The sequence below is a fragment of the Mobula birostris genome, chromosome 8 (genome assembly GCF_030028105.1).
Source record: "Mobula birostris isolate sMobBir1 chromosome 8, sMobBir1.hap1, whole genome shotgun sequence".
Lineage (NCBI taxonomy): Eukaryota > Metazoa > Chordata > Chondrichthyes > Myliobatiformes > Myliobatidae > Mobula > Mobula birostris.
The window spans coordinates 5,355,856-5,427,944 of record NC_092377.1 but is presented as its reverse complement, the minus strand read 5'-3'; the positions used below and the strand labels follow the sequence as shown (position 1 = coordinate 5,427,944).

General features: G+C 45.0%; 1 protein-coding gene across 4 annotated transcripts; it reads right to left on the bottom strand.

Moving 5' to 3' along the window:
- Positions 1-30,196: 30,196 nt before the first annotated feature.
- Positions 30,197-57,192, bottom strand: LOC140201123 (T-cell-specific guanine nucleotide triphosphate-binding protein 2-like). Of its 4 annotated transcripts, none has more exons than XM_072264744.1 (3): positions 57,101-57,144; positions 33,405-33,551; positions 30,197-32,341 (listed from the first exon to the last, which is right to left on the bottom strand). In XM_072264744.1, exon 3 carries the CDS (start codon positions 32,333-32,335, stop codon positions 31,118-31,120), a length of 1,218 nt encoding a protein of 405 aa, XP_072120845.1. In that variant the 5' UTR covers positions 32,336-32,341; positions 33,405-33,551; positions 57,101-57,144; the 3' UTR covers positions 30,197-31,117. The 4 variants fall into 4 exon arrangements, with proteins under 4 accessions (XP_072120845.1, XP_072120844.1, XP_072120842.1 ...); XM_072264743.1 differs by lacking the exon at positions 57,101-57,144 and adding an exon at positions 56,339-56,643; XM_072264741.1 differs by lacking the exon at positions 33,405-33,551 and having other exon boundaries at positions 57,101-57,192.
- Between the last annotated feature and the right edge of the window lie 14,897 nt (positions 57,193-72,089).

Below are 72,089 nucleotides of genomic sequence, written 5' to 3'. Positions count from 1 at the left end.
ACCGAGGAGGAGGAGGTATGGCACACTCCTGTTGCCTGCATTCGACCCCAACCCACGGAGCCGCTACCCCCATATAACGTTACTGCTGTCCAACCCCAGGCACCTCCGAATACACCGTCCCCAAGTCCAAAAGCCTCCCGAACCAAGGGATAACTTCGGCGACGGGGGAGTAATAGGCGCCAGGCTAGGAGGCGACGAAACCTTTTGGTGGGAGATGGCCCCCTGATAGGCCCCGAGACCGATACTGATTATGACTCTGGTTTTGAAAATGATGATTCCGAAGACCCGAGACCAAAAGGAGAGGGATCCCGGGGCAATTCCCCAACAGGGCCGTTCCCAACGCTAGGGTAGGACCGCCGAACCAGACGGCTACTATGCCGGTTTATATTCCTTGGAAGCCCCAATAAATGTGTATGATCATGAATCAGGCCCCGAACAGGAAAAATGATCCGGAGGGGTTTATCGATTATATGGTTGGTACAACCCAAATGTTTCAGGCGACTCCCCAGGATCTTCTTAGCTTGCGCTGCGTGGCTGCTACGACCAGTGAACAAGAGAAACGGAAAGAAGCTATAGGGGATAATGCCAATTGGGAGTCCCTTTCCACCGCAACCTCACCCGCAGAACAGATGGACAAAATGACAAAGGCTCTAAAGACGGCTTTGCAGTGCCCTGCAGACATCACTAAGGTCCTTGAGTGCCGCCCAAAGGCGGGAGAAGACGGTTGCGATTTTTGGGAACGCTTCTACTCCCTTTATGCAACCTACGCTGGAGATGCCGCCTATAATGCCGGCAATAAATCGCCCCAGTGTAATTCTTTTTAAAAATCTTTTTATTAATTATTATTGAAAATCAACAACAGAGAAAAATACATCAAAGTAATCAAGACAACATATCCATATGTAGAATAAGAGTTAAACTATCAACCAAGCTGAACAGTATATCAATGATAATAAAGAAAACAAAACGTTAAAGCTTTTTTATGGAAAAAAGAAAGAAAAAAAGAACCCTTACTAACTAAAACAGAAAAAAAAAACCTAATAACAAAAAAAAGGGGAAAACCCCATTTGGAACACAAACCCGGAGCTATACGCCATACAAGCTTCCATAAAAAAAGACAACAACCCGCCAAGCAAATCCATATACCCAAGCATCAGAAAAGGACCATCTTTATTAACTCAAATCAAATGATAATAACGGGCAAAAGAACCCTACCTTTTCTCGAAGTCAAATCTAGGATCAAAAGTTTAACTTCTATTTTTTTTCCAAACTAAGACATAACATCACCTGAGAGAACCATTGTATCAAAGTGGGAGCAGAGGCATCTTTCCATTTCAATAAAACAGCCCTTCTAGCCAATAATGTGACAAATGCAATTACGTACTGGTCTGATATAGAAATACCGTGAATATGTTGAGGAATTATACCAAACAGAACTGTCAATTTATTAGGTTGTAAATTGATTTTTAAAGCTTTGGAAATTGTAGAAAAAATAGTTTTCCAAAATTGTTTCAATACAGAACACGACAAAAACATATGTGTCAATGTAGCTATCTCAGTTTTGCATCTATCATACTGACTATTTACATTAGGAAATATTTTAAACAATCTCTCCTTTGTCAAGTAATAACGATGTACAGTTTTAAATTGAATTAGAGAATGACTGGCACAAATCGAAGAAGAGTTAACCAGCTTCAAAATTCGCAACCAATCCTCTGTTATCAAGGTCATGTTAAGCTCTCTTTCTCAATCTTGCTTTATCTTAAGTGAAGGATAGTTATCCTGTTGTAATAGTAAATTATAAATTTTCCCAATAATATCTTTCATTAAAGGGTTCATTTTTAAAATATGCCTAACAGGTCAGAGTCTTGTATATATGGAAAATTACTTAAATATTCTTGTAAGAAATGTCTGACCTGAAGATATTGCAAAAAATGTGAATATTAGAGAGAGTATTTAGTTACTAATTTCTCAAAGGACACCAGTCGGCCTTCTTGAAACAAGTCCATAAAGGAAAAAAAATCCTTTATTCCTCCTGAGGGAAAAGGTAGGATCACTAAGTGAAGGTTTAAATAAATAGTTTCGATAAATTAAACTAAAAAGGTTAAATTTTTTAAGATTAAAATCTTACGAAACTGGTACCAGACTCGTAATGATTGATTAATCATGGGATTTATATTTAGAATAGAAATTATGGCTAATTGTACAGGTAAAGGAGCTCCTAATAACGAAGTTAAATGAAATTGTTCCATCATTTTCAATTCCAGATCAACCTAAGCTGGTCGTTCCTTTTTATCAGTCCAATATAACCAAGAACACGCATAACGTATATTAACCGCCCAATAATACATTCTTAAATTAGGCAAAGTAAGACCTCCATCCTTTTTTAATCTTTGTAAATGACATTTTCCAATTATTGGTCTTTTATTATTCCAAAAAAAAAAGATGAAATGATAGAGTCAACCTGATTAGAAAACTTCTTAGTTAGAAAAATAGGAATATTTTGAAATACATATAAAAATTTTGATAAAGTCATCATTTTAACTGCATGAATTCGACCTGCTAACGAAAGTGTAAATGGCTTCCATCTAGAAAAAAATTGCTTCATAAAATCCACTAAGGGAACTAAATTAGCTCTATAAAGGTCTCCATAATTTTAGTGATGATAATACCTAAATATTTTTAAAAATCCGTAATTTTTAGAGGAATGTATAGAAGCAGAATCATTTAAAGGAAATAATTCACTTTTATGCAGGTTTAATTTATATCCTGAAAACAATCCAAATTCATTTAATAATTTCAATAAACTAGAAATAGATTCTTCGGGATTCGAAACATAAACCAAAGGATCATCCGCATAAAGGGGGATCTTATGAATAGTCCCATTTATAGAAATTCCTTGAATATTTTTTAGCTTCACAAAGTGCAATAGCCAAAGGTTCCAACATCAAATTAAATAACAGAGGGCTTAACGGACATCCTTGTCTCGTACCCCGCAAAAGTTGGAAAAAGGGGGTTCTACAGTTATTAGTACTAACAGTGGAAATAGGGCTTTCATATATCAATCTAATCCCTTTATTAAAATTAGTACCAAAGCTAAATTTCTCTAAAACTCAAAATAGATATTTCCATTCAACTCTACCAAATGTTTTTTCAGCATCTACAGAAACAACACCTTGGGGAGTCTTAGAGAGGCATGAGTATATAATATTTAACAATCTCTGAGTGTTAGAAAAAGAATAATGGCCTTTTATAAAGCCTGTTTGATCCTGAGAAATAATTTTATCTAGTATATTCTCCATCCAATTAGCCATTATTTTTGAAAGAATTTTAGCATCCACGTTTAATATGAAGCACAATCAGTAGGGTCTTTATCTTTCTTAAGAATTAAAGAAATAGAAGCTTCATAAAATGTGGAAGGTAAATCTCCTAGCAAAGAAGAATCTTTAAGCATTTCCAACATAAAAGGAGTAAGCAAATCTTCAACTTTTTTATAAAATCCTGCAGTAAAACCATCCACTCCAGGAGCTTTACCAGACTGCATTGAAAGAATAGTTTTCTAAATTTCTTTTTCAGTAAAAGGAGCATAAAGAATTTGCTGATCTTCAACAGATATTCTAGGAAAATCAATTTTTGTAAAAAGGCATACATGTTAGAACGGTCAGCTGGAAACTGAGATTTATAGAGTTCACTGTAGTAGTCTTGAAAAATGTTATTAATATCTTCATAATTACAAGCTAAACTACCATCTCCCTTATGTATTTTTAAAATTTGTCCTTTAGCTCTAACTGCTTTAAGTTGAGATGCTAATAACTTATTACTTTTATCTCCAAACATATAAGATTGACTTTTTAATTTAAGCAAAAATATTTCAATTGGATAAGTTCATAGTAAATTATATTGTGATTGAAGTCCAACCCTTTGTTTAAATAAATCAACATTAGGAGAAACTGCATAAGTGTTATCCAGGTCTTTAATTTGTTTTGAAATTCTATCTAACTCTATTTTTGTCTGTTTCTTGAGTTTAGCCAAATATGATATTATCTGACCTCGCAAGTATGCTTTAAATGCGACCCATATAATAAATTTCGAGACATCTCCCGTATTATTAAGAAGAAGGAAATCTTTTATGTGAATCTCTATAAATTTAACAAAGTCCGAACTTTGTAATAGATTTTCTGGAAAGCGCCAAGGCAAGTTTACATTACTAATATCATTTAACTCAAAAGTTAAGCTTAAAGGCGCATGATCCGAGACAGCAATAGCATCTTATTCACATTTCTGGACTTTAGACAAAAATTGGAAATCAGCTATAAAATAATCAATTCTCGAATATTTATTATGAACATCTGAATAAAAGGAATAATTTCTGTCATTAGGATGCAAATTTCTCCAGATTTCTATCAAACCATAATCAATTAAACAGGAATTAATAAGTGTTGCCGAACTACTCGGAAGCTGCTGATTGGTTGAACTCCTGTCAATCAAAGGGTTTAAACAACAGTTGAAGTCAGCTCCCATCAGCAGCGTATAGTTATTTAAGTCTGGTAATAAACCAAATACATTTTAAAAAAAAGAAGGATCATCTACATTAGGTCCGTGTAGATTAACCAGGACAATTTTTCTATTACAAATTGTTACTTTAATAATTAAAAATCTACCGTTATTATCTGAGACAATGTCTTCTTGAATAAATAAAATATTAGATTTAATAAAAATAGATACTCCCTTAGTTTTATTTTGACAAGTAGCATGGTATTGAAGACCCTTCCATTTTTTAAAAAATCTATTTTGATCGCCTGTTCTAATATGCGTTTCTTGAACAAAAATTATATAGGGCTGGAATCGATTAATAACTTTCAAAGTCTTCCTTCGCTTAATAGGGTGATTCCAGCCGCATACATTCCAACTAATAACATAGAAACATAGAAACATAGAAAATAGGTGCAGGAGTAGGCCATTCGGCCCTTCGAGCCTGCACCAGCATTTATTATGATCATGGCTGATCATCCAACTCAGAACCCCGCCCCAGCCTTCCCTCCATACCCCCTGACCCCCGTAGCCACAAGGGCCATATCTAACTCCCTCTTAAATATAGCCAATGAACTGGCCTCAACTGTTTCCTGTGGCAGAGAATTCCACAGATTCACCACTCTCTGTGTGAAGAAGTTTTTTCTCATCTCGGTCCTAAAAGGCTTCCCCTCTATCCTCAAACTGTGGCCCCTCGTTCTGGACTTCCCCAACATCGGGAGCAATCTTCCTGCATCTAGCCTGTCCAATCCCTTTAGGATCTTGTACGTTTCAATCAGATCCCCCCTCAATCTTCTAAATTCCAACGAGTACAAGCCCAGTTCATCCAGTCTTCCTTCATATGAAAGTCCTGCCATTCCAGGAATCAATCTGGTGAACCTTCTTTGTACTCCCTCTATGGCAAGGATGTCTTTCCTCAGATTAGGGGACCAAAACTGCACACAATACTCCAGGTGTGGTCTCACCAAGGTCTTGTACAACTGCAGTAGTACCTCCCTGCTCCTGTACTCGAATCCTCTCGCTATAAATGCCAGCATACCATTCGCCTTTTTCACCGCCTGCTGTACCTGCATGCCCACTTTCAATGACTGGTGTATAATGACACCCAGGTCTCGTTGCACCTCCCCTTTTCCTAATCGGCCACCATTCAGATAATAATCTGTTTTCCTATTTTTGCCACCAAAGTGGATAACTTCACATTTATCCACATTAAATTGCATCTGCCATGAATTGGCCCACTCACCCAACCTATCCAAGTCACCCTGCATCCTCTTAGCATCCTCCTCACAGCTAACACTGCCACCCAGCTTCGTGTCATCCGCAAACTTGGAGATGCTGCATTTAATTCCCTCATCCAAGTCATTAATATATATTGTAAACAACTGGGGTCCCAGCACTGAGCCTTGCAGTACCCCACTAGTCACCGCCTGCCCTTCTGAAAAGGTCCCGTTTATTCCCAGTCTTTGCTTCCTGTCTGCTAACCAATTCTCCACCCATACCAATACCTTACCCCCAATACTGTGTGCTTTAAGTTCGCACACTAATCTCCTGTGTGGGAACTTGTCAAAAGCCTTCTGAAAATCCAAATATACCACATCCACTGGTTCTCCCCTATCCGCTCTACTAGTTACATCCTCAAAAAATTCTATGAGATTCGTCAGACATGATTTTCCTTTCACAAATCCATGCTGACTTTGTCCGATCATTTCACCGCTTTCCAAATGTGCTGTTATCACATCCTTGATAACTGACTCCAGCAGTTTCCCCACCACCGACGTTAGGCTAACCGGTCTATAATTCCCCGGTTTCTCTCTCCCTCCTTTTTTAAAAAGTGGAGTTACATTAGCCACCCTCCAATCCTCAGGAACTAGTCCAGAATCTAACGAGTTTTGAAAAATTATCACTAATGCATCCACTATTTCTTGGGCTACTTCCTTAAGCACTCTAGGATGCAGACCATCTGGCCCTGGGGATTTATCTGCCTTCAATCCCTTCAATTTACCTAACACCACTTCCCTACTAACATGTATTTCGCTCAGTTCCTCCATCTCACTGGACCCTCTGTTCCCTACTATTTCCGGAAGATTATTTATGTCTTCCTTAGTGAAGACAGAACCAAAGTAATTATTCAATTGGTCTGCCATGTCCTTGCTCCCCATAATCAATTCACCTGGTTCTGTCTGCAGGGGACCTACATTTGTCTTTACGGGTCTTTTCCTTTTTACATATCTATAAAAGCTTTTACAGTCCGTTTTTATGTTCCCTGCCAGTTTTCTCTCATAATCTTTTTTCCCCTTCCTAATTAAGCCCTTTGTCCTCCTCTGCTGAACTCTGAATTTCTCCCAGTCCTCAGGTGAGCCACTTTCTCTGGCTAATTTGTATGCTTCTTCTTTGGAATTGATACTATCCCTAAAGATCTCTTGTCAGCCACGGGTGCACTACTTTCCTTGATTTATTCTTTTGCCAAACTGGGATGAACAATTGTTGTAGTTCATCCCAGTTAAATGCTTGCCATTGCATATCCACCGTCAATCCTTTAAGTGTCATTTGCCAGTCTATCTTAGCTAATTCACGTCTCATACCTTCAAAGTTACCCCTCTTTAAGTTCAGAACCATTGTTTCTGAATTAACTATGTCACTCTCCATCTTAATGAAGAATTCCACCATATTCTGGTCACTCTTTCGAAGAAGGAGTCTGAGTGGGAGTGCCGAGAAAGACATTTTTGAAATTTTCGTTATTTTTTCTCTCCAACGGCGTTCTGAGAGGCGGGACTGCGCAGGCGTGTGACATCGGGCTCTGCAGTGCGGCAGATTTAAAAGGAACGGAGCCTCATACAGCGGGCAGCGTAGTTTGCGGCCTGCGGAGTGAGCCGGGAGCAGAGTGAAGACTTAAGGGCTTCGGCTCAACGGGCTTAGGCGGAAACAGGCGAGGCGAGGAAGGTTTGGCATTCATTTTCTGTTGTTATTTGAGGAGAGGGGCAGTATGAGTGTGAGGGAAGTTTGCTGTTCTCGGTGTCGGATGTGGGAGGCCCTGGAGTCTCCAAGCCTCCCGGACGTCTACATCTGCGCCAAGTGCATCGAGATGCAGCTCCTGAGGGACTGCGTTACGGAACTGGAGCTGCAGCTCGATGACCTTCGTCTGGTCAGGGAGAGTGAGGAGGTGATAGAGAGGAGTTGCAGGCAGGTGGTCACGCCGGGGCCACGGGAGGCAGACAAGTGGGTCACGGTTAGGAGGGGGAAGGGGAAAAGTCAGGTAATAGGGAGTACCCCGGTGGCTGTGCCCCTTAACAACAGGTACTCCTGTTTGAGTACTGTTGGGGGGCGGGGACAGCTTACCCGGGGGAAGCGACAGTAGCCGTGTCTCCGGCACAGAGTCTGGCCCTGTAGCTCAGAAGGGTAGGGCAAGGAAGAGGAGGGCAGTTGTGATTGGGGACTCGATAGTTAGGGGATCAGATAGGCGATTCTGTGGACGCAGTCCAGAGACCCGGATGGTAGTTTGCCTCGCTGGTGCCAGGGTCCGGGATATTTCTGATCGTGTCCAAGATATCCTGAAGTGGGAGGGTGAGGAGCTAGAGGTCGTGGTACATATAGGTACCAATGACATAGATAGGAAAAGGGATGAGGTCCTGAAAGGAGAATATAGGGAGCTAGGAAGGGAGTTGAGAAAAAGGACTGCAAAGGTAGTAATCTCGGGATTACTGCCTGTGCCACGCGACAGTGAGAGTAGGAATGCGATGAGGTGGAGGATAAATGTGTGGCTGAGAGATTGGAGCAGGGGGCAGGGATTCAAGTTTTTGGATCATTGGGACCTCTTTTGGCGCAGGCGTGACCTGTACAAAAAGGACGGGTTACACTTGAATCCTAGGGGGACCAATATCCCGGCAGGGAGATTAGCGGGGGCTACTGAGGTGACTTTAAACTAGAATGGTTGGGGGGTGGGAATCAAATTAAAGAGGCTGGGCGTGAGGAGGTTAGTTCACAACAGGGGGATGGGAACCAGTGCAGAGAGACAGAGGGGTGTAAAGTGAGGGTAGAAGCAAAAAGTACTAAGGAGAAAAGTAAAAGTGGCAGGCCGACAAATCCAGGGCAAGCATTAAAAAGGGCCACTTTTCAGCATAATTGTATAAAGGCTAAGAGAGTTGTAAAAGAGCGCCTGAAGGCTTTGTGTGTCAATGCAAGGAGCATTCGTAATAAGGTGGATGAATTGAAAGTGCAGATTGTTATTAATGATTATGATATAGTTGGGATCACAGAGGCATGGCTCCAGGGTGACCAAGGATGGGAGCTCAACGTTCAGGGATATTCAATATTCAGGAGGGATAGACATGAAGGAAGGGGAGGTGGGGTGGCGTTGCTGGTGAAAGAAGAGGTTAACGCAATAGAAAGGAAGGACATAAGCCGGGAAGATGTGGAATCGATATGGGTAGAGCTGCGTAACACTAAGGGGCAGAAGACGCTGGTGGGAGTTGTGTACAGGCCACCTAACAGTAGTAGTGAGGTCGGAGATGGTATTAAACAGGAAATTAGAAATGTGTGCAATAAAGGAACAGCAATTATAATGGGTGACTTCAATCTACATGCAGATTGGGTGAACCAAATTGGTAAAGGTGCTGAGGAAGAGGATTTCTTGGAATGTATGCGGGATGGTTTTTTGAACCAACATGTCGAGGAACCAACTAGAGAGCAGGCTATTCTGGACTGGGTTTTGAGCAATGAGGAAGGGTTAATTAGCATTGAAGTAGCGTTAAGTACTATTGAATATTATTCTTAAACACGACGATACACGCATACCATCGCGTCTAATCAAAGATGGCGGTGATGAATATAACCAAATAGAAAACACGCATGCTCCGGAACATCATAATGGGAAAAAGTGCAGGAAGTGTGTGTGAAAAAAATAAAGTCCTACAATAAACCCCAAAATACAAAAATATCCCCAAACCTCCCACCATCCCCAAAGAAGGAAATCCGGCAGAAGAGAGAAAAAGCCGGAACGCATCCCCAAGTAGAAAAGCATAAGAACGGAATTCTGAGTGCCGCTCAATTTAAATAATTTAAACAATTTAAAAAATTGTTTATTCTTAATCATTGAAAATAAACTAGGGAATGCGAAAACAGTTTCCAAAGACGCCAAAGCAATACTATGAACCCAAACAGTTTAATCTCTAAAGAGAGAAAAGCAGCGCCATTATTCTTTAGCTTACTACCTCATTTAACAAAAAGAACTAAAGCTAATTATCTATTACTAAACACTTCATAATATAAGAAAAAGGTCTGTAGAAACTGTAAGCAAACTATCACTTAATTAATAAAGAAAAGAAAATTAGAAACAGATAACCAAACCAGTTCACAATCTATCCGCTGTATTAATTCACTCCGTATGCTAAACAGTCTTCAAAAAAAGTTATTCTTTCGTCAAACCAAGAAGATCACCTCTTCTTTAAGTAATCCATCGATCAAAGGATATCTTCAGCTTACCGAAATCTTCAAAACCTGTTTTATTTCAGAAAATTATTCAGAAACTCTAATATCCTTCATACATCAGCCGATTCCACAATAGAATTGACAAAATTCGATGCCGCTTGGGGATCCAAGAAGACACGAGGGGTAGAATCTTTAGGAAATAACTTTAATCTCGTTGGATATCTCAGGGATGGAAAGAGTCTTTTTTCGTGAGCGATCTTCATGGCCGATATGAATTTGATCCATTGTTCCACAACTTCCCGTGGATAATCTTCATAAAAACAGATCTCGGAACCGTTGAATTTTAAAACTTTCTGTTTTTTTTGCACATTTTATGACTTGGTCTTTAACTTTAAAGCGAAGAAAGTTGATTAAAATTGGTCGACCTTGATCTGACGAAGTGAAAATTCTGTGAGCTCTTTCAATATCGGGAGGCTGAGATAGAATATCCGGAAACAGAGATTGAAACAAATTGGAAAAATAATCCAATGAATTCCCATTCTTGGAGCCTTCTTTAAGACCCACAATACGAATGTTATTCCTACGCAATCTTGCGTCTAAATCGACAATTTTGCGTTGAGCCTGTTCCAATCGGGTTAAAATATCCACAATCTGACGTTTCGATTCTTTAAACTCAGTATTCAAGGAAACAATATCTTCCTCAATAGTCTGTAACCTCTGTCGGAACGACTTCAACTCAGAAGTGTTATTGTCCATTTTGTTATCGAGACCCATCAACGCACGTTCCAAACGCTCAGCCCAGATAGGCATATCTTCCGATTTTTCTTTCGCAGTTTATCCCTTTCCATTGCTGGGTTCAAAAAGCTGTTTTCCACTTCTCAAAGGATACGACATAATGACCACTATTTCCCACCAAGATCCAAAAAATGAAAGTTGAATAATTCAAAGTTTAGACTGGGGAAAAGGCGGAATTAAAGGCAGCCACAAAATTTTTGTATTACTCCATCGAGCTACAGGCGGAAGTCCCAGTTTAATTCGATGATATTGCAGTGCCTCCCCGAGGATGTGTTCAAGGCTATTAGAACTGATATGGACTGGCCCAATAGGAATAAGCAGGATGTGAAAAGGGCAGTTGAGCATTTTTGGAGTCAAGCAGGGATTCCAAGCCAACCAGAGTAAAGCATGAAAGCGGTGGTCCCTGCGCTTTTAAACAACATTCCACCGGACTCCCAAGTTTTTACTACAGTCGATCAGCAGCATACGTTTTTTTTTGCAATACTCCTTGCTCCTGAGTCACAGTACCTTTTTGCATTTACCTTTCAAGACCAGCAGTACACTTGGACTAGGTTACCCCAAGGGTTCGTGCACTCCCCCACCATTTTCTTGCAGATATTACATAGGCAGCTTAGAGATTTACAATTTCCCGGGGGCTCTACGGTAATACAGTACGTAGATGACCTCCCACGGGCCAGCCCGTCAGAAACCTCAAACGTGCAGGACACCAATACGCTTCTGAATGCTCTGCATTCGTGGGGATACGTGATCCCGCCCCGAAACGTAAAGAGAGCCCAACGGCAAGTGAGATTTCTGGGAGCCCTTTTGAGTGCAACCGAAAGGCAGCTCACCCCAGAAAGGGTAACCCCAAACTTTGCGACCCCCTGCCAACAATGCTGAAAGCCATGCGTGCTTTCCTTGGGCTGGTAAACCTTTGCAGACAGTGGATTCCCAATGTTGCTCTGTATACAAAACATTTGAGCCCTCCGGCTTCCCGTTTGCTTACGGGGCCCCTGGAGCTAACTGAGCAACAGAGAGAAGCTTTTGAGGATTTGAAGAAATCCCTCTCGAGAGCACCTGCTCTCGACCGCCCACTCTATGACCGTCCGTTCTAGCATTTTGTGAATGTTTTAGATGGCTGCGCCACTGCAGTGCTCACTCAGACTCATGGGGATAGACGCAGGCCTGTTGCCTACTATTCCACGAAGTTGACCCCGTAGCGAAGGGATTACCCCCCTGTTCGCAGGTGCTCCCGGCCATTTACTCTCTGGTTACGGCTGCTTCCAACATCACCCTCCAACAGCCAGTTACAGTGTGTTCGTCTCGCACCATTGTTGCGCTGCTGACCACCCACCAAACATCTGACTCAGGCCAGACTAAGCCGTTATGAAGTAGCATTACTTAATAACCCACTCCTCACCTTTTCATACGGTGATACCATCAACGCTGCTACACTTTTAGAGACGGCACCTGTTGAGTTGACTGAGCCCCCTCATGACTGTCTGCTACGGAATCATTTCCCCACCTCCTCCAGGATCCCCATCCAGAATGGCATGCGTGTAGGAACCTCCTTCAGGCCATACTCCTCCCCGAAAAATTAGCCATTATTAAATGTTCGGCTCATCTAAAAGACGAATCTGCAGTGACAAAAGGAAATAACGGCCGATTTGGCTGCCAAGCAGGCTGAGCAGGAGGCGACCGTTATAGTCTTAACTACAGAAAGATTGGCCTCCACCCTGACTAAAACACTACGAGCGCCGGGCACTCCAGACAGGGCTACAGTTCAAAAACTCCAGGGGGACGCCCCTGATTCAGAAGAACAACTTTGGAAGACACGGATGTACGCATTCGGTGTCCGCAGGCCTCTGGCATATCCCATTTGGCCAAGTTTGTATTCTTAATGCATTACTGCCTATGTTGCTCGATTGCTTGCATGCGGACACCCACCTTGGCAAGGGGGGAATGAGTAATATTTTGCTCCGCACATGGTGGCACCCCAGGCTGGAGGAAGCTGCTGCAGCAAAAATACAAGCCTGTTTGATTTGCCAAAAGACAAATGCGGGAAAGGGAGTAAAGTGTGCCCCAGGGAAACCCCCTTGCCAAGTGGTCCTTTTGAATGTATTCAGCTTGATCTTATCGAACTACCGCGTGTGTACTGTTTAGTATTGTTTAGTGATTGTGGATGTGTTCAGTGAATGGATTGAAGCCTTTCCGATCACCAATAATAAAGCTTGTACAGTGGTAAGGTTGGAGCTTACAGAGATTATACCGAGATTCGGAGAGCCCAGACAGATAAATTCAGACAATGGCCCTCACATTGTAGGAAATATAAATAAAGAACTATGTGAGGTGCTGCACATCGAACAGCAGTTTCATTGTGCTTACCACCCGAGGGCTGCAGGAATAGTGGAACGGGCCAACGGCACCCTGATAAACAAGCTGTCTAAGTTAATGTCCGAAACCGGACTGAGTTGGCTGAAGGTCCTTCTGCTGGCTTTATACCATATGAGAATTACCCCGCACTCCACTGCAGGGGTATCTGCAGCTGAAGTTGTTTATGGGCGTCCGGGAAGGACCCCGTGGGACGCTGACATGCAGCCTCCCACCCAAACTGATCTAAATGTTATGGGGGACGAATTGCAGAAGCACTTTCGCCAACTAACATCCTCTCTAAAGTTTCTTCACTCCCAGGTACAGAATGCCCCTAAGGAACCTGGAGGTCAGGGAACGGAGTGGCCGGAGTTGCAAATTGGAGACTCAGTACTGATCAGGGATTGGGAGCGCTCCAAGCTTGGACCCCGGTGGAAATGGTCATTCCAGATGCTACTGCAAACCCCAAAGGCCGTTAAGGTTCGAGGGCACAGCCGCTGGATCCACCTAAGTGATTGCAAACGATGGGCTCCGCAGGTGGACTAAGGACTGTCATTGGACTTTTCACTATCATAACTACCTCCACGGTATTAAGCCTGGAGGACAATTTATTTTATAAGACTCATATGCGTCTGCATTGTAACCGTACTGAATGTTATCCTTTGGTAAAATCCGTAGAAGCATTGTTTGTTGCTAACCCACCAGGACTAAATTGGGCGGAACATGACAAAATAGTGGAGGATAGATCAGGGGCAGGATGTAAGGGGATAAGGGGAAAGTTTAAAAGGGGAGCTATGGGAAAGTGCTTCGAGAGAGTAGGTGTTGAGACTACTGGCGAGGGCATTGGGGATTATCCCTTCTGTTTTGCAGGGGAGGGAGAGGGATGCGTCTTTGCCAGGGTTCCCCGGGAGATACCTTGCCTGAAGAAACATTGTCCGGACCGCCGATGTAAAATAGACCAGGGAATATTCTCTTTGCAAATGTATCCACCAACAATGCGTGCCCCTCTTTAAGGGAATTCAATATGTATGTGGATATTGCAACGGGACTCATGTGTCGGCAGGTTCAGGGACTCGTGGTATGATAAAATAGGGAGTTACAAAAAATACCTGTTACACGGCCAAGACAGGATATGTGTTATTGTTCAACGGTACCTGTACTACAGCTACCACCACCCTGCCTGACCTCCATGCAGTAGGAAAGATTGGACTACTTTCTGTTCCCTGCCCTCAGGTTGCCCACGTTCGACGGCGACTGACAGTTCGAGCCGTGAGTAAGGAATTCTGTGCTGACTGGAGGAGTCCCGTTACTCTGGGCTCTTCTCTGGGCTGTGGGTTTCTGAGCGCTCTCTCTCTAGGGGGTTCGGCAGGAGCCATAGCTGCAAAGAACCGCAACTTCCTCATATGTGGCCTGGCGGCATTGGGAAACAGTACGATGGAAGATCTGGAGGCTGTTAACAGAGAATTGGTGGAGTTGTGACTCTACGCACAGCAGAACCAGGTATGCTGTGAATTATCAGTTGGCCCAACAGGGAGAGTTATGCGCCATAGTCGGAGACAAATGTATCACCCATGTTACTGACGAATCATACAACGTGACCCATGCCATTCAGTCTATTAAGACAAAATTGGATGATTTCAGGCAAGGTTCGGGGAAGGGGGATGGCTGGTTAGGGTGGTTGCAGGGAGGATCATGGGGGTCTTATTTCCTGCATGGGCTGATTATCCTCATTGTTATATTTGTTGCTTGCTGTGTGGTAATAAATGCTGGTTGCCGACTTTTCACGGAAAGACTGACGGCGCTCTGCACGACCCCCATTTGATTGCTCATCATGGTATGATGAAAGGGGAGAATGATGATGTGAAGGGGTAGGTAAATAGGGGTATAGACTAAGAACAAGGATTAATTAATGATCAATCACCTTGTGGGAGCCTTAGCTTACTGTTTTGGACAGTCAAAGATAAGCTTTACCGAGCAACCGGTAACGTACTAGTCATTGTTCTCTAAAGATAGGCAAAGTCTCAAATAAGGAACTATCTGATCTTGCCGAAGCAGCTCAAGGTATAGCTAAATATGGGAAGTATAGTGTATGGGCTAGAATGTTCTGGAGAAAAGGGGAAGGGTCCGAATGAGGAACTAATGGGCTAGCTTTGGCTTAAAATAATTATATCTAGCTGACCAATGATTATTTTACATCTAATTGTATCTTAGCATGTGATTGAAATGATTCTAATATTATCTAAACTTGTAATCATAAGATTTCCTGTTACATGATTGATCAATGTTGGAAATTGTGGAGAATTGAGTAATTCGGGGGCAGTTTCTGGACTGGCTCTTTTGGGAGACCAGTCTGTAACTTACCCCACATCATGCTATGAGTAAAGAATAAACGTTAGAAAAAAAAATTACGTGTGTTAGTGTTTTTGTGGTACTTTGTCTTTGCATTAGTCGGTCCACTACGACAGCATCAGAGAATTTTTTATGCTTGCAGTTCCTTGGCTCTGCTCACAGTGATTCAACTCCTTTTGACCCTTTGTCACCTCTTTATTATTATATGATTTCATTTTTTACACCATTCCCTCCTGCCTTCTTATCTGTCCCTTCGATACAATGTGTATCCTTCGAAGTTAAGCTCTCAGTTGTAATTTTTTTTACGTCACGATTCAGTGATACACACAACATCATATATGCCATCCGTAATTGTGCTACAAGTTCATTTAACTTATTCTGTATTCTGCGCCAATTCAATATAACACATTCAGTCCTCTATTCACCCTTCAAGAAAAAATCTGCAGATGCTGGGAAATCCAAGCAACCCCCATAAAGTGCTGGAGGTATTTCCTCCGGCATTTTAAGTGTGTTGCTCCATTCACGCTTTTCAATTTTGTCTGCCTTTGGTATTGCAACTCATCATGTCGACCGCAATTTTGCCCCATCATCAGCCTCATTTTGCTAGGAGAGGCATTACACATTGCCTCTGTTTGTGAACCAACTACCTCATCCTCAGCAATATCACTCTAGTTCCCACAGCAATAAACTCCAGCAAACCTGCCCATAAGGATATTGGTCCCACTTGTGTTCAGGTTTAACTCGTTCCTTTTGTACAGGTCGTACCTTCTCCAGAAGAACCATAAATCTGAACCCCTGGCACCTGTACCAGTGCCTCAGCCACACGTTCACTGCCAAATCATGCTTTAATTATTCTCGTGGCACGTGGTACAGGCAGCAATCTAGGGTTTGCTACTCTGGTGGGCCTGTTCCTCAGCTTTCTACATAGCTCCGTAAAATCTCTCTTCAGAGTCTCCACAACTTTTCTACCAACGTCATTGGTACCAATATGTATCAAGTCTTCTGGCTGCTCACCCTCCCCCTTGAGAATGCCAAGAACCTGATCCGAGACATCCCCGACTGACCCTGGCACCTAGGAGGCAATAATCCATCTTGATGTCTCTATCACACCCATACCATCTTGCCTCTGTTCCTCGAACTATGGAATTTCCTACTACCACTGTAGTCCTCTTCACCTCTCTGCTGTTCTAAGCCAGAGGCACCAGACTCAGAGCCAGAGACCCGGTTACTATGGCTTCAGCCCCCCCCCCCCCCCCCGGTAGGTTGTCTCTTCAACTTATTATTGAGGAAAATAGCCACAGGTGTATCTCTGCATTGGCTGCCTATTTCTCTTCCATCTCCTGACAGTCATCCGTTTACCTGTGTCCTGCAGCTTCGGGGTGACTACCTCCCAGCGGCTCTTGTCCATCACCTTCTTATTCTTCCATACGAGCCAATGGTTATCGAGTTGTAGCTCCAATTCCCTAATATATTCTCTGAGAAGCTCAGTGCACCTGGTGTAGATGTGTTGATCTGGGAGACTGGACGTCTCACACACAGTAGAAAACAGTGCCCCTGGAGCCATTCTCACTGCACTACCGATCCCTAAATGATGATGAATGAAGAATTAAGAAGAAAGATGGAAACTTATCAGATACTTACCTCGCCAAAGCCACTTCAAACTTTGACCGACTCACAGCAATGGCTGCTCCAAGAATGACCGCACTGCTTGCACTTGGGTTATTTTTATTCACCCTTTCTAATTCAATTCAATTCATATTTAATTGTATTTTAACCATATATGATACCCATCAATACAGCCAAACGGGACAGTATTACTGTGGGGTCACGGTGCAAAGACACATACCCAACAGTCACACCGTAAGATCACAATCATGTAATAAGAGCCCTGAGACCGAGGCCCACCCCCTCCCCACGATGCCGTAACTTGACACATACAAGTCGATAAATCCAACGTTGTTGTAAAAATATAACAACGCAAAATATATCTGTCTGTGTGTATATATATATATATATATATATATATCCCCTCGGGATCCTCCGAGGGGGAAGGGAGAATGATGGACCCAATCGGACGGATACAGTTAATTACAGGGAACGACTACGACCAAGAGCTAGGATAAGAGGCTCTGAGTGTCCAATGTGTTGGTGTGGGAGAGCGTTTTCCAGCATTAAAGGGTTACGAGTCCACCAAGCTAAGTTGAAGTGCTATTACATCCCAGTGGATGAAGATGAGATTACTTCACCAAGCACAGATGATGTGGTCTTTTCAACAACTGATTCACAAGTCTCAGCGATCCGCTCTGGAGAGAGTCATCATACTCCAGGTCAGACGAAAGATAACCCAGGTCAGGTTTCAGACCACAGTAACCAGGTAGATCCTTCGAATGATGGCGGTGGTGAGGAGGTAGAGAAGAAGAGGGAGGTCAAGTGGCCAGCAAAAGGCAGATGGGATGGCTTGGCGTGTGTTTGATGAGGATATCGGTATGATGTTGGAGAACACTCTCAGGGGAACATCAAAAAGAAAGTTGGAAGTGAAGGGCGATATGATTTACGATGTTGAAAGTATAGATTTGGTTTGGTTGAGTTGAAGAAAGCAAAGCCTACACAGCAACCAAGCAGGCGCCAGGAGGAGATTAGTAGGTTGAGGAGAGAGCTTAGATTGTTGAGACAGAGGTGGAGGGTAGCAAGTGAGGGTGACAAACCAGGGCTTGCTGATCTCCGAGAGAATTTTCAAATAAAGTTAGCATCACTCGGTCGTGCAGAGTCACAAAGTGAAAAGAGAAAGAAGAGACAGAAGGCAAGAACGTCATTCTTTGAGAACTCTCACAACTTCACAAAGAAATTGTTTGAACAAAGTAAAAGCGGGCAGCTTAGCATCTCTCAACAAGAACTTGAGGATCACCTGGCAAGCGCTTACTCTAACAAATAGCGGGAGGCTCCTTTGCTCGACATTTCAGTGCTTGTGAAGCTTACCGAGCCAGGAGTGAAATTCAATCTGTCAGAACCCAAATTGGTAGAAGTCGAACGGTTAATCAGAAAGGCAAAGCCAGGACCTAATGGAGTGCCGTATAAGGTGATCAAGAAGTGTGAAGAACTGAGGGAATACTTGTAGAGATTGTTAAAGGCGGTGTGGAGACAAGGTTTTGTTCTTTTGTCATAGAGTGAGGCTGAAGGTGTATACATCTGGAAGGAAGAGAATTCTACTACATTGAATCAGTTCCGACCATACTCCATATTTCACTCCTGAAGGTAGAGGGGAAGATTATGTTTGGCATTCTGGCAGAAAGAATATCTTCATTTGTGATAGAGAATAGATTGGTAAATACATCTGTGCAGAAGGCAGGAACACCAGGCTTCCCCGGATGCCTTGAACATTCTAGTATGATATGGCATACCATCCTGGAGTTGGAAAGGTTGAGCAGAAATCTGGCTGTAGTTTGGCTTGATCTTGCAAATGCATATGGTTCTGTTCCCCATGTCCCGATTGAGTTTGTGATGAAATTCCTATGGATTCCTGCTAAGGGAAGGAACTTTGTTATGCAGTACTACAACAATTTCTGGATGAGGTTTTCCATTCAACAGTTTACAACTAGGTGGCAGAGCTTGGATGCGGGAATCCCAATGGGATGTACGATTTCACCCATCCTTTTTGGGGTAGCCATGGAGGTCATTGTGAGGGCTGCAGAATCAGTGGGACCAGGTGTCACACTTGATGGCAGAGGGGAGTTACCACCAGTACGAGCGTTCACGGACGATCTCACCCTATTGAGTCCTAGCACGGAGGCAGTCGAAAATGTACCATCTAGACTCGAGGAGCTAATGGATTGGGGAAGAATGGAGTTCAAGACTAAGAAGTCAACGAGCCTTGTTCTTAGGGGAGGAAATCTGGTTGACTTTCATTTCACCCTTTGTGGAGAGGAGATTCCATCCATTCTGAACCAACCAGTTAAGAGCCTGATGAGATGGCACACAGAGGAGCTGAGAGACTCCAAGAGGGTTCAAGAGACAGGAGAACAGATCAGCAGAGGTCTGATGTCTGTCGACAAGTGTGGCTTCCCTGGCAAGTTGAAGTTGTGGTGCTTGCAGTACGGACTGATGCCACGGATAATGTGGCCACTAACTGTCTATGAAGTGGCAATGTCCCATGCTGAAGCAATGTAACGGAAGATCAACACGTATCTGAAGAAGTGGCTTGGAGTACCGAGCAACCTCACCAATGTTGCAATCCACTGTAGCCAGACAAAGCTCACCATCCCAGTGCAATCTCTTGTTGAAGAGGCCAAGGTAGCCAAGGTAAGATCATTCTTGATGCTTCGAGACTCAAAAGACCCTGTCATCAAGAACACCCAGCCGGATGTGAGATCAGGCAGTAAGTGGTCAGCCTGTGTAGCAGTTGATGAGGCAAAGTCTAGATTGAAGCACAAGGAGACGGTTGGGGCTATCCAGCTAGGCCACCAGGGACTTGGATGGACAAAGACAAGTGGTGGTCATATTCTACAGGTAAGGAGCGCCGTGAGCTTGTAACACAAGAAATACGAGAGGTAGCAGAGGAGAAGAGGTTAGCTAAAACAGCTAAAGCTATTACTTTGGAAAACTAAAGGTATTAATTCTTTTTTGGATTTATTTAAAGAAGATAGATTGATGTCTTTTGAACAATTAATTACTGAATTGATTGATAAATATTCTCTTTCATCCTCACACTTTCTGCAATACCTTCAAGTTAGACATTGTTTACAAAAAATATTGAAGTAATTTTCCTTATATATTGGAGGCTGCCCTGTTAGATTCTATTATGAGTATGAATCCTTCGATCAAGGGTTCTATTGGAAGAATCTATAATTTATTATTACAATGAGATAAGTGTCCTTTATCTAAGATTAAACAAGATTGGGAAAAGGAACTCAATTTGACTTTTATGACGGAGGATTGGATGCGGATTTTGAAGTTGGTTAACTCTTCTTCAATTTGTGCTGGCCATTCATTGATTCATAAAATTATACATCGTTATCATTTGACGAAGGAGAGACTTTCTAAAATATTTTCTAATGTTGATATTTATTGTGATAGATGTAAAACTGAGATAGCGACACTGACACATATGTTTTGGTCTTGTTCTATATTGGAACAGTTCTGGAAGTCAGTTTTTTCAGCAATTTCTAAAGCACTTAAAATTAATCTGCAACCTAATAAATTAACCGTGCTTTTTGGAATAATTCCTCAAAATATTCATGGTATTTCTGTGTCTGACCAACATTGCATTTGTTACATTGATAGCCAAGAGGGCAATTTTGTTGAAGTGGAAGGATACATCAGCTCCCACTTTGTCACAATGGTTCTCTCAAGCGATGCTATTTCTTAGTTTGGAGAAAATTAGAAGTCGAACCTTTGAACCTTTATTTGATTTTGAGAAAAGATGGGGCTCATTTGCTCATTATTATTATTTGAGCTAATTGATTTTTTTCCCACGATCTGACTGTAAATTTTTTGGTATATTTTCTTTTCTTCCAGGCGGTTTGATGTTTATCTTTAGAAGCTTTTTGTATGGCACATGACTCTGGGGTTGTACACCTAATGGGATTTTTTTTCTCACTTTTTCTGCTTAGTAGGTTTTTTTTGTTATCACAATTTTTTTTCAATCTTTAAGATCATGTCTGGGACTGGATCCTCGACTTCCTGGTGGACAGACGGTGACTAGTAATGAGGAGCAGCATCATCTTGGTCACAATTCTCACCACTGGTGCCCAACAAGGTAGCATCCTCACCCTCCTACTCTACTCCCAGTACATTTACAACTTGAGTGTCCGTATTCTGCTCTACCTCCACCGACACGTTTGCAGATCATTCTAATGTATTGAGTGTCCGTTAAATAATGATGAGTTGGCGTACAGGAGGGAGATAGAGAGCTTAGTGACATGTTGTCATGACAACAACATTTCTCTCAATGTCAGTGAAACAAATTTTACCAGTCGAAGAACCCAAGCAATCACATTTATGCAGCTGAGGACCCAAAGATCCCTCTGTATATCAGTGTTGTCATTCTTCAGGCCTTGCCACACAGGACTTGTGCTAATGTTTTCTGACAGTATGGGCTGGATCACAACAATATGCTTTGTGTAGGGCTGTGTACGGGGTTTCTTCTTTGTATGTTAAATTTAAAATGGCTTCTTTGTTACGCTAATCTTTTAAACTGCTGCGTATGTGGATTAAAATGGCTCCTTTGTTATGTTAAATGCCGAGAAAGTCTCTAGCTAGACATTTGCTTGGGTTAATACAGATAGCAGAGGTACTATTAGCCAATGGGTGTCTCTGTTATTATTTCTTGGGGTGATAACGCTGTCTCATATGACTGAGAACGAAGGGCTTTTGGCGGGGAGTCGGAGGAGAGACGGGGAGGACGACGGACATGCGGGAAGGCACCGGTCGATCACTCCGGGTGGTCCCGAGCCGTGAGTCGACAGGGTCGAGGTGGTCGCGAAGAACTTCATGAGCTCTAACTTGTGCACGAAGAACTTGAACTTCGATAAGTCTGGCGCCTTTTTCCATTCCATCTTTTTCTGTATCGAATTTATATTAACGTCAGCGACTTAGTAATATCTATAAAGTGTACTTGGTAAAACGTACTGTGTTTGCTGGCTGATGATCGATGTTTGAAACTGATTTCGGTGGCAGTGGTACAGCAACCGACACAACCGGAGGCGTCAAGGGGGGCACTGGGCGGGATTTCCCCTAGATATATACGAGCCAATATAGCTGAGCGTTACATTGTGGGTGCTACCGTCCGGGATTTGGATTTTCGGTAAAGCTGTAATAGTCGCCACGTTAAGTAGTGCGAAGATGGATCGAGATAAGATTGTAAGGTGGTGTGAATTGGAGGACGTACCGATGAATCATGCGTGCGGGCTAAGTGGGGTGGATTTCCGCATTTCGGGAGATGTACTAGAGCGAGGATTGTGTTTAATTAAAGGTATCGGGCAGGTAGAACCGGTAGCTAGAAGGTGCGGTAAGGAAGTGGAAATCAGCTGGGTTGTTGGTTCGGACGAGTGCTGACGTCATGACGTTGGAACTGCCAGCGACAGTCAGCGTCCAGGGGGAGGCAGGGCCGTGGGTCTCCACACCCTCCCGGAGGAAGAAAGTGAGGAGACACCGGAGGAGGAGCTAGATGAGACCCCAGGGGAGGTGCCAGCAGTCAGTGGTGGAAGGTTAGAGTGGGAAGGCTTGGCCAGGCTTTGGGCCGAAAAAGGGGCTCGGGCCACGGGGACGGTCTTCGATGATTCAAGAGGAGGTAGCTGGTTTGAGAACAGAGAAATCCAGGGGTTCCCGGGGGGGAGGGACCTCCCGCTTGAGGGGATGGTCAGGGAGAGTACCCCCTTTAGGGGACTGCCCGCACCGTGGTCTGGGAGTCGGGGGCGTCCCGGGAGGAGAGGGGCAGCGGGTAGCGTGTGCTATAACTGTGGGAAAGAGGGGCATTTCCGGCGGGAATGTGAGTGGCTGGGGGTGTGCTACAGCTGTGGGGAAGCGGGTCACTTTCGGAGGGATTGTGAGAGACAAGATACCCCGCGGAGGGAGAGCCCCCGGGCCACTAAGAAGGGAGAGGTGTCGGGAAACTTAGGAGAGGCTCAGTGAGGGAACGGACTGGAGTCTCAGGAGGAACACGATCCCAGAAATCAGCCATGGAACCCCCGAAAATACAAGCCCTTATTCCGGATGGACTGGTGGGACCCCGTTCCAGCGTGTCCCTACGGATAGAGGGAATCTTTGCAAGAGCCATCCTTGACACAGGATCCCAGGTTACCTTACTGTACCGGTCGTTCTACAACGGATATCTGAAGCATTTGCCAGTAAGGCCGTTTAATGCAATGGAGATTTGGGGCATGAGTGATGATGATGATGGGTACTTGTCAGTGAGATTGGAATTCTCGGAGGGCGAAGTGGGAGTGTTGGAAGCCCTTGAGACGTTGGTGTTGGTTTGTCCGGACCCGGTGGAAACCGGTGGCGCTGCCCTGCTGGTGGGGACTAACTCCCCTCTGGTGCGAAGGCTCTTGGGAGCCTGTAAGAAGAAGGCGGGGGAGAACTTTCTGGAGACCCTCTCGGTACACCCAGTGTTCCGAGCGGTGTACGAAGGAGTGGGTGACCCCCAGGGGCTGGATCCTGAGTGCAAACCATGGACGTTGTGGTGTACTCAGGCGAAGCCTAAGGTGATACGGCCAGGGGAGGTGGCACTAGTGATGGGGACCCCCAGATTCCCCAGAGTACGGCGGGCGAGGCCCTGCTCGTAGACACCCCAGAAGACCTTGAAGGAGAGTCCCGCTTCCCGGCTGGGCCACTGGTGAGACCTGAATTGCAGAGGCCCTCAGCTGTACAGGCACGGCGGATGGGGGTGATGGTAAGGAACATAACGGAGAGGGAGATCACCTTTAAGCGCGGGATGCCCCTCGCGCACTTGTTCCCGGTGACGGTGATGTCCAGCGCCCCCGTGAGGCCCACTGGAGGGAAACTATTGGAGAACAGAGGGCGGCTGACCGAGGAGGCCTTTAATTTTGAAGACTCCCCTGTACCGCAGGAGTATAAGAGCAGGTTGGTGGAGAAGATGCTGAAGCTAGGGGATGTCTTTTCTCAGGGCGAGTTTGATGTAGGATGTTCCAAGAGCACTCGGCACACCATTCGGGTAACAAATGACACCCCGTTTAGGGAGAGGTCGCGGCGGTTGGCCCCAGCAGATGTGGAAGATGTGCGGCAGCACTTGCGGCAGTTGAAAGACGCAGGGATTATCGAGGAGTCCCGGAGCCCCTATGCGTCCCACATAGTGGTGGCTAGGAAGAAAAATGGGAAGGTACGCATGTGCGTGGACTATAGGACCCTGAACCGCCGCACTGTTCCCGACCAATATACGGTCCCGAGGGTGGAAGATGCATTGGCCTGTCTGAGTGGTGCACAGTGGTTCAGTGTATTGGATTTGCGGAGTGGGTATTACCAGATTCCGATGAGTGAGGCCGATAAAGAGAAGACGGCCTTTATCTGCCCCCTGGGATTTTTCCAGTTCGAACGAACGCCCCAAGGCATATCGGGGGCCCCAGCCACCTTCCACGGAGAGGACGGTGGGGGACGTGAACTGGAGGTATTGGTGTACCTGGACGACCTGATAGTGTTTGGATCTACGTTAGAGGAACATGAGGAGCGCTGCTGAAGGTGCTGAGTCGGCTGAATGAGGAAGGATTGAAGCTTTCCCCGGATAAATGTCAGTTCTGTAAGACGTCGGTCAGGTATGTCGGATACATAATCTAGCAAAATGGAATGGCTAAGATAGCCGCAGTGACTACCTGGCCGAGACCCCAGAAGGTGAGCGCCTTAAGCTCGTTTTGGGGTTCTGTGGGTATTACCGGCGATTCGTGAACAGATATGCAAAAATGAGTCATCCGTTGAACCAGCTGTTGTGTGGTTATCCACCTGTGGGGAAGAAAAGGAAGGGAGACCGATGGCTGGAGGTAGGAGGATACTTGAACACGGGGGAGCCTTTTGGACCGAGGTGAGATGCTCAATGTGAAGAGGCGTTCCAATCTCTAATAAGGGCGCTGACACAGGCCCCGGAGTTGGCTTTTGCTGATCCCCGGAAGCTGTATGTGCTACACACTGATGCCAATCGCGAGGGTCTGGGGGCTGTTCTGTACCAGGAACAGGGCAACGGATTGAGGTCGGTGGCGTTTGTCAGCCGAAGCTTGTCGCCATCTGATAGAAACTATCCCACTCACAAGCTGGAGTTCTTGGCGTTGAAAATGGGCGGTAGTGGACAAGTTGAGCGACAATCTATACGGGGCCAAGTTTGAGGTGAGAACTGACAACAACCCTTTCACTTATATCCTGACCTCGGCAAAGCTGGACGCTACTGGGCATCGGTGGTTAGCGGCCTTGTCTGTCTATGAGTTCAGCCTGAAGTACCGGCCGGGGAGTCGGAACTACGATGCAGATGCTCTATCTCGTCGGGCGCATGACGAGTCGGGCACGACTGAGGAGTGGGAGAGTGTCCCTGCCCCGGCAGTGAAGGCCATGTGTCAATTTGCGAGTGACGTGGAAGCAGGAGCCCCGATGGGGCCGGATCGGGCAGTGGATCAATTGGGGGCTGATGATGATGCGCTACCTACTGTTTACTGTAATTTGACTGCTCTGAGGAACAGGCAGTTGCCGGAGTTAAGCCCCCAGGATGTGGGGGCGGCTCAGTGGGATGACCCGAGCAAGGGCACTATCTGATACGCGGTTAGACAGGGGGATATGGCTCAGGTTCAGAAGGCGAAGCACGCTTCTGTGCCCCTACTACTGAAAGAGTGGCCTCGGTTGAAGCTGAAGAACCAAGTCTTGTACCGGGTCACGTCGCCCCCGGACCACCCCCGGCGCTGGCAGCTGGTCATGCCTGAGAAACATCGGAACACCATGCTCCAAGCACTACATGATGATTCCGGGCACATGGGGGTAGAAAAGACCTATGGATTACTCAAGGACTGGTTTTACTGGCCCCGGATGAGGGGGGAGGTTGAAGAATACTATAAGACCTGCAGTCTTTGCATCAGGAGGAAGACTTTGCCTGCGCAGGCGACTCCTCTGTCCCACTTGCAGAGTGCGGGACCCATCGACCTGGTATGTATGGATTTCCTGCCTATTGAGCCAGACACCAGCAATACCGCGAATGTCTTAGTCATCACGGATCACTACACTAGATACGCGCAGGCTTTTCCTACTAAGGATCAGAAAGCGACTGCAGTGGCGAAGGTGTTACGGGAGAAGTACAGTACTTTGTTCATTATGGCCTCCCCCGTATAAGGTAATCAGGGACGAGACTTTGAGAGCAGGCTTATCCATGAATTACTGGGTATGCTTGGGCTAAGAAATCCAGGACCACCCCCTATCACCCGCAGGGTGATCCTCAGCCCGAGAGGTTTAACCGGATCCTGCTGGATATGCTCGGCACTTTGGAGAACGGACAGAAGAGTAAGTGGAGTCAGCACATCGGCCATTTGGTTCACTGTTAAAATTGTACTCGCAATGACGCTCGGGGTACTCGCCCTATTATCTGATGTTCGGTCGGGAAGCGAGGTTGTCCATTGACCTGTGTTTTGGGACTGAAGCGGGTGAAATACCTTCGAAGCTATATCTGAAGTATGTGTCCGATATGAGGAGAGAGTTGAAAAGGGCGTACGAGTTGCCTGAGGCGGCGGTAGCCAAGCAGAATCAGCGGAATAAGGAGAGGTATGATCAGAAAGTAAAGTTCGTCCAGCTATTGCCGGGAGACCGAGTCCTTACCCGGAATTTAGGACTACCGGGTAAGCACAAGTTGGCAGACCGTTGGGCAGCCACCCCCTATGTGGTGGAGAGTCAGATGCCGAATCTCCCTGTTTACCGGGTGAGACCCGAGGACGGGAAGGGGCCTGTCAAGGTAAGCCATCGGAACCACCTGTTGCCTCTGGGTCGCGAGGTAAAGGTAGACCAAGAGCCCGAATGGGAGTTTACGCCTAGTACGAGGACTCTGCGAGGACGCGGGGCGAGGGAAGAGCCCACTGCGAAGGAGACGGGGCCGGTCCCCAACCCGGAAAGGGATACTTCATCGGAAGATGATGATTCGGACGTGTGGTACCTGTTTCCGTTCGCTGATTCCCCGGTGCCAGGAGAAGAGGCTCCTGACCCTTCCATCACTGAGTTAGGGGAGAGGAGGGAGGGTGTTGCACAGCCGCCTGTAATACAGCCGGAATTGGGGGAAGAGAGGGTGGAACCAGAACCCGAGGCGGAGGGCACACAGGTGCCGAGGGGTCCCCATGATGGTGAGGGGGAGGGTCCGACAGGTAGGCCTGGGGTGTCACCTGCGGTTTCTGAACCGGAAGCGTCAGCAGAGGAAGTACAGAGGTCTCAGAGAAGTAGGCACCCCCCCCCCCGGGGATGACCTATACAGCGCCGGGAGAACAGGGTGTGATCTCTACTGCCCTGGGAAGTTATGTCACTGCTTTATGCACCTGGGTTGGGTTTTGTGTTTTACAAGGAGTAATGGTGAACTCTGTTAATGTCATGAGGGCATGACTTTCATTTGGTGGGGGGAGAGTGTACGGGGTTTCTTCTTTGTATGTTAAATTTTAAATGGCTTCTATGTTATGTTAAATGCTGAGAAATTCTCTAGCTAGGCATTTGCTTGGGTTAATACAGATCGCAGGGTGCTATTAGCCAATGGATGTCCATGTTATTATTTCTTGGGGTGATAACGCTGTCTCATATGACTGGGAACGGGGGTTTTTGACGGGGAGTCGGAGGAGAGACGGGGAGGACGGCGGACGTGCGGGAAGACTCAGGTCCATCACTCTGGGTGGTCGCGAGCCGCGCGTCAACGGGGTCCGGGTGGTCCCGAAGAACTTCCTGAGCTCCAACTTATACACAAAGAACTTTGATAAATCTGGCGCCTTTTTCCATTCCTTCTTTTTCTGTATCGAATTCATATTAATTTCATAGAATTACTAATATCTATAAAGTGTACTTGGTAAAACGTACTGTGTGTGCTGGCTGATGATTGATGTTTGGAACTGATCTGGGGGGCAGTGGTACAGCAACCGACCCAACTGGAGGCGTCCAGGCGGGCGGTGGGAGGGATTTCCCCGAGATATATGCGAGCCAATATCGCAGAGCTTTACAGCTGTAGTTACTAAGTTTTGTATGTTTTGTTTCTTTGAGCTGTGTACTGTACGTGTGTATGGTTTACGACAATAAACTTAAACCCGAACGGGATGCATACGTTAGAATGCTGTTCTTGGACTGCAGTTCAGTATTCAACACCATAATTCCCTCCAGACTTGACAGGAATCTCAAACACCTCGGCCTACACCCCACCTTCGGCCGCTGGATCCTAGACTTCCTATCGGATCGCCAACAGATGGTAAGGATGGGCTCCCTCTCCTCTGCCCCTCTGACCGTCAACACAGGTGCCCCCCAGGGTTGAATTCTGAGTCCCCTTCTCTACTCCCTTTACAGCCACAGGTGTTTGGGGTTGAGTGGAATCTAGGATCAGCCATGATGGAATGGCGGAGCAGACTCAATGGGCTGAATGGCCTAACTCTGCTCCTATGTCTTATGGTCTTAAGGGACTTATTTGAGCTGGTGTTCTGTAATTACTGGTGTTCCGCAGGGATCGGCGCTGGGGCCTCTTTTGTTTATGATATATACAAATGACCAGGATGATAATATGGATGGGTGGGTAAGTCAATTTGCGGATGATACCGAGATTGGTGGCGGTCTGGATTGTGTAGAAGACTGGCAAAGAGTGCAGTATGATATAGATCAGTTGCAGATGTGGGTGGAGGAATGGCAGATGGAGTTCAAATGGCATGGGTAAGATATTAGTGCTGTCAATGAGTTTAACAATCAGTCATGATGTTTCTGAATGATGGTCCAGAAGCAAGAGACAGAGTGTCTTTCTCTAGGTTCTGCAGCCTGTGTCCGGATGTTGAATATGTCTTGTTATCGCTGGTAGGGAATGCCTCGTTTGCCCAGGAGATGTGAATGGGAATGAGTGTCCGTGGTTAGTTCAACATCCGACCTTCTGAAGAAAGGAAGGTCATTGATGAATCAGTGATGAAGTTTGCACTGTGGGCACTGACCCGAGGAACACTGGAGTGTTGTCCCGAGAATATTGTTACTGCAATTGGTCAACCCCAGTTGTGTTGGGAATTCAGAGCTTTTATCTCATTGGTTAAGGACTGCGCCCTTGCTGTTTCATTCATGTAAGCTTAACAGATAATCTCTGTGGCAACGGTTTGAGGTTGGTGCTTCACCAGCCCAGGTTGGTCAAATACCTGGACTGTAATTGAGTGTGATGGACACACTGGGCTGTGAGGATCTGGCTCAACTCTAATGATGAATAACTGACACTCTGACCCTGAGTTTATATGTTGTGCAGGGTAATATTTCTGCTGCTGATTGTCCACCGTGTCTTGTGGATGTTCTTGTTTCTGTCTGGATTTCCCTGATACTGGACAGATTTACAGCTACTGGATTGGAGATGATGAGGTTTGTCAATCCTTCAGCAGAATGATTGGATCCTTTCAGTAAATGAGATTCCCCCAACGTGAGTGTCCGTTGTGTGTATTGTGATATCCAGCAGAGTGAGGGACCTCATTATTGATTAAAGGCTCTGTACAATAGCAGTAACGTTCAGAACATTCAGCCCTCACTGAGTCAATGAGTACCAAGTGAGGAGTACAGTAAGGGTAAATGCAAGCCACCTTTTTTGCCTGAAGTTGAGTGGGACTCTTCCTCGAGGTAATACGGTTAAGTGTGGAAGGTGAAATATTTAATAAGTACCTGAGGAGAGACATGGTGGTAATGTGGAAAGACCTGCCAGTGGAAGTAATGGATTTAGATTTGCTTTCAACGTTGAAGAGAGATTTGGATATGTACATGGATGGGAGAGCATGGTTGGCTACGTTCTAGGTACTGGTCGATGGGGCCAGACGGAATAAAGACTTCAGCAAGGACTAGACGGGCCGAAGAGCCTGTTTTTATGCTCTGCTACTCTTTGTATCTATGACTGTATGACCATGTATTGTATTTTGGGCCAGTAATCCTACCACCAGCTGTGCAGTAAGACCCCTGTGTTGTTACCCTGCCCTCTCTCCCCGATACACTGAGTCACCTGGTTGCACTGGAGACCGGGATTCATGAAGGTGAATGAAATTCATCGCTGTTCACAAAGAATGAGCACTGACCGAGAGGCAGTTGCTTGCTTCTGTCAGATCTTTTACTCACAATTCAAAAGTACAGCAGAATATTACAGAAGAAGAAAACAAACATTAAGCTGGACTATGATGAAGGGAGTGTGCACACTACTTGTCAGATTTAGCTACTGCATCGATACTTAGACTCAATAACACAGGAGACTGAGTTTAAATTCCAGCAGGGCTGAGGAAATTAAATTCATTGAGCTGAACGATTCGACATTGAAGCTGGGAACACTGACATGAATCCATACCTTACTGGACATGGCACTGAATAGGGGGAAGGATGTAATCATTGCCATCCTGCTGTTGCTGGAACTGGTCATTGGTAGGTGGACCACGAGACCCTTCAGTTCTGATGAAGCGTAACTGCCCGAAACATCGACTGTTTATTCTTTTCCATAGATGTTGCCTGACATATTGAGTTCCTTCAGCATTTTGTGTGTGTTGCTTTGGATTTTCAGCATATGCAGAATTTCTCATGTTTGTGACATTAAACATCTACACGAGGATGACTGAATCTAAATTAAATTGTGAGGCATTCTGATGCAAAATGCTGCAGATGCTGGAAATCTGAAATAAACCTGGAAGAGGTGGGTTGTTCACCAGGTCAGGCAGTGACTATGGAGAAACAGCTCCCGGAAATGATGGTAACAGAGATCACCCTCCTTATAGGGGTAACGGAAACACTTGGACTCAAGCCGTGTGAGGATTAACAGGAGTCCTGATGAATTGTTTATTCCCCTCTATTGATGCTGCCTGACCTGCTGAGTTCCTGCTGTGTGTTGCTCATGATTTCCAGTATCTGCAGAATCTCTTGTTCAGATGGGGATGGGGTGCCAGAAAGACATTGACTTCGGGTGATAGATATCAGGATGATTTGGCAATCCCTCCGGGATAGAGTAAGAGGGGCACTCTGATAACAGCCCTCAGTTACCGATGCCTTTAGAGGAAGCGGCTGCCTTGGCATTTTGCAGGACAAGTTTAGCTGTCTCCACCATTGTATCCAGCGAATTGTTCAGCATCATGAGAGTCACTGCAAAGGATGATGTTGCCCCAAAGATAGAGCCCAGAATGGGGACAAAGTCAAGGAAGAGCTCGACAGTTGTCAGTGTCACTGCCAGGGTGCTTGCATGGATCAACAGCACTACCTGCTCATGCGTGATCTCCCCGAACACCCACTTGTGCTTGGCACCTCTCTGCAGATCCGCGACACTGGTCCCCACTCTCTGGGCCAGTCTGCGGAGGGATGCCTCATCCAGACCAAGGATCTCCCGTATGAACAGGATACCAGAGATAATAAGTGTCAGATCACAGACCAGAGACAAACCCGGAATGGGAACTGCACCGATACCCCCCGATATGGCAGACAGCATCTGGATGAATGGCCGCAGAGCCTCACGTTTTCCCTCTATAGCAGCTTCAGATGTGTTGGGAAGAGCTGTGATGAATAGATTCTTCTGTGTCTCCATGAGATTGGATACCACAGCCTTCTTTAGTTGAGGAAAATCAAAGTCCTCAAGGTCAAATGCAGAATAGAGAAAAACAGTAGGTTTCTCTACCCCTGCTGCCCGCAGTGAGGAGACGCAATATTCTCTCACTCTCCGGAACATATCCTCCTGGTTGTAACCCTTCTTGTGGCTTTCTGCCCTGACAGTCTCGTCGATCTTAGAGCGCACCAGGTAGAAAGGTTTGCCCGCCTTCTTCAGTGCTTCAACCAGTAACTTGTCATTCTCCGTGACCTGAGCAGCTGTGACAATGATGCCAAAATCATACTGTGAAAAGTTGGTTTTCTTCATGAACTTTTTCACTGGAAACTTAGGTGTATTCAACCCAGGGAAGTCATAGTACTGAACATTAGGAAGGGTGGGGTGGGGGTAAGGTGTTATTTCCATGGTGGTCTCTGTGCTGCCAGTTGGGGCAGCCCCTTCCTCATTCTCATCCAAGTCAAGCAGAGCATTAATCAGGGTCGATTTGCCTGAACCACCTTCACCCATCACCGCAATCCGGATCTGTACATTTTTGAACTGCTTGGATTTTCTCTCGATTGCCAACTGAAAACCCTTCTGTCCTTCACGTCTATAGGTAGCCACCAGATCCTTCACATCCTTGGTGTTGTAATACAGGTTGGATAGAACACCGGCCATTTCCCACTGAAAGAAAAAAACATGTTTATTACGTTGGAGAAGGAAGTCGTCAGGAGATCTCAAGGGATCCATTGTGAACGAGCCGAATGAATATAAAATCAGCTTTATGGTATATGTAAGAGGGTGGTTGCTTTTCTAATTAGAGGGCGGCAACCACTGGTGACTAAGAGGTCTCCTGCTTCTTGTAATTATATTAATGATTTGCATGAGAATATAATCAATTTGTGGAAGATAGCAATGCTGGTGGTATAGCAGACAGTGGAGAAGTTGTCTGAGATTACGACAAGATCCACATCACTTGGGAAGTTTGGCCAAAGAGCAGCAGATGGAATTTAACGGACGTGGGCAAAATGAGTAATTTCGGAAACACAAGAAGTGCTGGGAAAATACAATATCAACATTTCCCTGAAAATGGTGTCACAGGTAGACAGGGCAGTGACATCGAAATTTGAAGCAACACACACAAAGTGCTGAAGCAAAGTAGCTGGCCAGGCAGCATCTATATAAAATATAAAACAGTTGATGTTGCGGGCCAAGACCCTTCAAGGGGAGAAGTCAGAGTAAGAAGGTCGGAAGAGAGGAAGAAGAACAAGATGGTAGGTGATAGGTGAAACGGGGAGAGGGGGAGGAGTGCAGTAAAGAGCTTGGAAATTGATTGATGAAAGAGATTAAGGGCCAGAGGGAGGTGATGGGCAGGTAAGTGAGAGAGGGAGAGGGAAATGGGGTTAGTGGGGGCGGGGGGAAATTACCAGAAGTTCAAGAAATTAATGTTTATGCCCTCAAGTTGGAGGCTACCCAGATGGAATATAAAGTATTGCTCCTTCAACCTGAATGTGGCTCATCACAGCATTGGAGGAGGCCATGGACTGATATATGGGAATAGGAAGTAGATTTGAAATGGGTACTTTCAATTCTGTTTTCGATTTCACCCATCTTTGAGGATGTAACAAAACACAGAGATGAAGGTAGAGCAGTGGGTGTAGTGTATATAGATTTTAGTAAGGTATTTGATAAGCTTCCACATGTGATGCTTATTCAGAAAGTAAGGAGGCATGGGATCCAAGGTCACCTTGCTTTGTGGATCCAGAATTGGCTTGCCCACAGGAGGCAAAGGGTGGTTGTAGATTGTTCGTATTCTGCATGGAGGTTGGTGACCAGTGGTGTTTGGCAGGGATCTGTTCTGGGACCCCTCCTCTTTGTGATTTTTATAAGTGACCTGGATGATGAAGTAGAAGGATGGGTTAGTAAGTTTGCTGGTATCCTTAATGCCAAGTGACTGAATCTTTCTGACCAAACTCCCATGAGAGGTCTTGGTGAAGGTCTTACTAGAGTCCATTTAGACTACATCCTTCATCAACTTTCCTGGTAGCCTCTTTGAAAAAAAATCTAAGCTTTATTGGATGTGACCTACCACACGAAAAGGGATCCAGACCATCTCTAAACAGTCTCTGTCTATCTAATGCCTGTCAGATGGAGGAGAAATGCACAGCCAATGCAGAATATACCTGTGGCCGATCCCCTCAATAATAATTATATAACTTTAGATACTGTTGAAGGGGACAACCTAATGGGCGGAGCAACAGTGACCAGATCTCTGGCACTGAGCTGATGCTGTGGCTCAGAACAGCAGAGGGATGAAGAGGACTACTATGTTGACAGAGATTCCTTAGTCAGAGGAACAGAGATGAGGTTCTGTTGTCATGATAGAGACACCCGGATAGTAAGTTGCCTCCCTGATGCCAGGATCATGGATGTCTTGGATCGTGCCCATGGCATTCTCAAGGGTGAGGGTGAGTAGTCTTGATATATATAGGCACTAATGAAATAGGTAGACAAAGAGAGAAGGTCCTGAAGAGAGATTTTAGAGAGCTAGGTAGAAAGCTGAGAAACAGTAATCTCTGGGTTGCAATCTGTGCCATGTGCCAGTGAGGGTAAGAAGAGGATGAGTTAGCTGCTGAAAGCATGGCTGAGGAACTGGTGCAGAAGGCAGAGGTTCAGATTTATGGATTATTGAGATCTCTTCAGGAAAGGTATTACCTGTATAAAAGGGACAGTTTATACCTGAACCCGGAGGTTCAATATCCTTGCGGACAGGTTGGCTGGTATTGTTTGGGTGGGTTTAAATTAATTTGGCAGGGGGATGCGAATTGGAGTGATGTTGAAGAGATAATTGGTTTACAAACAGAGGCAATGTGTAGTGAGACTCCTCGCAAGAAGATGCTGATGACAGCAGAAAATTGCAGTTAACAGGATGGGTTGCAACCTAAAAGGCGGACAAAATCGAAAATGTTGACTACAGGACAAAAGTTGTTATATTGGAACGTGTGCAGTATATGGAATAAGGTCAATGAACTTGCAACACAGTTACAAGTATGATGTTGCAGGTATCACTGAATCATTAATGTGGTCGTCCATTTCTTATTCCTCAGTTGCACCCATATGAGCTCAGTAGATGAGTCCTCTCTGTACGGTCTGAGGACAGGGGGACATTGTCAGTGACTAGTAATGCCACTCCTCCCTCGTTCGTATTCCCCCTCTATTTTATCCCTGCAGCATCAAGCTGCCAATCAAGTTGCTCAAAGGAAATTCTAACCATCGGTTCTTGTACCGCATTGCTCCACATATTATGTTATTTATCTGACACAGACAGCAGCAGCTCACCCAGAATGAAATCGGTTCCTTTGTCATTGCAAATTGGATAACGGGGAAGTTCATGCATCTGGCAAAAGTGTTCCATGTGCTGCTTCCAGCTCCAGGAACATAAGACCATAAGACCATCAGACAAAGGAGCAGAAGTCAGCCATTCGGCCCATTGAGTCTGCTCCACCATTTTATCATGAGCTGATCCATTTTCACCTATTTAGTCCCACTCCCCTGCCTTCTCACCATAACCTTTGATGCCCTGGCTACTCAGATACCTATCAATCTCTGCCTTAAATACACCCAATGACTTGGCCTCCACTGCTGCCCGTGGCAACAAATTCCATAGATTCACCACCCTCTGACTAAAAAAAATTCTTTGCATTTCTGTTCTGAAAGGGCGCCCTTCAATCCTTAAGTCATGCCCTCTCGTACTAGACTCCCCCATCATGGGAAACAACTTTGCCACATCCACTCTGTCCATGCCTTTTAACATTCGAAATGTTTCTATGAGGTCTCCCCTCATTCTTCTAAACTCCAAGGAATACAGTCCAAGAGCGGACAAACGTTCATCATATGTTAACCCTCTCATTCCCGGAATCATTCTAGTGAATCTTCTCTGTACCCTCTCCAACGTCAGCGCATCCTTTCTTAAATAAGGAGACCAAAACTGCCCACAGTACTCCAAGTGAGGTCTCACCAGCGCCTTATAGAGCCTCAACATCACATCCCTGCTCCTATACTCTATTCGTCTAGAATGAATGCCAACATTGCATTCGCCTTCTTCACTACTGACTCAACCTGGAGGTTAACTTTAAGGGTATCCTGTATGAGGACTCCCAAGTCCCGTTGCATCTCAGAACTTTGAATTCTCTCCCCATTTAAATAATAGTCTGCCCGTTTATTTTTTCTGCCAAAGTGCATAACCATACACTTTCCAACATTGTACTTCATTTGCCACTTCTCTGCTCATTCCTTCAATCTATCCAAGTCTCTCTGCAGACTCTCCGTTTCCTCAGCACTACCGGCCCCTCCACCTATCTTCGTATCATCAGCAAACTTAGCCACAAAGCCATCTATTCCATAATCTAAATCGTTGATGTACAATGTAAAAAGAAGCGGCCCCAACACTGATCCCTGCGGAACACCACTGGTAACCGGCAGCCAACCAGAATAGGATCCCTTTATTCCCACTCTCTGTTTCCTGCCAATCAGCCAACGCTCTATCCACGAATGTAACTTTCCCGTAATCCCATGGACTCTTATCTTGTTAAGTAGCCTCATGTGTGGCACCTTGTCAAAGGCCTTCTGAAAATCCAAATATACAACATCCACTGCATCTCCCTTGTCTAGCCTACTGGTAATTTCCTCAAAAAATTGTAATAGTTTTGTCAGGCAGGATTTTCCTTTAAGGAATCCATGCTGAGTTCTGCCTATCTTGTCATATGCCTCCAGGTACTCTGTAACCTGATCCTTGACAATCGACTCCAACAACTTCCCAACCACGGATGTCAAGCTAACAGGTCTATAATTTCCTTTTTGCTTCCTTGCCCCCTTCTTAAATAGCGGAGTGACATTTGCAATCTTCCAGTCCTCCAGAACCATGCCAGAATCTATCGACTTTTGAAAGATCATTGCTAATGCCTCTGCAATCTCCACAGCTACTTCCTTCAGAACACGAGGGTGCATTCCATCTGGTCCAGGAGATTTATCTACCTTTAGCCTATTCAGCTTCCTGAGTACTTTCTCTGTCGTAATTGTGACTGTGCACACTTCTCTTCTGTGCCACCCTTGAGTGTCCGGTATACTGCTGTCTTCCTCAGTGAAGACTGATGCAAAATACTTGTTCAGTTCCTCTGCCATCTCCTCATCTCCCATTACAATTTCTCCAGCATCATTTTCTATCGGTCCTATATCTACTCTCACCTGTCTTTTACTCTTTATATACTTGAAAAAGCTTTTAGTATCCTCTTCAATATTATTTGCTAGCTTCCTTTCATAGTTAATCTTTTCTCTCTTAATGACCTTCTTGGTTTCCTTTTGTAAGGTTTTAAAAACTTCCCAATCCTCTGTCTTCCCACTAATTTTTGCTTCCTTGTATGCCCTCTCTTTTGCCTTAACTTTGGCTTTGACTTCTCTTGTCAACCCCGGTTGCATCCTTTTTCCACTCGAAAATTTCTTCTTTTTTGGAATATACCTGTCTTGCACATTCCTCATTTCTCACATAAACTCCAGCCACTGCTGCTCTGCCGTCTTTCCCGCCAGTGTCTCTTTCCAGTCAACTTTGGCCAGTTCTTCTCTCATGCCGCTGTAATTTCCTTTACTCCACTGAAATACCGACACATCAGATTTCGGCTTCTCTTTTTCTAATTTCACAGTGAACTCAATCATGTTATGATTGGTGACACCATTGGCAACACCAGAGTGCTGGCACTGAGCAAAATGAAACTGGTTCAGGGAGACAGATCACAGGGGTCAAGAACAGAACAGGGAAGGGAGAGGTCCACAATGAATGACTCACTGTGAGGGATTGCTTTAATTTACAGGGTTGATCTCGATGCAGAAGGAGAGACCCACAGCAAAGATCACAGCAGAGAGAGAAGAGACCACCGGCAGGTGTGCAGATGCCAGAACTAGGAAGATTATATAGTTTAATATTTGGCCAAGGAGTTGGTGTAGGAGGAAGGATAGAAGCAGTATCATAGGAAGGGCGGATAACAGTGCTGCAGATGAAGTAGGTAGTTTACAAGCAGAGGCAATGTATAGTCAGGAGAGTCTGTTATTAGGGCAAAATTGCAGTCAATGGCATTAGTTGCAACATAAAAGGAGGACAAAAGCAAAAAGGGTGTTGTATTTGAATGCATACAGTGTATGGAATAAAGTAGATGAACTTGCAGCACAGTTGCAGATTGGCAGGTATGATGTTGTAGGCATTACTGAATCATGACTGAAAGAACATTATAACTGGGAGCTTAATGTCCAAGGATACATATTGTATTGAATGGATAGGCAGGAAGGCAGAGGGAGCAACGGTACTCTGCTGGTAAAAAATTAACTCAATTCATTAAAAGAGGTGACATAGAGTCAGGAGTTGTTGAATCATTGTGAACAGAGCTAAGGAACTGCAAGGATAAAAAAGACCATGATGGAAGTTATATACAGACAGCCAGACAGTAGTAAGGATGAGGTCTACAAATTACAATGGGAGATAGAAAATGTATGTCAAAAGGGCAATGTCACAATAATCATGAGGTACTTCAATATGCAGGTGGATTGGGAAATCAGATGGGGCTGGATGACAGGGGAGGGGATTTCTAGAGTGCCTACGAGATGGCTTTTTAGAGCATTGTGTAGTTGAGCCCACTAAAGGATCAGATCATCTGGATTGGGTGTCGTGCAATGAGCCAGAATCGATTACAGACCCAAAGGTAAAATATCCCTTCGGGGCAGGTGATCATAATATGATCAAATTCACCTTGAAATTTCAAAAGGAATAGCTAAAGTCAGATGTATTAGTATTTCAGTGGAATAAAGGAAATTGCAGAGGCATGAGAGAGCTAATGACCAGAATTGATCGGGAAAGAACATTGGCAGGAATTATTGCAGAGCAGCAGTGAATGAAATTTCTGGAAGCAATTCAAAAGGCACAGGACACATACATCTTAAAGAGGAAGAAATAAAGGAAAGATGACACAACCGTGGCAAACAAGGGAAGTCAAACTCAACATAAAAGCCAAAGAGGGGGCATATAATAGAGCAAAAACTGGTGGGAAGTTAGTGGATTGGGAAGCTTTTCAAAACCAACAGAAGGCAACTAAAAAGTCATTTAGAAGGTAAAGATGGAATATGAAAGTAAGTTAGCCAAAAAAAAAAAAGAGTATCCCGAAAGTTTCTTCAGATACATAAAGTGTAAAAGGGAGGTGAGAGCGGATATCGGACTGCTGGAAAGTGATAACGTAGTAATGGGGTGTGGCAACAAAATGGCAGATGAACTGAATGTGTGTGAAGCTATCATAACTAGAGAGAAATTTCTTGGGAAACTGAAAGATCGGAAGGTAGATAAGTCCCCTGGACCATATGGTGTACAGTACACAGTTATGAAAGACGTGGCTGGAGATATCATGGCGGCATTAGAAATGAGCTTTCAAGAATCACGGGATTCTGGAATGGTTCCAGAAGTCTGGAAAGTTGTAATGTCACCCCTCTCTTCAAGATGGGGGAGAGGCACAAAAAAGGAAACTACGGGCATGTTAGTCTGACCTCAGTGGTTGGGAACCTGTTGGATTTAATTATTTAGGATGACATCTCAGGGTTCTTGGAGGCACATGATAAAATAGGCCATAGTCAGCATGATTTTGTCAAGGAAATATCTTGCCAGACAAATCTGTTGAAATTCTTTGATGAAATACTGTAACAAGCAGGATCCGCAAGGGAGAATTGGTTGATGTTATGTACCTGGAATTCTCTTTCTTTATTAATCTTTTTATTGATTTAAAAGGAGCATAATTACAATCAAGAAGAGAATTATCTCAAATATATATATCAGTAGCAATATAAAATGAGATTAAGACAAACATTGACAAAATCATAGATATTGTTACACTAGTGTACGGGGTTTCGTCTTTGTTATGTTAAATTTAAAATGGCTTCTTTTTTGTGTTAATCTTCTAAACTGCTGCGTATGTGGATTAAAATGGCTTCTATGTTATGTTAAATGCTGAGAAAGTCTCTAGCTAGAAACTTGCTTGGGTTAATACAGACAGCAGAGGTACTACTAGTCAATGGGTGTCCACGTTATTCTTTCTTGGGGTGATAATGCTGTCTCATATGACTGGAAAAGAGGGGCTTTTGGTGGGCAGTCAGAGGAGAGACGGGGAGAACGACGGACGTGTGGGAAGACTCAGGTCCATCAATCCGGGCGGTCCCGAGCCGCACGTCGACGGGGTCAGGGCGGTCCTGAAGAAATTCCTGAACTCCAACGTGTGCACGAAGAACTTGAACTTTGATAAGTCTGGCACCTTTTTCATTCCCTTTTTCTGTATTGAACTTATATTAATTTCACAGACTTATTAATATCTATAAAGCGTACTGTGTGTGCTGGCTGATGATCGATGTTTGAAACTGATTTGGGTGGTAGTGGTACAGCAACCGACATAACCGGCAGCCAGACAGGATTTCCCCTAGATATATACGAGCCAATATGGCTGAGCGTTACACTCAAAAATGAAAATAGCAATTCTCCTTTTATCAGTTTATAAAGAGAAAAGAAAAAAACATTGAGTTTTAGATGAGGAGAGAAAAAACCCCACTACACTTTATATATATATATAAAAAAGAACTGGGCAATCCATTTTGAGGATACAACCAAAAAGAAAGAAAGAAAGAAAGACTTTCTGATCCAATACAAAACTTCAAAAAAAATTGAAAGAGTAATAAACCAAATTAAATGAAAATATTGGATTAAAAGTCACCAGATTTGCTCAAATTTAAAGGATGTATCAAATGCCTGACTTCTTATTTTCTCTGAACTTAAAAAGGACATAATGGAGGAGAGCCAATAAAAGACAGTAGGTGGATTAGAATCCTTCCACTTCAATAAAATGGCTCTCCTAGCCAGTAAGGTTGAAGAAGCTGTCATACATTGAGTGGAAACAGGAGTATTTCCTGCTTCTCATGGGATAATCCCAAAAATTTGTGTAAGCAAATTAGGTTGCAAATCCAGATCCAAAACTTTTGACAGTATTTTAAAAACATCTCTCCAAAAGTTATCTAGCTTTATACAAGGCCAATACGTATATGTTAAAGTGGCCGGCTCAGTATTACATCTGTCAGAAATAGGACTGATATTGGAGAAAATACGCGTTAGTTTATCCATGGACATATGGGCCTGATGCACTATCTTGAACTGTATCAATGAATGACGGGCACAAATAGATGAGTTATTAACCAAATGAAAAATTTTACTCCAGTGATTATCTGAAAATGACTCTTGAAATTCCAATTCCCAAGCACGTTTAATTTTATCATTGGATATCATTCGTGAATTCAATAACAGTTTATAGATTATAGCTATCAACCCTTTTTGAAATGGTTTAAACTGAAAGGGAGCATCTGTCATATTAGGTGGATAAGCAGAAGGGTAAATTGGTAACAAACCACGTAAGAAAATCCTAGTTTGTAAGTATCTAAATAATTGTACATTAGATAAATCAAATTTATCCACTAACTGTGAAAAAGACATTAAACAGTCCTCTAAAAACAAATCTGAAAAAGTCATTCTTCCTTTGGTTTTCCAAATTAAAAAGGCCTTATCCAAAATTGATGGTTTAAAAAAACAATTGAGATGGATATTACTAGAAAGAATAAAATTATTTATCTCAAAAAATCTACGAAACTGAAACCAAATTCTTAATGTATGTTTAATAATGGGATTAAAATCTTGTCTACTAATCTTAGAAAACAAAAAGGGACCAGAAGCTCCCAGTAAAGAGGCCAAAGAGAATCCTTTCACCGACTTTACCTCCAAATCCAACCATCAAGGACATTCACGTATATCTGAATAGTGAATCCAAAAAAGTAATATATCGAATATTAATTGCCCAATAGTGCATTCTAAAGTTAGGCAAAGCCATACCACCATCCTTTTTTTAATTTCTGCAATAAGGATTTACTCAATCTAGGATTTTTATTGTTCCAAATATAAGATAAAATTATAGAATCTATTCTGTCAAAGAACTTTTTAGGAACAAAGGAAGGAACTGCCTGAAATATATATACAAATTTCAGTAAAATTATCATTTGAATAGCATTAATTCGACTTACTAATATAATATCATCGGTTTGGATTTTAAGAAGGTTTTTGACAAGGTGCCACACATGAGGCTGCTTAACAAGCCATGAGTCCATGGTATTACAAGAAAGATTCTAGCATTGATTGGCAGGAGGCAAAGAGTGGGAATAAAGGGTGCCTTTTCTGGCTGGCTGCCAGGGGTCTGTGTTGGGATTGATACTTTCCACATTATATGTCAATGATGTAGATGACAGAATTGATTGTTTAGTTGGAAAGTTTGCAGACAATATGAAAATGCGCAGAGTGACAGTAAGTTTTGAGGAAGTAGAGAATCTGCAGAAGGAATAATATGGATTAGGAGAATGGGCAAAGTCACAGGTGGGATATAATGTTGGGAAATGTTTGGTCATGCACTTTGGTGGAGGAAAAATGCAGAGAAAATCAAAAAAACAGAGTCACAAACAGAGTTGGGAGTCCTTGTGTAGGATTGCCATAAGGTTAATATGCAGGTTGAGTCTGTGGTGAGGAAGGCAATGCAATGCTAGCAATCTTTTCAAGAGGACAGCCTCAGGAAATGTCTTCAGCCGCATGTTCCTCGTATGATAGCCCTTTCATCCCTAGAATCATCGATCCTTGTCAACCACGTCTGGACCCACTCCAATGCCAGCACATCTCTTCTAAGATGAGTGGCCCAAAACTGTTCACAATACTCAACGTGAGGCCTCACCAGTACTGATCTACTTCATCCAGTCATCCCCACTCCCCTGCTTTCACCCCATACCCTTTGATGCTCTGGCTAATCAAGAACCTATTTATCTCTGCCTTAAACACATCCAATGATTTGGCCTCCACAGCCGCTCATGACAACAAATTCCACAGATTTACCACCTTCTGACTAAAGTAATTTCTCCGCATTTCAATTCTAAAAGGACGTCCTTCAATTCTGAAGCAGTGCCCTCTTGTCATAGATTCCCATACCATGGGAAATAACTTTGCTATCTCTAATCTGCTTAGGCCTTTCAACATTTGGAACATTTTTCTGAGATACTCCCACATTCTCCTGAACTCCAGTGAGTACAGCCCAAGAGCTGCCAGAGGTTCCGCAAATGGTAACCTTCTCATTCCTGAAATCATACTCGTGAATCTTCTATGAACCCTCTGCAATGTCAGAATATCCTTTCTAAAATAAGGAGCCCAAAACTGCACACAATACTCCAAGTGTGCTCTCACGAGTGCCTTATAGTGCCTCAAAATCACATCCCGGCTCTTATATTCTACACCTCTAGAAATGAGTGCCAACATTGCATTCACCGTCTTCACAAGCAACTCACCCTGCAGGATAACCTTTAGTGTATCTTGCACAAGGACTCCCAAGTCTCTTTCCATCTCTGCATTTTGAATTCTCTCCCCATCTAGATAATAGTCTGCCTATTTATTTCTTCCACCAATGTGCAGGAGCATATATTTTCCAACATCGTATTTCATTTGCCACTTCTTTGCCCATTCCCTTGAACTATCTAAGTCTCTACAGGTTCTCTGTTTCCTCAACACTACCCGCTCCTCCACCTATCTTGGCATCATCGGCAAATTTAGCCACAAATCCATTAATACCGTTGTCCAGGTCATTTATATACATCGTAAATAGTAATGGTCCCAACACTGACTCCTGTGGAACTCCACTGGCAACCGGCAGCCAGTCAGAATAGGATCCCTTTATTCCCACTCTGTTTTCTGCCAACTAGCCAATGCTCCACCCACGCTAGTAACTTCCCTGTAATTCCATGGGCTCTTATCTTGCTAACCTCATGTGTGGCACCTTGTAAAAGGCTTTCTGAAAATCCAAGTACACCATGTCTACTGCATCTCCTTTGTCTACCCTGCTTGTAATTTTCTCAAAGAATTGTGGTAGATTTGTCAGGCCGGATCTTCCTTTTAGGAAACCATGCTGGCTTTGGCCTATCGTGTCATATGCCTCCAGGTATGCCATAATCTCATCACTAACAATTGATTCCCAACCACTGATGTCAGGCTAACAGGTCTATAGTTTCCCTTCTGCTGCTCCCACCTTTCTTAAATAGTGGAGTAACATTTGCAATTTTGCAGACATCCAGTACAATGCCAGAATCTATTGATTCTTGAAGGATCATCATTAACACCTCCGCAATCTCCCCAGCTACTTCCTTCAGAACCCAGGGTGCATTCCATCAGGTCCAGGTGATTTATCCATCCTCAGATCATTAAGCTTCCTGAGCACCTTCTCAGTCATAACTTTCACTGCATAAACCCCACTTCCGTGACACTCTTGAATGTCCGTTATACTGTAGATGTCTTCCGCTTTGAAGACTGATGCAAAATACGCATTCAGTTCCTCTGCTATGTCGGCACCTTTCATTACAATGTCTCCAGCGTCATTTAGTATTGGTCCTATATCTACCCTCGACTCTCTTTTACCCTTTATATACTTAAAAAAAGCTTTTAGTATCTTCTCTGATATTAGTCGCCAGCTTCCTCTCACAATTCATCTTTTCCTTCCGAATGACTTTCTTAGTTTCCTTCTGCAAGTTCTAAAAAGCTCCCCGATCTTCTATCTTCCCACTAGCTCTGGCTTCCTTGTATGCCCTCTCTTTTGCTCTTGAGTGCTAACATTGAATCACCACTGACTCAACCTGCAAGTTAATCTTTAGGGTGTTCAGCACAAGGAATCCCAAGTCCCTCTGCATCTCAGATTCCTGAATTTTCTTCCCGTTTAGAAAGTAGTTTGCACATTTATTTCTACTACCAATGTGCATGATCGTGCATTTTCCAACATTATATTTCATTTGCCACTTTCTTGCCCATTCTCCTAATATGTTTAAATCCTTCTGCATCCTTCTCAGTATCATGTGCAACCTTGACAACAAATACATCTATTCCATCATCTAAATCATTTATATACAGCATAAAAAGAAGTGGTCCCAACACCGCCCCCTGTGGAACACCAGTAGTCACTGGCAGCCAACCAGAAAAGGAACCTTTTATTCCCACATGCTGCCTCCTACCAATCAGTCAATGGTCTAACCAGGTTAGTAACTTTCCTGTAATATAATGGGCTCTTAACTTGGTAAGCAGCCTCATGTGTGGCACCTTGATAAGGCCTTTTGAAAGTCCGAATATACAACATCCACTGCATTCCCGTTATCTATCCTACTTGCAATCTCCTCAAAGAATTCCAACAGGATCATTAGACAGGATTTTCCCTGAAGAAAACCATGCTGACTTCGTACTTGTCACCACCATGGATTCGGCAGCGCAGTAGATATGGCAATTGCGCTTGTAAATGTGCACGTGTCAGCTAATTATTCTTTCATTGTGATAGTATTTTACTCCATACTTGTTGTCTTAGTGCTTGTCGAGATTTGGATGCAGCCTGAGAAATTGGACTATTGAATCAACTGACTCTGAAGACAAGTGATATTCATTTTATTTTCAGTTGTTCTTTTCAGCCGCAGTGTAGGCTTCGTTTAGCATTCGAGAGTTTTAGTTAACGGCCCTGTTTGGCCTAACCTTTATTGTTTTTTGTTCCCCTTTAACACTGTTCATATTAAAGTCTGTGAACTATCGACCCACTTCAGTGTCTCTCACTCCTCACTTGGGCCAGATGCGAACCTGGTGACAGCAAGTCTCGAACACTCAACGATGGACCCAGCAGAGAGAGAACAGCTGATCCACTGCTACAAGTGCACCTGGAGACGAGCCAGGGCTTCTCCGCTGTGTGCCCAGAAACAACATTCCCAGCAGGATGATCAGCTCCGTCGACAGGCAAGGCCATTCAAGCCAGAAACGGAGGTCTGGTTGGCATCAAGGGATCTTCCCCTGGAAGTTAAGAGCCAGAAATTGGCACCGCACTACATGGGACGGTTTGCAGTGGAAAAGGCTGTCAACTAGGTGACCTATAGATTGCATCTACCAGCATCACTGAAGATCCACCCAGTCTTCCACTTTTCCCAGCTCAAGCCGGTTACTAACTCCCCCTTGGCCCCAGTCACCCCACCTCCCCCTCCTCCCCTGCCTGGTAGATGGCTCCCTTGTCTATACTGTGCAGCAACTTCTGGCATCTTGCCGGGTACATGGTAAGGTCCAGTACCTTGTGGACTGGGAGGGGTATGGCCCAGAAGAACGTACTTGGATCCCGGCAAGTGACATCTTCAACAAGTTGTTGATCCGGGACTTCCAGTGAACACAGGTCTGTGGCGCCTCAGGGGCTGTGCCTGGAGAAGGGGGCCCTGTCACAACCACAGATTCGGCAGCGCAGTAGATATGGCAATTGCGCTTGTGAATATACACATGTCAGCTAATTATTATTTCATTGTGATAGTATTTAACTCCATACTTGTTGTCGTAGTGATTGTTGCGATTTGGACACAGCATAGCAACACTTGGCTGCCTGTTTGCATTCAACTTGTTGACTGTTGAGTCAACTGACTCTGAAGACTAGTGGGATTTGTTTAATATTTAGTTGTTTGTTTCAGCCCAGGTGTAGGCTTCACTCTTGTAAATCTCCTCTTCACCCTTTCTATGGCTTCCACATCCTTCCTGTAGTGAGGCAACCAGAACTGAGCACAGTACTCCAAGTGTGGTCTGACCAATCTGCAACGTTGCCTCTCGGCTCCTAACTTCAATTCCACGATTGATGAAGGCCAATACACCATATGCCTTCTTAACCACAGAAACAACCTTTTTGTCATCACCAAACTTACTAATGCATCCCTCCGCTTCCTCATTCAGGTCATTTATAAAAATCACGAAGAGTAAGGCACCCAGAACAGAACCCTGAGGCACTCCACTGGTGATCAACTTCCATACAGAATATGACCCGACCATAACCATTCTTTGCCTTCAGTGGGCAAGCCAGTTCTGGATGCACAAAGCAATGCCCCCTTGGATCCCATGCCTCCTTACTTTCTCAATTGTTGTTCATCCATCGACGTCGATGAGGACATTGACACACCATTATGATGGTGTCGAGACTAGCACTTGATATGGATTTAAGTGAGGGAGAGTTGCGCAGCGTCAGCCTCACTCTCTCTTCCCAATTCTCATCTGGAGCCAGTGACACGTCAAAAGTCGAGATGGCTGGAGATGGGACTAGGTGCAGTGAATGACCAGGACAACCTCTGTGTCTTGTCGTCCTCTACATGTTCCACGACGCTGGCAGAGACCGCCTTCTTGACCGTTAGACCTTCCATTGGTCTCGTCTGCTCAATCCACCAGAGTCTGTCCTCACATGCTGGGATAGACAACTCCCTATCTCACTGAGGGTTTGAGACCCATCGGCTACCATCACCTGGTTTTGCCGGCTTGTCGAACCTGTTGCCCGGGGTGTGGCCACTGTCACATGCAAACAGCTGCAGGGAGCCACAGGTGAGAGCTGAGTGCCAGGTGGGAACCAAAGGTGGACTAACCACCTTGAAAAGGACATGACATGTTCCCCCACCAGAGGTGCTACCCCTCCCTGACAGCCGACTTTCTCAATAAGCCTTGCATGGGGTACTTTATCAAATGCCTTGCTAAAATCTGTATACACTACATCTACTGCTCTCCCTTCATCAATGTGTTTAGTGACATCCTCAAAAATTTCAATCAGGCCCGTAAGGCATGACCTGCCCTCGACAAAGCCATGCTGACTACTCCTAATCATATTATACCTCTTCAAATGTTCATAAATCCTACCCCTCAGGATTTTCTCCTTCAAGTTACCAACCACTGAGGTTAGAATCACTGGTCTATAATTTCCTAGGCTATCACTACTCCCTTTCTTGAATAAAGGAACAACATCCACAACCCTCCAATCCTCCGGAGCCTCTCCCGTCCCCATTGATGATTCAAAGATCATCACCAGAGGCTCAGCAATCTCCTCCCTCCCCTCCCACAGTAGCCTGGGGTACATCTCATATGGTCCCGGCATCTTATCACCATCTTCACAACTTGTGAACCTTTAGGTCTTTCAGCTTTTTGATCACCTTCTCTCTTGTAATAGTGACTGCACCCACTTCTCTTCCTTCACACACTACAACATCAGGGAGACTACTGATGTCTTCCACAGTGAAGACTGATGCAAAATACTCATTTAGTTCATCAGCCTTCTCCGTGTCCCTATTATTATTTCTCCCACTTCATTTTCTAGTGATCCGGTATCCACTCTTGAAAAAAACATTTACTATCCACTTTCATATTATTTGCTAGCTTGCTTTCATATTTCATCTTTTCCCTTCTAAATAATTTTATTTGGTCTCTGCAGATTTTTTAAAAACTTCCCAATCCTCTATCTTCCCACTATTTTTTGCTTTGTTGTATGCCTTTTTTTTGCTTATACAATAGCTTTGACTTTGCTTGTCTGCGACGCTGGTACTGTTTTACCGTTTGAGTATTTCTTCATTTTTGGAATGCACATGTCCTGCACCTTCATTTTTTCCAGAATTGCACACCATTGCTGCTCTGCTGAGAACCCTGCCTGTCACAAAGGGGGCATTGGGAACGGACCCAAATGCAAGACACAGGCACTGAAGTACAGGGAACAGGACTTGACTAGAGTAGGGACGTGACAGGATACAGACAAGGAGCCGGGACAAGAATGCCTACTTGGGCTAGGACATGGACCAAACACCGGGAACCCGGACAAGGAACTATGAACGAGGATCCTGGGCTTGGACTCCGAGTCAGAGACTGGACAATGACCCAGGACCTGGGTCTTGCCTCGGGCTCGGACTCCAGAACTAGGCAAGAACATGACATGGCTACAGGACAGGAAGCGGCTGGGGTCTTGGCTCTTGAAACTTGAGGCTGGGGACTTGGCTTTTGAGGCTTGAGCTTGGAGGCAGGCTGGGGTCCTGAGTCTTGGAATGTGGAGGCTAGAGCTCAAAGACAGACAGGGAACTATACATCAACATAGAGCCAGGACTTAGCCTTCCAAAAGCCAGGACTCATCTTTAACACAACACCAACATGGGAGAGGACAGTATATAGACATAGAGCTGGGACTTAGACAAGCCAGGACTCAACTTCTTCTCCACACCAAGGTGGGACAGGACCATCCATTGGGTAAAGGCAGAATGGCCAGACATACCCAACAGAGGCAAAGACAAGACAAGACAGGTCCCCCCACAGAATGGCCTGACTTACCCCAGAGGTGAGGACAAGACAAGACAAACACCAAAGAACAACAGACAGTTCCATCTCTGCATCAGGGTTACTCCAAGCAGCAGTTACAGCCAGCAACCTCGGCTGGCTAGGGAAACAGCCAGATCCCTACCTAGCTTGGAGTGGCTGACGGCCACTCAGCTGGCCCAGTAAACAGCCAAATCCATACCACAAAGACAGCTCCGACTACAGACAGCAAGGATCCATGAGGCAATGGTTCACTAACACAGCCTAAAGATGGCAAGTGGCCACTCTAGCCTTCCACCAGCAGGTTGCTCCCAGGGGATCTTGACAAGACAAACCAGCAGCCCACACTCAACCCCAAGGCTACTTATATTCCAAGTCCCAAGATGGGAATCAGGTGCCTATGATTAACTCAACCAAAACAAGGGACAGCTGGAAGACCCGGAGCCCTGGGTCCATGGACCGAACTATGACACTGCCAGCAGCTCATTCTAATTTACTTTGGCCGGCTCTTCTCTCATACCACTGTAATTTCCCTTACTCAACTGAAATAATGCTACTTTCTCTCTATCAAATTTCAAGTTGAACACATTTTGTGATCACAGACCCTTCAGCTCATCTAGTCTATGACGACATGACCCGCTTAGTCCCACATCCCTGGAAACGGATCATATGCTGCCAAACCCCTCCTATCCGTGTGCCTATTCAAACTTCTGTTAAATATTACACACTTGATCCTGGATTCAACTCTTCCATTGGCAGTTCTTCCCACATTCTCACCACTCTGAGTGAAGACATTTCTCCTCAGATTCCCTTAAAATATTTTGCATTTCATCCGAACCTATGACCTCTAATTCTAGTGTCACCCAGCCTGAAGGGACGAATCAAACAAACATTCACCCTTTCTAATTCTCAAACAACAGGAATTCTGCAGATGCTGGAAATTCAAGCAACACACATCAAAGTTGCTGGTGAACGCAGCAGGCCAGGCAGCATCTGTAGGAAGAGGTGCAGTCAACGTTTCAGGCCGAGACCCTTCGTCAGGACTAACTGAAGGAAGAGTGAGTAAGGGATTTGAAAGTTGGAGGGGGAGGGGGAGATCCAAAATGATAGGAGAAGACAGGAGGGGGAGGGATGGAGCCAAGAGCTGGACAGGTGATAGACAAAAGGGATACGAGAGGATCATGGGACAGGAGGTCCGGGAAGAAAGACGGTGGGGGGGGGGGAACCCAGAGGATGGGCAAGGGATATATTCAGAGGAACAGAGGGAGAAAAAGGAGAGTGAGAGAAAGAATGTGTGTATGAAAATAAGTAACAGATGGGGTACGAGGGGGAGGTGGGGCATTAGCGGAAGTTAGAGAAGTTGATGTTCATGCCATCAGGTTGGAGACTACCCAGACGGAATATAAGGTGTTGTTCCTCCAACCTGAGTGTGGCTTCATCTTTACAGTAGAGGAGGCCGTGGATAGACATGTCAGAATGGGAATGGGATGTGGAATTAAAATGTGTAGCCACTGGGAGATCCTGCTTTCTCTGGCGGATAGAGCGTAGGTGTTCAGCAAAGCAGTCTCCCAGTCTGCGTCGGGTCTCGCCAATATATAGAAGGCCACATCGGGAGCACCAGACGCAGTATATCACCCCAGCCGACTCCTCTTTCTAGATCTTTCTGTCTCTGTCTCTGGAGACAGCTTATCCACTGATGTCCCCTCCCCTTTCTAGATCTTTCTGTCTCTGTCTCTGGAGACAGCTTATCCACTGATGTCTACTATAAGCCGACTGATTCTCACAGCTATCTGGACTATTCCTCTTCTCACCCTGTCTCTTGCAAAAACGCCATCCCCTTCTCGCAATTCCTCCGTCTCCGCCGCATCTGCTCTCAGGATGAGGCTTTTCATTCTAGGACGAGGGAGATGTCTTCCTTTTTTAAAGAAAGAGGCTTCCCTTCCTCCACTATCAACTCTGCTCTTAAACGCATCTCCCCCATTTCACATACATCTGCTCTCACTCCATCCTCCCACCACCCCACTAGGAATAGGGTTCCCCTGGTCCTCACCTACCACCCCACCAACCTCCGCGTCCAACATATTATTCTCCGTAACTTCCGCCACCTCCAACGGGATCCCACGACTAAGCACATCTTTCCTTCCCCCCCTCTCTCTGCATTCTGCAGGGATCGCTCCCTACGCAACTCCCTTGTCCATTCATCCCCCCCATCCCTCCCCACTGATCTCCCTCCTGGCACTTATCCGTGTAAGCGGAACAAGTGCTACACATGCCCCTACACTTCGTCCCTTACCACCATTCAGGGCCCCAAACAGTCCTTCCAGGTGAGGCAACACTTCACCTGTGAGTCGGCTGGGGTGATATACTGCATCCGGTGCTCCCGATGTGGCCTTTTATATATTGGCGAGACCCGACGCAGACTGGGAGACCGCTTTGCTGAACACCTACGCTCTATCCGCCAGAGAAAGCAGGATCTCCCAGTGGCCACACATTTTAATTCCACATCCCATTCCGACATGTCTATCCACGGCCTCCTCTACTGTAAAGATGAAGCCACACTCAGGTTGGAGGAACAACACCCTATACTCCATCTGGGTAGCCTCCAACCTGATGCCATGAACATCGACTTCTCTAACTTCCGCTAATGCCCCACCTCCCCCTCGTACCCCATCTGTTACTTATTTTCATACACACATTCTTTCTCTCACTCTCCTTTTTCTCCCTCTGTTCCTCTGAATATACCCCTTGCCCATCCTCTGGGTTCCCCCCCTCCCCTTGTCTTTCTTCCCGGACCTCCTGTCCCATGATCCTCTCGTATCCCTTTTGTCTATCACCTGTCCAGCTCTTGGCTCCATCCCTCCCCCTCCTATCTTCTCCTATCATTTTGGATCTCCCCCTCCCCCTCCAACTTTCAAATCCCTTACTCACTCTTCCTTCAGTTAGTCCTGACGAAGGGTCTCGGCCTGAAACGTCGACTGCACCTCTTCCTAGAGATGCTGCCTGGCCTGCTGCGTTCACCAGCAACTTTTATGTGTGTTACCCTTTCTAATTCTGTTGGATCATCCCTCAATCTTGCTGCGCTCCAGGCAATAAACTCCTAACCTTTTCAATTTTGCCTGTAAGCCGGATCGTGAAATCCCGTCAAAATCCTTGTAAAATTTATCTGCACTCTTTTGAACTTATTGATATCCTTCCTGCAGGCAGATGACCAGAACTGGACGAAATACTCTAAATTAGGCTTCGAAACTTCAACGTCAAACCAGCATCCTAACCTCTGTACTCATAACTTTGATGAATGGAGACCAATGTGCCAAAAGTTCTCTTTGGGACACTACGTGTGATGCCACTTTCAAGGTATTATGGATGCCATTGACGTTCTACTCCTACACTAGTTCGCCCTCCCAGTGTAACACCTCACACATGTCTGGTTCAGCTTCCAACTTCCAACTTCCTGCCTAATTTCACCAGATGGTCAAGATCTCGCTGCAAGCTTTGATATCTTTCCTCCCCGTCCACTATGCTCCCAATCTTGGTGTCATCATCAAATCTGCTAAACTGGTTACCACATTCCCGTCTAGATCACCAAAAAGCAACAACGGGCACAGCAGGATCCCCGGCAGCACACTATCAGTCACACCGAGGTGATGGGCTGGTAGTGACGCCGACTGGGATTGGCTCTGAGAACATCTACACTCTTATCTGCTGCAATAAACAAGATATAAGATCTCGTGGTGGCATAGCATTTCAATTCCAAATCCCATTCCCACACTGCTCTACTTATCCACAGCTTCCTCTACTGCAACAATGAGCCAAACACTGGTTGGTGGAACAAAGTCATATTCCATCTCAGTAGTCCCCAAACTGCTGTCATGGACATCAATTTCTCTAAGTTAACCTCAGTCACTGTGTCCTCCCCCCTTGTCTCCGCTTGATGCCATAGTCCTCTTAATCCTTCTGTTTCCCTTTCCCACTCTCACAACCAGATCACCGCGCTCCTCATGTTCACCATGTCCTTCCCTTTATTAAATGCTTCACCGTCCTCTCCTAACAAAATCCTTCCCTCGTCTTATATGATTACGTCCTATCATCTTTCCCTCCCAACCACCTTTCCTTCACCTGGACTCAACTACCAGCTGCCAACTTGTACTCCTCACCCTCCTCCAACATTTTATGCTGGCTTCTGCCTCACTCCTTTCCACTGCCGATGAAGGGCCTCGTCCCGAAAAGTCAACTCCTCATTTCCCTCTGTAGCCTGACTGAGTCCTTCGAGCATTTTGATTGCATTGCTACTTCGGGGGGAGGGGGCGTGGCGGGGGATTGTGAGGTCTGCGGGGTTGGTCGAGGTAGTGTCCTGTCAGTTCGAATCCCAGGACCAAATTTGGGAATATTCAGTCAATCGCTGCGAAACTATCGCAAATATAAACAACTTACCTGGGTTGTGTTCAGTTTCCCTGCAGTATCACGGTTTCAACAATCGGGGATATATAGGGCTGGTCGCAGAAACCTCGTCAGTTTCAAACCCAGACAAAGATTGGAAATACTTGGCAACTTGTAGAAATGTAAACATGTTACCTGTATAGAGTTCAGTTTCCCTGCTGTATCACTCCTGTTTATAGAATGCTTTAGAATGTCACTTAGCGCTCCTAATCCAGGATGAAATTAATTCTGGGCGCTCGCTGGATAAACATAGAACATAAAACATTGCAGTCTTTTGGCCCACGTTGCTGCTCCGATCCTTTCACTGGTGAAGAGACTATGGCTGTAGGAAATGTTTCCAGGGTGACCCCTCTGTGGGAGTGGGGAAGATGTTGGTGGGGCCACCCGGGGGTCTGTGAGTCCGTATGTGTAGCTATTGTAGTGGCTGTGAGACTGGTATTGTGGCGGCGAAAAGTACTCGGGGGAGCCATCATATTCCTCATCATTGCAAATCCCTCTGCAACAGAGTTAGTTCTTCAATGTTAGTCGTCAGCCAGGACATACTGTCCGTGAACTCCTTGTCAGTTACCTTGTCACGTACCCCGTGACGGGGATAAAGAACCAGCAGAAACAGAAACCACTTTGGAGTCTCGTATTGCTATAAACTACTAATATTTATTAGTGACTTCGCAATACAGTAATATCAATGTAAATAAATCACACAGGTTAGCAATGATTATATATAAAAGTAAGTGTGGAATATATATGTATGAAAACCAAGCTTCTTTAAGTCTAGGGGTAAAAAGATACAGTCTAACGATGTTGAGTAAAGTTCAGTTCAGTTTGTGGTGTTTAGTTGAGTAGTGATGGAGAGAGAGAGAGAGAGAGAGAGAGAGAGAGAGAGAGAGAGAGAGAGAGTTGAGTCTTCAGGTGAGCTGATGCCGTTGATCTTCTCGTCGTCCTCCGAAATCCTTTACAAGTCACCGACTGTGACTTTAACCAGAGGGGCCAGTTTTCCTGTGGTGGAGCTATCACCCAGGCGAGGATGGACACGTAGACAACTCCCCACCAGTCAACCCCTTCTCCTACGTTGGAATTACAATTTGGATCGATCCGCCTGATCGATCCTCCAAAACCCACTTTCTCTGCGGGCACAACAATGCTCATTCAGTGTTCAGATCATGTGCCTGAGGTCTGTATCATCTGACCTCCCATTTATTTCTCTGTGCTGAGCATCACCTGTCATTCAAAGAGCCCCTCCTTCCTTTGTCTGTAAAGGAAATGCACAAGCAGGCAACCTGTCCTTAGAAGAAATATCAACAACCTGCTGAAAATCATAACATTGAATGTCCATTAAATAACACCGCCTTCGGTCACCATAGCAACTTACGAGCTGCTCGGTGCTGTCTCCAACTCCAAACTCAGTAAAAATCCAAAGTTACTTCCAATGCCTTAAAGTGACAGTCCAACCGTTAATCTTCGTCTCTCTCTCTCTCTCTCTCTCTCTTTTCAAAAGCAACATATCGGTGGTAAATAACTGTCTCTCTCTCCTTTCCAAACAAACCATCAATGATAAATGTCTCTCTCCAAATAGTTAATAGGGGTACTCCTGGATCCCCTCACAACCTCCATATGCTCCAGTATTTGTTTTTTTCAGTTTTAAGTCCTCTCGCGCAAGGGCCAACATCTGTCCGTCGTTTGGCAATTTCCTCTTATGTTTTTTCAGTCTGTAACTGGACAAACGCGCACCAAGTATACCGTTTCCTCTTCGCTTGTTTTCTGTAGATGTGTCCTGCGCATGCCCAGTAGGAGGAGATTCATCCAAATACCAGTTTTAATGAAGACGGAGGTATTTTCAAAACCCCCTGGTGTGAACGCACATCGTTTTTACGCGAAACCGGCGTTTTCAAAATTATCCGGTCTAGTGGGGACGTAGCCAAGTAACACCGATCCTAAGACCAATCTCACCCTTACCGCAACATGGCGCAATATGTTTTCTTCATCCATATCCTCAAATGGAGTCTCTTAAATGTCCCTAAAATATCTGGCTCAGGCAGCATCCCGGCAGTGTGTCTCATGTACCCATCACTCTGTGTAAAAGTCAAATGTACATACCCCTCCCCCAAACCAATACTTTTCGCCAAATACTTCAAAACTATGCCTTCTCCGATTAGCCATTGCCACACCGGGTAAACAATGCCAGCTGTCCGCTGTATCTGTGTATTTTTTCATCTTACGCAACTCTATCAAATCTCCTGTCATCCTCCCTCGCTCCAAAGAAAAACAACCGTATCTTGCTCAAACTTTTTCTCGCAGGACATGTCCAGGGAGCATCCTGGTATTTTTTACCCCGCAGCCTCTCAAAACCTGACACATCCGTCCGATAATGGGGTGACCGAAACTGAACACAATACTGCAAGTGTGGTGTGATAAGAGAGAACTGATCTCATGTCACGCCCCGACTGTTGGGCGCTGTGACGCACGTAGCCCCCTCTCTCAAACTTATCACCTAGACAAGTCACCTGATCGTGTGTCCCAGTAACCCCGACACATTCACTGGGAGCGCAGACCATGCTGGAGGGTGACACGGCGAGACGAACGGGCATAATTTCACCAATCCAAGGGGTGGGGAATATCGGGGGAGAAGGACAGAAGCTACAAAATCTCCCTAACTGGGAAGAATGGGGATTGATGGATCTTCAGCCTTTGACAGGAGGTCTGTAGCGGAGAACATGGGGCAATTAGAGGTCCACGGGATTGGTCACAGATAGCTCGTCAGCTTGAGAATGTCGGGCATCATTTTGCACTTGTCAGAAAGTTGTTCTGTATCTAGTACAAACGAAAGGTGGTATGTGCTGAATTGTTGCACAGTGATCTTAATCCAAAACGAAACTAATTCTACGCACACTCCGAATAACAGCTGAGTTACCCCAAAACACACCACTGCGTGATGGGCGCTGTCACACCGCAACTGAAATACCCTCAAATTCATCCACACAGACCGACCACCTTACCGTTAGTCTCAGGAGAACTCCAAGAAAAAGCAACTCCTTCGTTACACAGTATGTTCCCAGACTGAGCAATGACCACTCACGCACTGCCTAGTCCAATTTGAAATAGATCTCAGCTCGGGGCTCCGCCCAACAGAGGGAGGCAGACCGCGGCTACACTTCTCAAAGTAAAATTAACTCAGGTCCGTATCAAGGGGAAAAAGAACGGATCAGACAGGGGAGCTTCCGGCACTGGGGGAGCTCCACAGTGGCGACCCTATACGGGGAGAGAGGTGTTCGTGGGTCCCCTTTCTAAAGTCGGTGAACGCCCTTTGGGAGAACTTTTTTTTTCCAAAACCACTACATTAGCTTACGTTCGAGAATTTCGTTTTTGATACGGCGACATCCCAGTTTCTAGATGGGATTCCCCTAATTCTCACAGGGAACCACAACATTGGTTTTGGAATTGGTAACGAAGACTGTGCAAGATCCGTTCACTGAACTGTGAATCTAGATAATTATTTCAACATCGAAAGAAGTCCGGGCCACTGGGGGAGCAGAAGAAGGTGGGGGAGGGGAACAAGTGCAGGACCAACAAGGCAACAGACAATCAATAAGCTATCAGAAAGCTCCAGGTCTTGGCTAAGTAGTCCTTAAGAGAAGATCCATCTAAATGAGACGGTGCACGGCGTCGGTCAGATATATCACGGCAGTTTGAAAGCTTGGATAAATTTTGGCACGGGTCAGTAAAGTGTTCCGAAACTGGTGAAGATATAAACAATTTACCTGGGAGGAGATTCCTGCAGTGTCACTGTTGGAGAGAGAATGAAGCCGGAGTGTTGTTCACCGCTCTCAACCCGGAATGAAACTAACTCTGGGCACTCCCTGAAATTTATATGGGTTAATTTAGGACACGCCCAGTAATCCACAAACCTTTCGTTGCATATTAGTCCCAATGGACAGTTAACCCACTGTCCGGTCTAACTTGAAATACATCTCAGATCCTGGCTTTATCCTTCAGAATAAAGAAGGGAACGGCTGCACTGTAGCAACCTTCGGGGCAAACAAAGGGGAACAACAGAACCGGCAACTGTTTTAATACTTGGGAAGAACTAACAGGCAGAATAGGGAAAGAAGACGGCCGATGTTGTTTATTTGGATTTTTAGAAAGCCCTTGACAAAGTGCGCACATGAGGCTACTAAACACTATGAGTCCATGATTTTACAGGGAACACACAAGCATAGGTAGAAAATCGGCTGACAGACAAGAGCAAAAAGTGTATGTCGGGGAGTAGTTTCCTGCAGTGTCACTGTTGGACAGAAAATGAAGCACAAGTGTTATTCACCGCTCTCAACCCGGAATGAAACTAACTCTGGACATTCTCTGAAATTTATATGGATTATTTTATGACACTCCCAGTAATCCTCAAACATTTCCTTACACATTATGAACAAAGCAGATAAGCTTAGAGCCTGGATCAGTACTTGGAGGTATGATATTGTGACTATTACAGAGACATGGATGGCTCGCGGGCTGGAATGGTTACTTCAAGTGCCAGGCTTTACATGTTTCAGAAATAACAGGCAGGGAGGCAAAATAGGTGGGGGTGGCACTGTTGATCAGAGATAGTGTCAGGGCTGCAGAAAAGGAGGAAGGCATAGAGGGATTGTCTACGGAGTCTCTCTGGGTGGACGTTAGGGACAGGAAGGTGTCAATAACTCTACTGGGTGTTTTTATAGACCACCCAGTAGTAACAGGCACATCCAGGAGCAGATAGGGAAACAGATTTTGGAAAGGTGTAGTAATGACAGGGATCTCGTGGTGGGAGATTGTAATTTCCCAAATATTGATTGGCATGCCCCGAGAGCAAGGTGGTTAGGTGAGGTGGAGTTTGTTAGGTGTGTTCAAGAATGTTTCTTGTCACAATATGCAGATAAGCCTACAAGAGGAAAAGCTGTACTGGATCTGGTATTGGGGAATGAACCTGGTCAGGTGTCAGGTCTCTCACTGGGAGAGCAATTTCGAGATAGTGACCACAAATCTAGCTCCTTGGGAGTAGGTACAGAGGAGATGTCAGGGGTAAGTTTTTTACACAGAGAGTGGAGAGTGCGTGGAATGGGCTGCTGGTGGCAGTGGAGAGGGCGGAAACAATGAGGTCTTTTAAGAGATTCCTGGATGGCTACATGGAGCTTAGAAAAACAGAGGGCTATGGGTAAAGCCTAGGTAGTTCTAAGGTAGGGATATGTTCAGCACAGCTTTGTGGGCCAAAGGGCCTGTATTGTGCTGTAGGTTTTCTATGTTTCCTTTACCATAGCATTGGAGAGGGATAAGAACAGACAAGTTAGGAAAGTGTTTAATTTGAGTAAGGGGAAATATGTGGCTCTCAGGAAGGAACTTGGAAGCATAAATTGGGAACAGCTGTCTCAGGTAAATGTACGGAAGAAATGTTGCAAATGTTCAGGAGATATTTGCGTGGAGTTCTGCATAGGTACATTCCAATGAGACAGGACAAGGATTTTAGGGTACAGGAACCGTGGAGTACAAAGGCTGTTGTAAATCTAGTCAAGGAAAAAGAAGAGGTTACGAAAGGTTCAAAAAACTAGGGAATTATAGAGATCTAGAAAATTATAAGGCTAGCAGGAAGGAGCTTAAGAAAGAAATTAGGAGAGCCAGAAGGGGCCATGAGAATGCCTTGGTGCACAGGACTAAGGAAAACTACAAGGCGTTCTACAAGTATGTGAAGAGCAAGCGGATAAGGCGAGAGAAAAAGGACCAAATAAGAGTGACAATGGAAAAGTGTGTATGGAACCGGAGGAGATAGCAGAGGTACTTAATGAATACTGTGCTTCAGTATTCACTAAGGGAAAGGATCTTGCCGATTGTAGGGATGTCTTACAGCGGACTGAAAAGCTTGAATATGTAGATATTAAGAAAGAGGATATGCTGGAGCTTTTTGAAAGCATCAGGTTGGATAAGTCACAGGGACCAGAGGAAATGTACCCCAGGCTACACTAAGAGGCGAGGGAGGAGATTACTGAGCCTCTGGCGATGATCTTTGCATCATCAGTGGGGACGGGAGAGATTTTAGAGGATTGGAGGGTTGCGGATGTTGTTCCATTGTTCAAGAAAGGGAGTAGAGATAGTCCAGAAAATTATAGACCAGTGAGTCTTATTTCAGTGGTTGGTAAGTTGATGAAGAAGATCCTGAGAGGCATAATATGATTAGGAATAGTCAGCAATGCTTTGTGAAAGGCGGGTCGTGCCTTACGAGACTGATTGAATTTTTGAGGATGTGACTAAACATTGATGAAGGTAGAGCCATAGATGTAGTGTATATGGATTTGACATATACAAGTTTTTAATAAGGTAACTCATGCAAGGCTTATTTAGAAAGTAAGGAGGCATGGGATCCAAAGGGACATTGCTTTGTGGATGCAGAACTGGCTTGCCCACAGAAGGCAAAGGGTTGCTGTGGACGGGTGATATTCTGCATGGAGGTCGGTCACCAATGGTATGCCTCAGGGATCTGTTCTGGGACCTCTGCTCTTCGTGATTTTTATAAATGACCTGGATGAAAAAGTGGAAGAATGTTAGTAAATTTGCTGATGAGACAAAGTTTGGTGGTGTTGTGGATAGTGTGGAGGTCTGTCAGAGTTTACAGAGGGACATTGACAGGATGCAAAACTTGCCTGAGAAGTGGCAGATGAAGTTTAACCCAAATATGTGTGAGTGGTTCATTTTGGTAGGTCAAATATGATGGCAGAGTATAGTATTAATGGTAGTGTGGAGGGTCAGAGGGATCTTGGGGTCCAAGTCCATAGAAGACTCAAAGCTGCTGCACAGTTTGACTCTGTGGTTTTGAAAGCATACGGTGCATTGGCCTTTCATCAATCATGGGATTGAGTTTAGGAGCCGAGAGGTAATGTTGCAGCTATATAGGACCTTGGTCAGACCCCACTGAGAGTACTGTGCTCAGGCTGGTCACCTCACTACTGGAAGGATGTGGAAACTATAGAAAGGGTGCAGAGGGGATTTACAAGGATGTTGCCTGGATTGGGGGGCATACCTTATGAGAATAGGTTGAGTGAACTCGGCCTTTTTTCCTTGTAGTGACGAAGGATGCGAGGTGACCTGATAGAGATGTATAAGATGATGAGAGGCATTGATCGTTTGAATAGTCAGAGACTTTTTTCCTAGGGCTGGAATGGCTATCCCGAGAGGGCACAGTTTTAAAGTGCTTGGATGTAAGTACAAGGGTGATGTCAGGGGTAAGTTTTTTACGCAGAGAGTGGTGGGTGCGTGGAATGGGCTGCCGGTGATGGTGGTGGAGGTGGATACGATAAGGTCTTTTAAGAGACTCCTGGACAGGTACATACAGCTCAGAAAAATAGAAGGCTGTGGGTGACCCTAGGTAATTTCTAAGATAAGGACATATTCGTCACAGCTTTGTGGGCCGAAGGGCCTGTATTGTGCTGTAGGTTTTCTATGTTTCTGTGTTAGGCCGCAACAGACAATTCACCTATTGCCCCGGCTAACTTGAAGTACATCTCAGATCATGGCTCTGATCCTCAGAGTAAGTAATGGAACGGCTGCACTGAGCAAAAGTGTAGCAACCTTCGGGGCAAACAAAGGGGAACAACAGAACCGGCAACTGTTTTAATACTTGGAAGAACTAACAGGCAGAATAGACAAAGGAGACGGCGGGTGTTGTTTACAGGTGTATCTGGATTTTTAGAAAGCCCTTGACAAGGTGGTGCAAATGAGGCTTCTAAACACTATAAGAGTCCATAGTTTTAGAGAAAACACACTAGGATTGATAGAAGATTTTCTGACAGCCAGGAGCAAAAAACGGGGAGGGGGAAATGGGCCGTTTTTGGTTGATTGCGCTGTCCCGTGGGGGTTGGTGTGGGGACTGCTTCTTTTCAGTTCCTCCATCAAAATGCCATCCCTACATTAGCATGTCACCTCTACATTACAGTGTCACTCCAACATTGCAGTCCCACTCTGACATTACTGAGCTACCCCTACATTACAGTGTCACTCTTAGTCGTGGAAATTTGACTTTACTCAGGTGAAAAGAATACTCGACTCCTGAGCCTCGTTTCAGGACCTTTACTTTACTTGGTACCAAGGAGAGAGAGGGCTAGTCTCCACCAGCTCCCGACTCCACACTTCTGTTACAACAGCGTCCTTTTATACAGTTCAGCAGTTACAGCAGACTTATTGTAATATATACAATTGTTGTATAACTAATTTATGTTGCTGTTCACTAAAAATAAACAGAGTGAAAGGGATTTTCGAGAGACTTTGAACTTTTTTACTGTGCCATGGCCTGTTCTTCATCAAGTTGGATGATCAGCCATGATCATACTGAATGGCGATGCAGGCTCGAAGGGCCGAATGGCCTACTCCTACACTTATTTTCTATGTTTCTATGTTTTTAAGTTATGGTATTGTTGCACTGTTGTAACTATATGTTATAATTATGTGGTTTTTGTTAGTTTTTCAGTCTTGGTCTGTCCTGTGTTTCTGTGATATCACACTGGAGGAATATTGTATCATTTCTTAATGCGTACATTTCTAAATGACAATAAAAGTGGACTGCGTGTCCTCATAATCTTAAAAAAAAGTGAATGGACAATGAGGGACAATAAATCCTGAAGATGGCAGTAATGCAACAGTGTGGATGCCAACTGCCGTAGAAACTCAAAGAAGAAGCTTCAGTTGCTGGACTGTTCCCTTCCCTTCCTTCTGTATCCATGACAGTTGCAACGGCAAGGTACCTCGGTGGTTACCACAGCAAGTCACCTCCGCGGTTACCACGGCAGGTTCCCTTGGCAGTCACCCTGGCCCTGCATCCTAAAAAAAGTCCGGCCCTGCATCCTGAAAAGCATCCCGGCCCCTGCATTCAAGAAAGGAGCTCGGCCCTGCATCCTGGAAAGCATCCTGGCACTATGTCCTAGAAAGGTTCTGGTAGCTCCGAGCACCAAGAAGGGGTTCCGGTGGTTCCAAGACCCCAAGAGGGAGTCCCGGCTCTGAGCCCGCCAAGTACCCAAGAGCCGAGCCAAGCCGGGTCCTGGAGCCACGTCTCGTCCAGGAGTACCTCATCCTGTCCAAGGGTCAAGAGCCGAGCCCAACCGAATCCGGAGTTCCACGCCCAGCCCAGTGCTGGAGTACCTCGTCCTGTGCTGGGGATTCCTCGTCTGGTCCTGGAGTCTCTCGTCACATCCAAGAACCTCTCCTTGTCCAAGCCTTGTCCTAGAACCTCGTCCCGTCCATGTCAAGGCTTCGTATTCCCTGTACTGTTTTTGTGTCTGGTCTGTTCCTAGTCCCAAGTCCTCGCCTGGATCCGGATTCCGAGCCCTAGTCAAGACCCATGTTCTGGGTCCCTGTCCAGTCTCTGGCTCGGAGTCCTAGTGCAGGCTGCTTGTTTCAGGTTCCTCATTCAGGTCCTACGCTCCCGGTCCTAGTCCTAGTCCAGGCCCGATGTCCTTGTCTCATCCAGGGTCTGTGTCCATGTCCAGCATCGTTTCCTCCCGACTTCCCTTGCATCCTTGACACTCTTAGTCTGGTTTCTAGTGTCTGTGCCTTGCATTTGGAAATGCCACCAGCGCCCCCTTATGACACCAATAACCTTAGCAAACCTCCCTGCCAGGATATTGGTCCCCCTCGGATTCAAATGCAACGCGTCCTTTTTGTACAGGTCCCGCCTGCCCCAAAAGAGGTTCCAATGATCCAGAAATCTGAATCCCTGCCCCCTGCTCCAATCCGTCAGTCACGCATTTATCCTCCACCTCACTCTATTCCTATACCGACTGTCGCGTGGCACAGGCAGTAATCCCGAGATTACTACCTTTGAGGTCCTGCTTCACAACTTCCTTCCTAACTCCCTGTAGTCTGTTTTCAGGACCTCCTCCCTTTTGCTGCCTATGTCGTTGGTACCAATATGTATTAATATGTAATATTAACTTCCCACTTCAGGGTATCGTGGACACGATCAAAAACATCCTCAACCCTGGGAGGCAAACAATCATCCGTGTTTCTTTCCTGCTTCCACAGAATCGCCTGTCTGACCCCCTAACTATAGAGTCCCCTATCCCTGCTGCCATCCTCTTCCCTTCCCTACCCTTCTGAGCCACAGGACCAGACTCTGTGCCAGAGGCGCGGCCACTGTCGCTTCCCCCAGGTAGGTCGTTCCCCCCCCCCAACAGTACTCAACAGGAGTACTTATTGTCAAGGGGGACAGCCACAGGGGTGTTCTCTAGTATCTGACTCTTGCCCTTCCTTCTCCTGACTGTTACCCACTTACCTGTCTCCCGAGGCCCCAGTGTGACTATTTGCCTCTCTATCACTTCCTGGTTTCCTCCTCCTGAAGCCTACAATCAGTTCCGTGGTCTTATTGACACTGAGTGGGAGTTTGTCTTTATTACACCACTGAGCCAAATCTTCAATCTCCCTCCTATATGCTGGTTCATCACCACCTTTGATACGGTCCATGACAGTGGTGTCATCAGCAAACGTGTACGGTGTTGGAGCTCTACCTAGCCACAGGGTCGTTGTGTAAAGGGAGGAGAGCAGGGGGTAACTACATATCACTGTGGTGCTCCTGTGTTCATGTGGAGGAGCTGTTTTCTTCTTTAATTGATTTTTATACATATTTCTTACTGCAATTCATAGTTTTTATTATTCAGTATTGCAATGTACTACTTCTGACCCTGAAGGTGTCATGAGCAGCTTAAGGCTGGCTGTAGCCATCCCCATGATCTGACATCCTGTTCCTCTAATCGCGTCAGCATTGGGAGCTGATTGTGGACTTCAGGAAGGGTAAGACCAGGGGACACACACCAATCCTCACAGAAGGATCAAAAGTGGAGAGAGTGAGCATTTCAACTTCCTGAGTGCTAATATCACTGAGAACCTAACTGGATTCCAACATATCGATGCAGCTGTAAAGAAGGCAAGACAGCAGCTATATTTAATTAAGAGTTTGAGGAGATTTGTTATGTTACTGAAAACACTCTCAAATTTCTACAGATGTGCCATGGAGAGCATTCTGACTAGCTGCATCACCATCTGGTAAGTGACCGGGTGGGGGTGGCTACTACACAGGTTCAAAGTGAGAAACAGAGTTGTAAAATTAGTCCGCTCCAGCACGGGCACTGGCCTCCACAGTATAATAAGACATCTTCAAGGAGAAATAACTTAAAAAACTGGTATCCATCGTTAAGGACCCACACCACCCAGGACATGCCCTCTTCCCATTGTTATCATCAGAAAGGAGGTACAAAAGCCTGAAGGCACACACTCAATGATTCAGATACAGCTTATACCATCTGATTTCTGAATGGATATTGAACCCATGAACACTACCTCACCACTTTTTGTTTATTGCATGACTTATTGAATGTAACTATTTTTATATACACACTTGTAACAATTTTTTTTCTATATTATCATGTATTGCATTGTACTACTGCTGCAAAGTTAACAAATTTCACAACAATTGCCAGTGAGGTTAAACCTGATTCTGATTCTGAACACAGGAGGCTCCTCTGCAAAACAAAGTAATATGTAATGAGCTCGTTGAGCCTGTAGGTGGAGGCAGAGGGCGCTGGGCTTCTGAAATAGTTTTAATATCTCTGGCACGTGTCATGAAATTTGTTGTCTTTGCGGTAGCAGACGGTGATGCAGCTAGTCAGAATGCTCTCCATGGCATATCTGTAGAAATTTGAGAGTGTTTTCAGTAACATAAAAAAGCTCCTCAAACTCTTAATTAAATATAGCAGCTGTCTTGCCTTCTTTACAGCTGCATCGATATGTTGGAGCCCAGTTAGATCCTCAGAGATATTAGTACTTAGGAAGTTGAAATGCTCACTCTCTCCACTTTTGATCCTTCTGTGAGGATTGGTGTGTGTCCCCTGGTCTTATCCTTACTGAAGTCCGCAATCAGCTCCCAATGCTGATGTGATTAGAGGAACAGGATGTCAGATCACAGGGATGGCTGCAGACATCCTTAAGCTGTTCATGACACCTTCAGGGTCAGAATTAGGTTTAATAACACTGGCGTATGGTGTGAAATTTGTTCTGTGGCAGTACATTGCAATACATAATAATGAAAAATATAAATTACAATATATAAAAATCAATTAAATAAGTATATCAAAAAAAGGAAAAATTAGTAAGGTAGTGAACATGGATTCATTGTCCATTCTGAAATCTGAGACAAAGAACAGTGCGGTGTTTACACGGGGAGTGGTTGTTGCCTGTGGTGGGGTTGGAGGCAGATGGGACAGAGGTGTTTAACATTAACATGCAGAGATATGGACCATCAGAATCCAAATCAGGTTTATTATCATTGGCGTATGTCATGAAATTTGCTGTTTTGTGCTATCATTACAAAATAATAAAAGACTATAAATTACAATAAATACATATATAATAAATTAAATGAGTAGTGCAAAAAAAGAGCGAAAAAAGATTTTTTTTAATTTCATGGGTTTATTGTTCATTTAGAAATCTGATGATGGAGGGGAAGAAGCAGTTCATGAAATGTTGTCTGAGTGTGTCTTCAGGCTCCTGTACCTCCTCCTTCATGCTAGCAATGAGAACAGGGTATGTACTGGGTTTTGGGGTCCTTAATGGTGCTCCGTTGTTGGAGTGGGCTAGTGTTAGAGTGGTCCAGCTTTAGCTCGACAGGCTTGGGCTAGAGCAGATGAAGGTTCTCAGTAAGTAAGTGCAACCCTCCTACCGGGGCTTGTTGGCTAACCCTGCTAACAGCCACATGACTCGACGGTGAGAAGTCTGCCTTTCATGAACGATATCTGTCTAGGGTCGGTATGATATGGGGTTCAACCAAACAGGAACCTTGTGATGTTCCGATTAAAGGAACCTCGATTTGAGTGAATGCTGTGCAAACACTGCCTATACAGATTGTATGTCACATAAAATTATAAAGAAATTATATTTACCAATTTCAGCTTTATCAAACAGTTAATAGGAAAATGAAAAGAAATATGAAAGGACCTATTACAGTTAAACCAGTCCAATGTGCACATAAACAATGGAGCTCATTCTGGAGTAATTGGGGGTGTATCTCTCTACTCACAGCACTGAATTCTTACCTCCAAATGCAGGTAGAACTTTCCTTCTTGGAATTCTCCAGGTGTCTCCCCAGTTCTCTTCCCTCCACACTTCCTGCCAAAAGACCCCAAGCTAGACTATTGTCCTTCTGAAAACTCTTTCCCCTCCCCCCAGCTTTCTAGAGCCTTCTCACATCCCACAATCCTGATTGGCTGTCACAACATTACTGAGTTGGACAACGTGGCTCCTTATCTTTAGCCAAAGCCAAACCACTCTTTCCAGAAAGACACACTGCTTTTACAGAAAACTGCTCAAATAAAATACCTCACAGTGTAGCAGTAGAGATCTTAACCAGGGCATTATATAAATAAGGACGTTTCTGGTCATTTCCTTGTCTATTGGTAAATAGCTAGTGAGCTGAGAATGGATCTGGAGGTAGTGGTCTGTTCCTTGTGTGAGAGGTGGGAAACTACATTTGCATAAAATGCATCGAGCTGCAACTGCTTAGAGACCATGTTGACTAAATGGAGCCATATCTGGATTACCTTCACCTCATATGGAAAAGTGAGGAGGTGATTGATAGCCACCCCTAAGTTGCAGGAGGCAGGTACCTGTCTGACTGTCAGGAAAGGGAAAGTGAGTAGGCAGCAAGTGCAGAGTATCCCTGTGGCCGTTCACATCAAAGATAAGAATACCACTTAACATACTGTTGAGGGGGACAACCAACTGGGGTGAGCACTGAGTCTGGCTGTGTGGCACAGAAGAGAAGAGGCAGAAGAGCAGTACAATAATGATAGAGGATTCCATAACCAGAGGAAGAGACTGCATATTCTGTGAATGACCCCTCTTCCCCTCTGCCATCTGATTTCTGAGTGGACATCGAATCCATGATCACTACCTCACTATTTTTTTTAATTCTATTTTTGCACTACTTAATTAATTAAATTATTTAATATATATACATATACTTAAGGAGGGGTTGATAGATTCTTGATTGGTCAGGGCTCGAAGGGATATGGGGGGAAGGCAGAAGACTGGGGTAGAGAGGAAAATTGGATCATGATGAAATGATGGAGCAGACTCGATGGGCTAAGTGGCCTAATTCTGCTCCTATATTTTATGGTCTTATGGTCTTAATCCTAGTCTGATCACGGGATAATTTACAATTGCCAATTTATGTACCAACCAGTACGTATTTGGACTGGAGGAGGAAATCAGAGCAGTCTGAGGAAACCCACATGGTTATGAGGAGAACATGAAAACTTCTTCCAGGCAGTGGCGGGAATTGAACCTGAGCCACCTGAACTGTAAAGTGATCTGCTAACCATTATGTTACCGTGCCTGAACTCTAAGATCAATCTAACCTTTCTCTCTTACCCAGACCTCTATTTTTCATTCATCCTTGTGCCTTCCTAAGAGTTTCTTAAATGTGGCACGTGTATCTGTCTCAACCACCACTCTGGCAGTGCATTCCAGACAACCATACTCTCCATTCATGACTGGGAGCATAGCGGGCATCGAGGAACGCCAGCAAAGCTTGCAGCAGGCTCTGGACTAATTTTCTCTTTGCTATCCTTCTGCCTTTGGGATTCTTCTGCAGCTGGTCTACCTGAGCAACTCATGATCTTGTTTAGCCCTCCTGATTTCTCTCTTTGTTCTCTTGAATTCCTTATACTCCTCAAGTAACTCATTTGTTGCTGGCTGCCTAAACAGTATCTGCTATGCACTTTCTTCTTCGTTTTAATCAGTGTGTCTATATCTCTCGAAAATCAAAGTTCTCTAAATCAGTTAGCCTTGTCATTTATTCTAAAAAGAAGATACAAATTCTGTATCTTTTGAAGGTCTCCCACTTACCAATTAGAGCGTTGCTACAAAACAACCTTATCCTCCTCCTCCTCTCCCTCCATACTACTCAGATCACAACCTTGGAGGTCCTGTTACCTAAATCCTTGAACTCTCTTTGCAGGACCCCACCACCTTTCCTGCCTCTGTCATTGTTACAGATTTGACCCAAGACCTCTGGCTGCTCACCCACTTAATGTTATTGACTTGCCCCAAGATGTCCCAGAGCCTGGCACCTGGCAAGTGACATACTATCTGGAAATTTCATTCTTTTACACAGACTTCCTGTCTGTTCCCCTAACCAATGAACCCCCGTCACTACAGCTTGCCTCTTCTTCCCCCTTCCCTTCCAGCTCATATGCGGTGGCTTCTTGGGCCCAACCAAAGGTGTTTTTTTAATATCTTCTTTCACAATTCCAAGGCAATGCTAGACTCCAAGAACTTCGACTACTGCAGGTCTACCCCATCAGTGAGCTGTTCATTGGTGGAGGAGCTGGACTTGGAGCAGACAATGTTGCTGCCTGCTACAGGAAGGTATTGAAGGCATCAGATTTGGTGCATGAAGGCAGTGTGCAGTGTAACCGTGGGTGACTATTTGTTTGGATGGAGCCAGGCCAGAGTGTAAAGGTCAAGGGTTCAGAAAGTCAAGGTGTTTGATTCTGAGGCACAGAGCCAGACCTAGTGCCACAGACTTAACTGCTATGTATTTCCTCTGCTAGGTCATTGTTGTTGAGTGCAATAGCCACAGGGGTACTCTGCACTGGCTGCCTGTCCTCTTTCCCCCTCCGAACAGTCACCCAGTTACATGTGCCCTTCACCTTAGGCATAACTACCTCCCTGTATCTCCTGTCAATCAACCCCTCAGCCTCCTGAATAATCTGGAGTTCATCCAGCTCCAGTTCCTAACATGGCCTGTAAAAAGCTGCAGCTGGATGCACTTCTTACACGTGTAGACATCAGAAACACTGGAGGTCTCCCTTTCTTTTCATATCCTACAAGAGGAGCATTCCATTATCCTGCTGGCATCCTCACTGCTCTCATTCTGCAATTAGAAACCTACCATAGCCTCCACCTCTCCTTGCCAAAGCCTGAAGTTCTCCCCCACCCCCCCCCCGCCCTTAACCATGTCCCCATCCAACAGGAAGATGTTGAAGAGAGACTTAATCGTGTATAAATTGTGAGGAGATCGGTGGAATGCATGGAGGCATGTTCTTCTCCTTATTTGTGGAGCTCTCACCAGGGATGTAGATCTGTCAATCTGATGTGTCAGAGGATAGATGGGAAACGTATAATGTTGAGATGATGGCGCCCTGAATCTCACTACTGTGGTCTGCCTGGGAGGTTGCTGGAGGCAGGAACCCTCAGCACAATGAATGAACCTCGAGATCACAGATACAGGTGATCTGGAGCTACGCACAAAGGCACAGAAAGAACTCAGTGGGCTGTCTGGGTGTGCAGCTGAAGAGCAGTGTCCTCCCGGATAAGCACCCACTGGCAGAAAGTGGGATTGAGCGTTCTTTGGAAGAAGCACAGACGTTTTAGCTGGTGGGGTTGAGATGCTTGGCAGGATGTAGTACATCTCTACCTAAGGAGGTGTAAGGCACTGCTTCCCTCCGCTAGCCTACAGATCACGCTCGGGCAAGGTGTGGCACCTGCTTAACCTCCCCTTGGGGTGCCATGGCAGCAGGTGGTTGGTAGCCATATGTGCAGCCAGTGCATATCACAACTCCTGGTTATCTGAGCACTGACGCCAAGCAGCTAATATCTGAATAGTATCAATAATGGCTGGGGTCACCTGTCTTGTAAAGACACTGCCCAAAAAAAGTCAAGAGCAAACCACTTCCATCGAAAAATTTGCCAAGGACGATCATGATCATAAATACCATGGTCACCCACATCACTTGGCACAGCACATGGTGATGATGATGAGCCTCTGTCATGGTAAGTGTTTTATGATTCTGCAGCACGAAACCATATCCACTTCTGGTGGGAGAACCATTTCTCATTCAATAACAAACAGGCTCAGCAGTGGATGTACTACTTGCTGCAGTTGGTAAAATTCTGCCTTTCTCAGAAAATACTGATGCAATTCTACACTGCCGTCATAAAGAGCATCCTCACATCAGCCATTACTGTCCGGTTGGCTGCACCATCCTCTCACAGTATACCAAACATCAGTGAAGTGTCAGTTAAGCCAAAAAGGTTGCTATCTACAGTCTACCATCAACACCAGACTTGTACGTATCCAGAGCAAAACAGCAGGTGGAAAATCATTGCAGACACCTTGCAAACTACCTGTTCCAAAATCTCCCTTCTGGAAAGCACTTTAGGGCTATTTGAACAAAACTTTTATGCCATTTTAAAAAGTTCTTCCCTCAGGCATTTAATCTCCTCAATCTTTGTGACTAGTCACCACACCTTTTGTCTATAACTACCACTGTCGCTGCACTCTACTGTAAACTCTAAGTCACTTTCTATAATGCTGTTTACATTGTGGAGACAAGCTATTTGAATTTATGCAACACACATCAAAGTTGCTGGTGAACTCAGCAGGCCAGGCAGCATCTCTAGGAAGAGGTACAGTCGACGTTTCAGGCCGAGACCCTTCGTCAGGACCCGGCCCGAAACGTCGACTGTACCTCTTCCTAGAGATGCTGCCTGGCCTGCTGCGTTCACCAGCAACTTTGATGTGTGTTGCTTGAATTTCCAGCATCTGCAGAATTCCTGTTATTTGAATTTATGCATATTTTATTCCATATCTATACTTTAATCTCTAACTTTATTTTTATATAATTCTTTATTCTTTATAATTGTTGAATGTTGTTATTTTCTTGCATGTTTCGCTCTGACCAATTCACCACAGTAAATTCCTAATACTTCCATTAGGGCGAATAATTGATCATTAAAACAGAAATTGTCTCCGCCTCAACAGCCGGAGCAGAGCTGTGTTTCAATTTTCGGAGAGGAGGATGGCTGACGTCGGAGTCTCGGTCACAACTGCTTCGGTGCGGGAGAGGGGAGGTTAGAGAGGAGCCACACGAGAGGGTGTTAGGGGCCATAGAGTCCCGAAGGAGGTGGTGATAGATTGGAAAACCCCTGTTAGGAAAAGCTAACGAGGATGGAATGTGACCTACACCCCTACTTCATTAGCGTTAACTTTAGATGGTTTAGTTAAGTTAGTCCTCTTTCGGTTCTTGTTGGTTGAGCGTGTGCCAGATTGTGGTTTGTTTGAGATTGCCAACCGTGATAGGGGAATGTGGCTCCCTGGTATTCCTACAGTTTTGTTTGCCTGATTGCGGAGAAAGTGAAAGCAAGATCTGCGGAATTATTATCCACCGGGTTTACGGCTCCCAACGCCTTCGCGGTGAGCCGTGCTTGGTCTTGCCTTCTGCTAGATACCTTCGCCACAAATTGTTGCGACGCGTGGCTTTCGGCGTGACTTTTCAACGATCAACTTTATTCGCCATGTATGTTTTCATGTAAAAGGTATTTGCTAATGTCGGTCAGGGCGCGACATGCAACAGCAACATATGCATGAATACATTCATACCAGCGAGCGTTTACAATGCAAACAGCATTATATACGGTGCAGTGACCGAGGTTATAGATAGAGGGGGTGGTGGAGCTAATTTGAACGCTCGATCAGATTAATTGCCCGGGTCAAAAAAAAATTAAATGGTCCTGACGAAGGGTCTCGGCCCGAAACGTCGACTGTACCTCTTCCTAGACATGTTGCCTGGCCTGCTGCGTTCACCAGCAACTTTTATGTGTGTCATTTTAAAATGGTGTTCGTTGTAATAGCCAGTTCACGCTGTCCAGAAGGGATCTTTTGAAAACAGCTATTTGCAGGGC

Bases quoted from the DNA above. Each gene is read 5' to 3' on its own strand.
- LOC140201123 (XM_072264741.1), bottom strand. From the start codon at position 32,335: ATGGCCGGTGTTCTATCCAACCTGTATTACAACACCAAGGATGTGAAG.